This window comes from Gymnodraco acuticeps, unplaced genomic scaffold, assembly GCF_902827175.1.
Source record: "Gymnodraco acuticeps unplaced genomic scaffold, fGymAcu1.1, whole genome shotgun sequence".
Classification (NCBI taxonomy): Eukaryota; Metazoa; Chordata; class Actinopteri; order Perciformes; family Bathydraconidae; genus Gymnodraco; species Gymnodraco acuticeps.
Genome location: NW_022990457.1, coordinates 59,174 through 131,262, shown reverse-complemented (window position 1 = coordinate 131,262; position 72,089 = coordinate 59,174). Strand labels below are relative to the sequence as shown.

The 72,089-nt window shown below is 42.9% G+C and overlaps 3 protein-coding genes across 4 annotated transcripts in view; 2 read left to right on the top strand and 1 right to left on the bottom strand.

The window, feature by feature from the left end:
* The window catches only part of LOC117552406, a 6,103-nt gene extending 2,219 nt beyond the window's left edge, over positions 1-3,884 (bottom strand). Inside the window, exon 1 of the mRNA XM_034225779.1 lies at positions 1-3,884. This exon is cut by the window's left edge and continues 2,219 nt beyond it. Coding sequence (XP_034081670.1) covers positions 327-3,884 — 3,558 coding nt within the window. The 3' untranslated portion in view covers positions 1-326.
* A 9,564-nt stretch (positions 3,885-13,448) lies between these two features.
* cntn2 (contactin 2) lies at positions 13,449-66,051 on the top strand. 2 transcript variants are annotated; one of them, XM_034225814.1, is made up of 23 exons: positions 13,449-13,643; positions 33,416-33,586; positions 34,270-34,411; positions 35,338-35,513; positions 35,679-35,774; positions 35,947-36,159; positions 36,545-36,647; positions 36,860-37,041; positions 38,070-38,206; positions 39,123-39,252; positions 41,879-42,029; positions 47,890-48,017; positions 48,946-49,121; positions 50,087-50,207; positions 51,858-52,016; positions 52,347-52,496; positions 54,829-54,899; positions 55,128-55,362; positions 55,860-55,975; positions 57,132-57,318; positions 60,308-60,420; positions 61,394-61,565; positions 65,866-65,975. In XM_034225814.1, exons 2-23 carry the CDS (start codon positions 33,529-33,531, stop codon positions 65,973-65,975), a joined length of 3,126 nt encoding a protein of 1,041 aa, XP_034081705.1. In that variant the 5' UTR covers positions 13,449-13,643; positions 33,416-33,528. The 2 variants fall into 2 exon arrangements, with proteins under 2 accessions (XP_034081705.1, XP_034081706.1); XM_034225815.1 differs by lacking the exon at positions 13,449-13,643 and having other exon boundaries at positions 33,529-33,586; positions 65,866-66,051.
* A 4,817-nt stretch (positions 66,052-70,868) lies between these two features.
* chia.1 (chitinase, acidic.1) overlaps positions 70,869-72,089 on the top strand; it is an 8,092-nt gene continuing 6,871 nt past the window's right edge. The window contains exons 1-3 of the mRNA XM_034225780.1: positions 70,869-71,006; positions 71,646-71,675; positions 71,777-71,981. Coding sequence (XP_034081671.1) covers positions 70,943-71,006; positions 71,646-71,675; positions 71,777-71,981 — 299 coding nt within the window. The 5' untranslated portion in view covers positions 70,869-70,942. The remainder of the gene's footprint in view (positions 71,007-71,645; positions 71,676-71,776; positions 71,982-72,089) is intronic.

Sequence of the window (72,089 nt, the reverse complement as noted above, 5' to 3'; positions counted from 1 at the left end):
CCTTTTGTGGTTCGTGAGCAGAGAGAGGGGCATTCCTCCTTCTTCTCTCTCTGTGTCTCTCTCTCATTGTACTGAATGTTAGTGTGGTGATTGGAAACAACCTGTCTTTGTCGCTAGGCACTGATTGGCCCGTTGGTGTGATTTTGCCCTCAGAGTCTGGGCCACCTGTCGTTGGAATGGTCACAGCTTCATCAAGCGGGGCTACCTTGGACAGGTACAGCAGGCCCAGCACGAGGAGGATGATGACAGCTTTCACACGCCAGCCTCCGGTGGAGGAGACAGACGCCATCTGGAAGCGTTGATCCACCCCGCTCTGCCTCGTTCCCTCAGGGCCGTTCCTCGCCGTCCTCTTCAGCCCGCCCGCTTATGGCGACTTCTGGGTCGGTGATAGGAGTGTTGTCCTCTGGTTCCTCCTCCTCTGCGCGGACCACGTCCGTGATGATGTCGTCTAGGGTCCTTCCCGGAGGTTTCCCCACTGCGCACTGATTCCAGTGGTACCAGATGTCTCCTTTCCCTTCCAAGCGGACAGCGTGAGATGTCCTCTGCATCACCCGATGGGGTCCAGAGAACCTGGGTCTCAGCCACTTGGGTCTGATCGCTTTCAGCCAGACGAACTCCGCAGTGTTCGCTTCGTGTTTCTCGGGTCCCCCTTTTGCCTCTGCAACCTGGGTGGAAAAATCTGCCACTAATCCCTTAAGTTGCTGGAAGTATGGTTTCGAACTCAGAACCTCTACTTCCTTTCCTACACTTAGGGCTCCTGGACCTGGGAACTGGTGACCATAAGTGAGCTCAAATGGAGAGAAACCTGTCCCTTTGTTAATGGAGCTCCTGATTGACAGAAGAGCCAGAGGCAATGCGTCTACCCATTTCATGCCCGTCTCTTCACATGCTTTGCTGAGTTTTTGTTTTAAGTTCTGGTTCATCCTTTCCACTTTTCCCTGAGACTGTGGATGATAAACTGCTCCAAAACTGTGTCTTAGTCCTAGGGACTCTTCTACTGTGCGTAGGTCATGGTTCTTGAAATGGCTGCCATTGTCTGACCTCACTTTCCTAGGAAATCCATGTAATGGAATGTAATGCGTGACTAGGAATTTGATCACTGAGTCTGCATCTTCTCTTCTGCAAGGGATAGCTTCTGGCCAACCTGTGTATCCATCTACTACTACTAACAAATATCTGAATCCTCTTACTTTGTCAATCATGTCAGTGTAGTCAATGATGATTTCTTCTCCTGCCATCTTAGGTAAAGGAAACTTTCCCTGGTGTGGTTTCACAGTGGCTCTGATGTTATGGGTTAAGCAAATTACACACTCTTCTAGGTGATTTACTATCATGTCTGGTAGGTATGGGTGCCACCAGTGGGTCAGGTGCCTGTTCATCTGAGTTTTACCACAATGCGTTGGGCCGTGTGCTTCTTTAAGCATGGATCTTATCCACTCTGGGGGTATAACCGGTCTCCCATCTGGGGAGTACCATATCCCCTCTTTGTTGGTAGCTCCCCGGTTTGACCATAGTTTTTTGTCTTGAGGAGACCCCGCTTCTTGAGCTTCTTTAAGCGTCTCATCTGTTATTGCGGGCAGCAAGTCAGCGGATTTTAAGACAAGCATTTGATACCATGGTGTATATCCTGCCTTCTCTTTAGCTGCTTTGTCCGCTGCATTGTTACCCCAAGCCAAGTAGTTGTTTTCTGCGTTGTGACCTTTACACTTAAGTAAAGCTAACTTGTTGGGCAACATTACTGCTTCTGCAAGCCTTCTGATCTCTTTCTCATGTTTGATGGGGGTATTTGTGGACGTTACAAATCCTGCTCTCAACCATTGTCGCATTTCCACGTGAATTACGCCGTGGACATATGCTGAATCAGTGTAGATGTTTACATCCTTTCCTTTTGATAGCTCTAATGCTGCAATGACTCCCATTACTTCTGCCAACTGTGCTGATACTTTCCCTGTTACTTCCCCAGCTGATACTTCCTCAAAGTTTCCCTCAGGTTTTTGTTTTACCACGGCATAGGCTGCTTGGAGGCCGTTTTGGGGGTGTCTAAAACAACAGCCGTCTGTGAACAGGTTTTCTGCCTGTGGGATGGGCTCGTATCTGAGATCTATTCTTAGCTTCACATCTTGAATGATTCTTTCCTCACACCTATGGGGCTCTCCGCTACCTATGGTGTCTGCGCTGTTAACTCCTTCGTGTGTGTATGTGATGTGTGCCTTTGTCAGAGTTTTCTCCAGCCTTGTTTGTCTCGTTGAAGTCATTGTGAATGCACTTGAGTTCACAAAAGAGACAATGCTGTGTGTTGTCAGTACTGTCAAAGGATGGCCCATCACAATGTGTGAAATCTTGTTTAAGATACGTGCTGTACCTGCCGCGTGTCTCATGCAGGGAGGTTCTCTGTTTTCCACTCTGTCCAGTGTAACACTGACATACATCAATATTGTCCTACAACCCCCCTTTTTCTGAAAAAGAATCCCATTTACTGTGTCTTCATTTTCAGAAACATCAAGAAAGAATGGTAATGCATAGGATGCAGCGGCGAGAGCCGTGACTTGGGACATGGATTGTTTGAGAGAAATGAACGCAGCTTCTGCCGCTTGTGTCCAGTCTAGTGTGGCAGTGAGATTGCGCATGCCTTTCTCGTTGATGAGTTTTCTGAGTTCAGCTGTTCTTGGGTTATACTCTGGGATGTAGTGTCTGCTGTAGCCTGTGAGGCCCAAAAAAGACAACATGTCTTTGACTGTCTTGGGTTTCGGGTGGTTCAAAATGTGTTCCTGATGCGCTGCTGACATGCCCGTGCCTGCTGGGGAAATCACTCTGCCCAAAAATGTCACCTCTTTACGGGTGCATTGTAGCTTTTTCTTGGAGACTTTGAACCCTGATGTGTGGAGGCGCACCAGTAGGTGTCTGGTGGCCTCCAAACAAGAGGCTGCAGAAGGTGCTGCGATGAGAAGGTCGTCTACATACTGTATTAATACTACTCCCACTGGCAATGTAACGCCCTCTAGCTGTTCCCTGAGCACTTTGTTGAATATTCCTGGAGACAAACTGAAGCCTTGTGGTAGTCTTGTGTATTGTAGTTTCTCCCCTCCTATTGTAAAAGAAAAAATAGGTCTCATACTCTCTGCCAGAGGTATGCAGAAGAAAGCGTTGGCTAGGTCAATACAGGTGAACCATGTATGTTCAGGTGAGACATTACAGATAGCCGTGTAGGGGTTAGGAACTGGTATCAGAGCTGTAGTCGTAATAGCATTAATGGTTCTCAAATCATGAGCCATTCTGTACTCCCCGCTAGATTTTGATACAGGAAGTATGGGAGTATTCCAAAGGCTTTGTGAGGGTTCTAACACCCCTGCTCTCTTCAGTCCCTCAACTGCCTTGTCAACACCCCCTTTTGCCTGTGGCTTGATCGGGTATTGTGACCGGCTCACAGGCACAGAGCTGCTCACCTCAAATGTTACTGGTGTGGCTTTTAAGCAGAAACCTACATCATGAGAGTGCGACGCCCACAGGTCAGACGGGAGATCACGCAACATGTCAACTGTATATGCATGGTCAGTTTTTTCCCTACCATGATGTCTATCTACTTCGTGTCTTTCCATGTGGATGCATTCTTGTGTGTAGATTTTAAGACGATACGCTCTGTGTGAGGGAGAGTATGTCAGTGCTGCGATCTGCGTAGGTTCCCAATCTTCGACTTCTAGCAGCGTCTTTACCATGGGACCAAGTTCTTTAGCTTCATAACTCTTTTTGATAGCTAATGTAATGTGTGGTGTGGACTCAGCAGACAAACGGTACCAGTACAGTTGTTCATCAGAGAGCTCAACCGACGCAGCCACACCCGCCTGTCCCACAAAGAGATTTGTCGTGGTAACGTCCCACACGGCCATAGACACCTCATTATCATACTCATATTCATAACTTAGGTCGTCTCTTCTATCATAATTCAGCGTCAGGTGGGGGGGGTCTGGAGGGGGGCCATAAGGCCTGAGGAGGTTAATCCATGGCTTCCATTGTTGAAAAATGGAATACAGGTCGAGGTCGGTCCAACAGTCCCCAGAATATAGTGGCATGTTGGGTTGCTTCTGCCTCAGTGGACTGGGCCAACATCATCTGAGAACCTGATGTTATGGTAGAAGACGAACAATTGATGGTTGTGCCATTTGGGAATGATATTATCAGTCCATCCGGGGAACAGAGGATGGAGGCATTCGCTTTGATCAGAATATCCCTACCCATGAGGTTAGCCGGGCTTTTTGGTGCAAGAATATACTGGTGTAAGAATGTCTGTCCTGCTATCTTGGTGGATAACAGCGTGGAAAGCGGTATTATTTCTATTTTTCCCGAAAACCCTATGACTGAGACTGTTGTAGATGTTTTGGACGCCTTGAAGACGGGAGAATTGATGGTGGAATATCTTGCTCCTGAATCAACAAGGAATGGTAGGTTTGAGTCTTTAACAGTCATATTAATGTATGGATCCGCCAGGCCCGTACATCCAGGGTTCCCTGGGCGTCTTCATTCTTCGTAGTATTCCCCCTCATACAGGACAAACTGGCCATAGGGGGCGGCCATAGCATTAGGGGCAATGTGACCCTGGTTCGGTTGTTGCGGCAATGGGACAGCCTCCTGGGGTGTCTGGATATATGGTTTCTCCGATCCGTTCCCCCCTTTAGCCCGCCCCCTTCCAGGTGGGGCTCTATGTGGGCACTGCTTGAACCAGTGATCTGGCTGTCCGCAAATGAAACACACCTTCACGTATTCCAATCTAGGAGTCATCCCAAAGCCACCTCGACCTCTGACCCCTCCTCTGAACCCGCCCCTCTGTTGCCAAGAGCTATTATTGTAGCCAAATTGGGGCTGACTATAGGGCGGACCCTGGTTGGAAAGGCCCCCTTTTGGGTTTTGCTGCCCCTGTGGCTGCGCGGCCGGCGCTACTGGGTGAACAATCAACTGTTTGGCATTCTTTTTGTCATTCTGAACTGTTTTCCGGGCTATTTCCAGCTGCGTTCGCAGTAACTGCACCTTCAACTCCTCTTCCTCAGTTTTAACCTCTGTATGTTGTTTGTTGAATTTACTCAAATGATGGGCTAAATGACGTTCCCACGTCTGTGTGTTTAACTGATCTACCTCTGGATTGTCCTCCATCAACAGACTTTTAATTTCTTTCGGCACTGCCGCAAGCACTGCTTTACGGAACATCTGTATATGTTGGTCATTATTATCTGGACTGTAGTCAGTTGCCATTGTGTATTGTTGGCGTGCCCTGAGCAACATGGTTTCTGCAGCCTCTCCAGGTGTAAATGTAAATGACAGTGATCCGTAACCTCCCCCTGTCTGTGGGAAATGCTCTCTCATTGCTTTGCCCAGCTTGCTGTGAACATCGTTAAAGGAAATAGGCACGTCATCTTTCATTGTCGATGTTCCTGATCTATCCTCAACTCTTTCTACCTCATAATAGGAAGTCTGTTGTGCTAGTATTCTCCTGAAATCTCCCAGACAGATAGTCTGTCCTACAGCCATGTCCGCAAACCTTCGCATCCAATGTCTCCCTCCCTCAGTAGGCAACGGCATTTTATCGATCAGCGCATGTATGTCCCCTAGTGTGAAAGGATGATAAGCCGTCTTCCCGTTTTGCGCGGCCATTAAAGGCGCCTGTAATACTGGATACATAAAAGCATGCTTGGTGGGGTCTTCTGCGGTGTGGTGAGACCTTAATCTGTTACGGGGCATTGAAAGAACCTGATCTACTTCCACTAGTTCACTTATTGTTCCTGTCAGAGATATCTGCTTAACTTTGCACCTCGCCCTCCTGCTGTCTTCCTCTTCCTGAGAGCTGTCTTTACGACCCTGGCCTCCTGCTCCATTGTAAAACCCCCCAGTTTCATGGCTTGCTGTTTCCCTATCCCTTTTATGGCCCGCTATCTCTCTATCACTTCTGTGGTTCGCCGTCTCTTCCCCACTTTCATGGCCCGATGCCCCCCCCTCAACACCTGGGTAATTAGACGTATACGTTTGGCGTGATCTGTTCTGAAAAGGATCACATCTCTCCCCCTTCTCTATATCTTCTAGCGAGCCCTCATATCCGCTCTGTTCCTGTCTCCTGTCTTCCTCCTTGCGTCTATCTTGAATCTGTTGTTCATAGCACCGCCTTTCTCGTATTTCCCTCTCATCTAGGAGGTCAGTTGTGTATGTTGTGTCTGCCTGTGTAGCGCCTGAGTGGCTCTTTGTAAGATTTGTCAGAAGGGAAGTCAATTTTTCTGAGGTGAGCTCCTTATCAAGTGGTCGACTGTCCCTGCTCGGGGAAACCCCCTCCTGGTCTGTGTTAAAACTAGGCCTCCGCGTGGTGTGTGCGCTGTCTAGTCTGTCTAACGGGGAGGAAACCTGTTTTTGTTTAACATTTAGTCTTTTCTTTGGAGTAGGGACGCCCCTTAACGGACTCAACGCTACTGTTCCCACCATCCTATAGTTCCCTACGCTCATGGCCGCCTCCTCTCCTTCTGTGTCCGATGCATCTGCCACCATCATTTGCAATTTATTTGCGCTGTCGTCGGGTAGAGTATAAGGGGGAGGGGGCTGTGTAGTCAGACTACCTAAATCCGGGTAAAGGAGAGAGGAGCGGGTGGGAATAGCCGGATTTTGTATGGGCGTAGTTAGAGATTTCTGCTCTGAGTTAGAGACAACATTATTTTGCATTCTTTTAAAATATTCGACTCGTTCTGCTACATAGTCAAGAATGTCTCCATGTGTAGGCACCTCTGTGTCTTTAATACCATGAGGGAACAGAAGAGTCTTAACTTCATCTGTTTTTATGGGGCTTTGGATTGCCATTGCACCCGGGAGATTTTGGTCTGTGACGGGAGGAATATTAATTCCAATCATTACGAGGGCAGCATTGTGACAAACCCTCCTCAATCTATCTAGTGCCTGTTGTTGCTTGTTCCATTTGCTACGGGCAAACCATCTGGGCTTCTGTTCGTTTAGGTGTGCAAGTTGCTTTACAATCTGTCTTTCATATAAATTCAATGCTGTGCCCAAATTACCTACGGTGTCGTCATCCCCCACTTTATTCTCTGTTATCATTGTATCGTGTAGGAATCGGAGATCCGTACAAGCCTTTTCTTTAGCCCCCTGTTTGATTCCACTTAAAATCAATCTCTTAATCTGTTCCCATTGCTCCCGGTAACTCCCTGGAATTTCAGAATAGTCCTTACCATTCTGTCGTTCCATATTCACTTCGCTTTTATTTATCCGACTTAATTAATATGTGTTCACTTGTATTCATATACTGGGCTATTGTCGTTGTTATTATTAACGTGCTTCCCGTCTTCAATACCGGCCAGCAATGTAATGATGAAACTCTAAATTTGAAGCTAAAATATATACAAATGTCAAGGGTGTGTTACCCCCTTTCAACCACTAGATGGCAGCAGCAGACCACAAATGAGCTTCACTCTTCTGAGTGCCTCTTTTATCCCCGGAGACAATTGAAAAATCACACAGATTTATTCCCCGTACAGTTTGTCCAGCTTTTATAATGTGATGTTTATTTCAACAGGCTAGTGGACCCGAATGATGCTTCGACACTCTGAAAGAATGTGACCATTCCATGGGGAACTCCCAGGTCGTGAAAAGCCCTTTATCACACGTTTAGCTTTTCAAATTAAGTTTACAGACCAAGGGAAAACGAGAGACGGTCCCGTCACAATTTTTTGTGAGGTTCGCGTTCTCTCCCTCGATTGGTATATAACAGAACTCTGGCTTTTAGCTTTCAGCCTTAGTCTGTTATTTACCCCAGTTTTAGACGGCGACCCGATCTGATATATCGAGTTTTCAGGTTTTGTCGTGCAGGAGTCAAACCTCGCACCCACAAACTGCCCCGTCTCTACGCCACTCAGGAATAATCTACCTGCAGATCCGCGCCAAACTGCTCTATTTTCGTTACGCAGGACTTTTGGTCTACCTGTCGATCAACGTTTGTGTTTTGTATATAACTTTCCTAACATAGTAAAATATGCATTGTATATTCCATTTAAACTTTTAAAAACACTGTGAAACACCTACAGACAATCCTAAAGTTTTAGTGTATCCAATTACAGACAGTCGAATTTCATAACAGGCGTCTGTACCTTTGTGTAGAGTTGTGCAGGGCCCTGCTGATTGTCTGAGAAGTTTGAAAGCGTTTGTTCTCGACCCATTCCGGTCGTCTGGATTCTTCCTCAGCTTCGTTATATCTAGACGTCGGGGTCACCACTTTGTTAGAGATTTAAAGGGATATCTGATCCGCTTTTCAAATCTCCGCGCGTTCCTATGAAGCTGGTTATAATACAGGAAGAAATCCAGTGCCACCAAGTAAACAATATCTACTTTAATGGTAATATGACAAAACAATACAATCAATACAGTACAAATTCAATACAGTTAATCTTTGGGATCCCGAATTTACCTGCACGTGAGCCAGCCAGAGGAAAGAGACTGAACACCGCGTGTGTTTCTGTGTTTCTACTCTGTGACAATGGGAGGAGTTATCTGATCCTCCCATTCGGACATCATTGATTGGCCGCCCCAAATATCACAGACACCTTAGACCTTAGGCTTCCCCAATCACTGTAGCTAGATCTAAATTGAATGCAACTCAAGACATGCTCTCACCTTCCCCCATCTTCCTTTGTCCTCAAAAACATATGTCAAACAGGCCCCACATCCAGCTCACAGTTCCACCCAAATTATTCCCATTTTAAGCTTATCCATAGTTTGCTAACATGAATAAATACAAATATAACTCTACAGTTTGGGCTTACCAGGTCTATCCAGAGGCTTCCCCCGCCACTCGACCCAACTCACCACCAGATGGTGATCAGTTGACAACTCCGCCCCTCTCTTTACCCGAGTGTCCAAAACATACGGCCTCAGGTCCGATGATACGATAACGAAATCGATCATGGACCTTCTGCCTAGGGTGCTCTGGTACCACGTACACTTATGAGCATCCTTATGTTCGAACATGGTGTTTGTTATGGCCAATCCATGACTAGCACAGAAGTCCAGTAACAAACCACCACTCCGGTTCAGATCAGGGTGGCCGTTCCTCCCAATCACGCCCCTCCAAGTGTCTCCATCATTGCCCACATGTGCGTTGAAGTCTCCCAGCAAGATTAAAGAGTCCCCTTCAGGAGCCCCATACAGGACTCTTTCCAGGGTCTCCAAGAAGGCTGTATACTCTGAACTGCTGTTGGGTGCATATGCACACACAACAGTCAGAGTTTTCCCCCCCATAACCCGCAGGCGTAGGGAGGCGACCCTCTCGTCCACTGGGGTAAACTCCAACAACGAAGCACCCAACCGGGGACTTGTGAGTATCCCCACACCCGCCCGGCGCCTCACACCTTGAGCAACTCCGGAGAAGAATAGAGTCCAACCCCTACGCTGTGCGTAGAGGTGAGCCCAACCAGATCGTACTGGTAATGCTCCACCTCCCGCACAAGCTCCGGCTCCTTCCCCCCCAGAGAGGTCACGTTACACGTCCCCAAAGCCAGCTTCTGTCGCCCGGGTCTGGTACGTCGAGACCCTCTGCTTTCACTGCCACCCTTCTGGCAGCGCACCCGACCCCATCGCTGTTTCCCGTAGGTGGTGGGCTCGCGGGACGGAGAAGCGGAGGTGTTGCCCACGTTGCCTTTTCGGGCTGTGCCCGGCCGGGTTCCGTGGCAAGCCTGGCCACCAGACGCTCGCCGACGAGTCCTCCTTCTGGGCCTGGCTCCAGAAGGAGCCCGGGGGCTTCCTCCGGGCCGGGTATCCTCACTTCCTGGTTTTCCTTTCATGAGGTCTTTTGAACCAATCTTAGTCTGGCCCCTTGCCTGAGACCAATTTGCCATGGGAGACCCTACCAGGAACACAAGGTTCCAGACAACACAGCCCCCAGGTTCATCAGGGCACACAAACCTCTCTACCACGGTAAGGTGCTGGTTCTTCAGAGAGGGGAAAGAAAACGGAGATGGTTAGATAAAATGTGCAAGATAACGTTTATGTAGCATTTATTTATTGTCGAAATGATGACATTTATAACGGGATCAAATCAAAGTGAATGGCCTGCTGCTGCTGCTGCTGAATGAATGGGGCAAGCGACTGGAAAAAGTTTTAAAAGTTATTACATCGTTTCAGATAATAAATAATAATGAAAATTCATTCTATTTAGGGGCGCCTTTCAAAGCACCCAAGGGCACATTACAATTCATAACATACCCAAGGAACGGTTTTAAGACAGTACAAATAATGCAGTCCGGGTGATGTTTTTTATGTGGGGTAGAGATGAGAGAGCTGTCCAGAATGACACCAAGATGTTGTGTTTGAGTTCTTGATAAGCCATGAAAACAGTAAAATAAGTGTCTCCTGTTCACCAAAACATACCCATCTGTTATGGAAAAATAAAAAGTATTCTAAAAGTCATCTGAATACGTTCGGATTACTTTCAGAGCCATGTATTCAGTATTCAGTAACTGATTACATTTACAAAGTAACCCTCCCAACCCTGAGTATAGGACAGTGAAAAAAGAAAAAAACAGTTTAAAAGGGGAGTGATTAGTCAAATATGCATACATAGAAATAAAGAATGCTAACTAGGTAACATAAGATAAGAATAAACAAGTTTAAAGGATTTGTTATTGGTTGTGATCATATTCTAAAGATGTTTGGATTATTGAAAAGCATACAGCTCCCTTTCGTCTGAGTGTTGAGAGCTGTATATAAATTCATGTTGTGCTCAAAGTGCACCAGATTGATGCATTTCACTTCAACATTTAAAAGAAAAATCTTCCCGGGGGTGCATGCCCCCGGACCCCCCAAGAGGATGTGAGGTCCCCCCTGGAGGAGGTGAGATCCCCCCTGGAGGAGGTGTGGACCCCCTAGAGGAGGTGAGGTCCCCCCTGGAGGAGGTGTGGACCCCCTAGAGGAGGTGAGGTCCCCCCTGGAGGAGGTGAGGACAAAAAACAACAACAGAGGAGTAAAAGTAGCTCATGACAGGTGGGGCTTGAACCCCTGTTCAAAGTGGGGAATGGCAGAAAAAGTTTGAGAACCACTGCCTTACCGTAACGCGACGCAGACGGACCCGGTGGGATCTATGGGTAAGTTGCCACTAAAGGTCCAGGCTGCGCTCCGTCGACATGACGTGCTTTTCTCCCTTTCTCCTAATAACAGCTGCGCTCCATGTGCTACAGTAGTTACAATTGTGCGTCCCGTCCAGTGTGCGAACTATACCACGGCGACGCCACACACACAACACAACGGCTCGTCTTCTTGTGTCTCTTCAGCCCCCAAGTTAACGTTAGCTGTCAAGTTAGCACTAGCACTGACGTTAGCTCCCTCCTCTCTCGGTTCTGTTGTAGCAGCAGTCATAACGTACGATGTGCTACCACCAGCTACATTCGGTTGGTCTTCTTGATCAGGTTGTTTGGCCGTCTTTTTAAAGAAATTGCCCAAGGTAGGTTGTTTTTTTCTTTTCGACATGTCAGCAGCAGCAACAATGCCTGGTAAACATGCAGTGCTAACTAAACGAGCTTGTGAGTGATCGAGCTGCGGGCAGCGTGCAAGCAGGCGACACTTTTTTCATGAATCATAAACTCTAAATATAATTTTATTTCACTTATTTTACACCTTTGGAAAAAAAAACATGCCCAAAATGGAATTTATTTGGTCATCATATCAATATTTTAGAGAGCTCCCCCCAAATTTCACAAACCATGTTCCCAGGGGAGCTCATGTCACCACTAGGGGAGCTATAGCTCCCCCTGCTCCCCTCCAGTTCACACCCTGGTGCCGCCAACAGAGGGCGCTTTTTGAACACACAACTTCTTAATTACAATTTATTTTCTGTTAACCCACTCATGGTTTTAGTTACTTAAATATAATGTTAGATGGTTAATGTATACCAAATCATCATATTTAAAAAAAAAAATACATATATTGTGTGTTTCTAATATACACCAGTAAAATACATGTAATTGAGTAAAAAGTACAAAATGGTCTCCCAAAATGTATAGTAGAGTATAAAACGAAAATACTTAAAATATGTACATGAGTATAGTACTTCAGTACATTTTTTAGTTACTTTTCACCTCAGATTAATTAAGCTTATCGGTCTTTCTTGAGGCACTGTGATTGGGTGATAAGTAATTAGCCTAGAGCTGATTTGCTGCTCTGCATGCTGTCTGCTGCTGTCAGAGGCCTGTCTGTCTAATTGGTGGCACTGGATGTGCCTCTTCTGCTTTCATGACCCTGAGGGGTGAAATATGAAATAAACGGGTCTGATCTGTTCACTGCTCTCACACGTAGTTTCTGTCCCTCTCACTGAAACAGCTTTACTGTTTTTACATGATACTGTGTTTTGTCTCTGAATGATCTGGATTATTGTTGATGAATTATCTTGTTTTCCTTTTACTGGTTGCGATTTTCAAGAGGCATACAAACATTTTAACAAAACACGTCTGTGTTGCACCTATTCAATGTTGTGATTTTCCACATAGGCCTACTCTCATTTTAATTGGAAACACTGAATTATATTTTCAACAAATCAAGTAATTGCAAGTCTTTATGGAACACACAGGTGACTGCATAATTATACATTTTACATAATAGCATTGGCATTACAACGATGCATGTCTGTATGATTGCAGAGGATTCCCAAGATTGTCATACAGTTATTTTTCCATTTATAAAAAAAAGACTGGTGGTAATCAAAAAAGTGTTTGAGCTTTTCATTGCATTAAATGAAACGTTCTAGAAAGATAAGACCTTACAAATGAACTGCATTCTAACACTTTTTGTCAGGCTTACTATTACTTCATGACGTCATTACTGTTTTTATTTGTTAGTTAATTTATTTTTACCAATTATTTGTGTGTGTTTTTCTTGATTTGTTAATTTGTGATTTGTGAATGCAGGATGGAAGGTAAAGCCGAGTCTTCAGATCAAATTAGTACATATGATGTAGATGTGATATCATATCATCCCAATCTATCTTCATGTAGGCTTTAATTGGAGGGGTCTCTTTCTCTCCGGGTCCCCGGGGACAGCCAGACTGTGCAGCGGGGCGGGGAGCAGCACCTGCCCCCTCTGTGCCTCTCCTCCAGCAGCCTCTAACAAAAGGAGAAGCGAGAAGCAAACAACGAGGAGCTGCGTCAAGCTGCCCGTGCGGAGCGAGGACATCACCGGAAGTTACTCGAGTTTGCCTTCAAAATAAAGGTTTTAGGTTGACGCTAGGAAACTTATGCGCGTTTGTGTGTGTTGGAGGATGGGCTCTCTAAGGAAGTCTGAAGGAAGGGGCAGATTCTCCATTCTTACCTACCCTACCTTTAAAGTCATACTTAAAGGGATGACAGTTCAGTGGAAGTTACATTTATAAGTGACGCGTTTAATTGTGCAATATAGAAACCGGAAGTCATTTTGCTGTATTTTCGCGGGCTTGACACTAGCGAAAGGAGACCAGAAGGTGGTCCAAAGAAAGCGAGGATGAGAGAGAGAGAGAGATAGATAGATAGAGAGAGAGAGAAGGATCCAGAGAACGGCTGTGAAACGCACGGACTCAGCGAGCAGCACCCCCTCCTCCTGCACACCTCCTCGGCTCCGCAGCGCAGAGAACACGGTCCGCATCCAGCAAGGTAAACAAACACACACCTTTTACCTCAAACTACGTACTCTCTTCTCTGTAATTCCCCATATATTTTTTATTAAATAAGCGCTGAAAAACAGAACGGCAGACCCATGTTTTCAGGTGGATGTTTAGAGCAGGTTTCTGCAGGATGAACGGGATCCCGCTTCTGTTTGACGCAATATACCAAGTGGAGGCTCGGACACACTCACAGTAGCCTGCGATTACAGCGTTTAGGGGCTCAACGTTACGCCAAAGTCCACATTACATTTAGGCAATTAAAGAAATGTGACAATTGTATGTCACCTACACGACCCTCCACCTCATAATAACACGCAGGAGCTTCGTGTGGCGTCGGCTTGGAATAATTCGCATTTATTTAGTTACCCCTCAACAGGAATGTCTTTATGTGTGTATGTGAAGGGAATAAAGCAGGTAATAATGCTGTGCTTGCTGAATATGTTGATTATGCTAAGATTATTTACACGCTAGTTAATCTACATCTGTATTCTGTGTTTTGCTGAAGCTAATTCCTTCATTGTTACCAGTTTGCTGAGAGGCTAAGAGACATGTGTTGTTAATATGTGAATGCTGGGAGCATTTCAGGATACTGAGCTGGAGTCAATCTGGCAGGAGGGTGCACACTCAGTGGGGGGTTCAGGGTCAGCACTCCTGCTGGTGCTAAGGCTGGTTTGGGGGCTGGAGCTGTGTGAGCAGTGCTTTCCAGAAAGGGATGGGGGCTGTAGGAGTGTGTTCAGAGGTCCTGGACAGGAGGACCACCGCTCAATGACCACTTTGATCAGGCTGCAAAGGATGAGTGCAGATATGACCAGGTTGTAATTAACCCTCTTGTAGTGTTCGTTTATTCCCCCCTACTTTGGTGGTCCCGGTCAAATGTGACCTGTCAGTTCCTCTTACATTAAAGGTCCCATGTAATGGCCATTTCTACTGATCATATTTCCATTGTTGAGGTCTAGAATGGATTTAAATTGTGCAATTTTCCAAAATCACATTGGTTTCTCATACAGCATCTCTGTATAGTATGTGTATTCACCAGGTATTCACTCTCTGTCCCCCTCCCTGTGAGCCCAGTGTGCTCTGATTGGTCGGGACGTTGCGAGGCTCGCTGCTGCGAGGAGCGGACAGGCTTCCGGGTCGGCGATACAGCGAGACACAGCAAAACTCATCCTGAGCACACACAAACACTCACAGCCGAAGTAAAAACAATAAGTGTGGCTTGATATAGAGTGGCGAAGTCCCTCCCCTTCCGGTGGACCTCCATGGGACCTTATTTCGAAAAAAATATGTATTGAAGTCAATGGAGAGAGAAAGATTATCTTTCGATCCCGTTTGAATTGTGCCACGAATTACACATATGATGTTTGTCAATTTAAAAGATAATTTTGCAAGTAAAAAAAAAGAAAATGTGTCGTAAAACTGTGAAGTAACACATTTGTTTGTGTGAAACGCTCAATGAACTACATCTCTGGTCTCGCAGAACAACACACGTCACCAAGATGGCCGTCACTACTGTCTTGTCAACAAAACAATTGACTACCCTCACTATCACCACAATGAAACACGTCCAGAAGAATGTCATGCAAAGCTGCCTGCTTGCCTTCCTTTGATTCTCTCTGAACTGCCTGGTCTTTTTAATGTTTAATGTCAACCATTTGTGCAGATAGCATGAAGTAGAAAAGATCGCCGATGCTAATGTAGCGTTAGCATTTCTCCCCCGGGCTTAAATGGTGTATTATAGAATGATCACCCCGGTGTGACAGTACTCTTCAAAGGGTTCACGAAATATGACTACTACTCTTACCGTTTAACATTTTGGGCTACTTAATGTTACTTCATATTAAGGCTAATAACAATTACAAGGCTGTAATGCTAACTAACGTGCTAGCTACTAGCTAGGTAGCTAATTTGATCCAGCCACTCCTGGTCCTTTCATCAGACGGGAAGCGAAAGAGCGAGCAAGACCCATTGCTGGTATGATAACAACCTGGTACTAAGCACACAGGCATCTTGTTAAAGTTATCTTATCTTAGCCAGCGCCATCTAGATAGATTCTATCTAGATGGCGCTGATCTTAGCTATCTCTTAGTGGAGGAAAACAATTGTGACATCACTTACGCGACTCTGGGATTTGTAGTCTTTCTAGTTGCGTATTTTTCACAGTCTTATATTTCAACAGTTTTACGACAAACTGTGACTTTTTTGACATGGAAATTATTTTCTAAGATTGACAAACATCATATTCATGGCACAATTCAAACGGGATCGAAAGATACGTTTTGTCTCTCCATTGACTTCAATACATTATTTTTCCGAAATAAGGTCCCATGGGTAGATGGGCGTGACTTCGCCACTCTATTCAGTAAGAAAAAGGTTTATAACGCTGTGAGAATGGGTCTGCGGAGAGCATTTCTCCGAGATGCAACTCGTCTATTACCAGCGTTCAGGGAGCTCTATGCAAGTCAATGGGGACTCCCTGTTAGTTAGCCAAGGGATCCTGGTGTGTGTGAGGTGCTCCGCGGATTGGTCCATTTGGGCCAATCCGGTCATTTGTTGTTGATTTGGGTGTTCACACGTCACAGAACCCAAGCAAACAATGGGAAATGAGAAATGTCCAACGAGGCGTTCTGGGGCAGCATAGACAGGTCTTTTCTGTGTTAGAGTTTTACTCGCTACAGGGTGTACTTTGAGGGTTTGTGACTCTGCAGACTGTTTACATGCATAGAAACCTTCATAACACACAAGGGGATGGGTAATAACCGGAAAAGCATGACATGCACCCTTTAACAAAATAAACATTAACATATTTTATTTACTACCATTTTAAGATGTAAACAATGTCTCGGACCACTGGTTTACATGAATAACTGAAGTGAATATGAATAGACTTGTATTACAAAATGAAAATGTTGTGGCTGTTTACTATCTGATGCAGTGGCGGCCGGCCCATAGGGGCGCTAGGGGCGCCGCCCCACCTCTTCCCACATACAAAAAAATATATTAAAAAAAATATTAAATAAAGATTTTTTTAATATTTTTATTTTTAATGAACAAGGTAAATATCATACAATTGGTATCAGTAAAATGTATAATCTACAATAAAATCTCGTTTAAAATTGTGTTACGATGTCTAAAGTTACTGATAAGTCACATGTTTCCTGCCTGGCCTTGCCCATTAGTTTATCATTACCGGGCGGAGCCCCCGAGCCAAACAGCAGCAACCAGCACGTTTCAAAAGTCTCAATAGTAAACTGTGCCGCCGAAACATAATTTCAGCCAATCAGCGCCGTCAAATATTTTGGTCACGAGGGCGCTCACGTCGGCGCCCACGTTGCTTACGTGCATTGACGTGAGTTGTTTTTTAGACTCGTGAGTGACCAAGGTGTTGGATGAGTTGGATGAGAATGGCTTCGTGTGCAGGTGGAGTCGCTGGAGCTCGGTCCCCGCCGAATTCCGTTCAAGAGCTAATCTCCAATCCTTTCGAAAGGAGACGTTTGGGAGATAAACTGTTGCTTAAAGACCTTGGACCGGACCAACCCGATTTGTATATATTGCAGCAAGCTCGTGAAAAAGACAATACGTATCAACGAGGCTTCTCACGTAGCTGGTACACCAGAACGGCATGGCTAGCTGGATGCAAACAGGTAAATGCTGTCTTTTGTTTCCCATGCTTGCTCTTCAAACAGCCGGGGACAGATACGATCTGTTCAGAAACTAGACAAAAGTTAAACAAGTACAAACCACAGACTGTGTCATGGAGAATACAGTCGCTGGTTTATTTATGTGTGTAGGCCTATAGGCCGTTGTTGTGAGTGTGGACGGTCGGAGCATATATAACGCTAGCTTAGCCAAGCTCCATTCAGAAAACAAGCATTCTAAAAGGTTTTTCGCCTGCCGTCTGTCTGCAGACTTGTCAAAGCATTAATTCATGGTTTTTACTAACCGGTATCAGTATGTTGTTACGTCGGCATAATTTAGAAACGTGTATTACAATTTAATCACGGTAAAATATGTTCATTTTGTTGTAGTTGTAGCTCCCGAGCGCCGCGTCTTGTTTGAATGATGCGAGTAAACACAGCTGGCAGCCGCGGTGAAACTCGAGCGACTAGAGCGATGCGATAGGAGCGTTTAGAGCGAAGCGAATATTCGCATCGCGTCCGGTCTGAACGCAGCATTAAAGCGAGCTCCGCACTGCACTGGAAACGTGCCATTACATCACCAGAAGTCCTAATTTAAGGGGTCATTTCTCCGCAAAACATTTTTTTTACTCACTATATCAACAGCCCCACCAAAAATATTTTCCATCAGCCGCCACTGATCTGATGGATGAACATAATGTGGGGTTACCCATTCATTTCCTAGGGCAGGAACACAATAGGTGTAACAAAGTTGACTCCACATAATGTAATGAAAGTGGTGATCAGCAGTAGGGATGGGAACAATTAATCGAATATTCGAATATTCGAAATTATTCAGGTATTCAAATAATTATTCAGGTATCGAATATGAGTTATTATTTTTTTTATTTATTTTTTAGGAGGGATGCCTAAGTTGATTACATATTATCAAATTGAATAATTCAATGTATACGACAGTGCCATAGCTAAATGTGTTAGTTGACGTCTAATGGTGTGTTTTGCTCCGCTCACCGGTCCCTCACAGCGGGCAGAGCTGCAGGTGCTGATCTCTCTCTCTCTCTCACTCGCGTTTATGTCCAAATCCATCAGATCTAGCTAGTTCTAGCCAATGATATGGCTGCTGCCCCTCCCTACACGCAGATCACGCAGACTCAAGCCTCATCTTATGCCCAAATGTAGCGCAAATGCGCTCCGCAGCCGTTGCGAGGTTCATGAGCGTGCTCCCCCGCCCCCTGTCAACACTCGCGACACATGGCCAGCCTAAACAACAATAAGCGCTGCTTGACAACCGTGTGTGGCGGCAAAGTACATAGACATTTTGACTGGAGAGATTTAGTTTTGCCGGTATTCAACTTATTTTACCAGTCATAGTCCGGTAATTATTTACACTCCAAGAAGAGTCCTACACAACAGACATGGCGTCAAAAAGGAGTAATGTGTGGAAATATTTCGACCAGGTTAGTGAATGCGGTGTAGAGGTCGAACTATGCCAAATTAAACTTATACATGCTATACCTTGCTATACCCGCAACCTCCGTTCCAGCTGAGAGGGTCTTCTCTACAGCTGGCCTGATTGTGAATCGCCTCCGCACATGAAAGCTGTAGGCCTTTAGCTGTCAAACTGTGATCACCAGTACCAATACATTTGACAAATTCGACTTGATTTCTACACTTATTTGAACATGTATGTATTTATTTCCAAAATAGATTGAAAAAAAAATGTGGAAAAAAAATGTGGGACATTTTTTTTGTACCCAATTTTTTTTATAGGATATGTACATTTCGGTTAACCGGGGGCGCAACAGCGGTAATTCAAGTTTAAAAGTCTCAAAATGCTACAACTACTGTCACAAACTGGATGAATGTGAAGTATTTTGTTAAGGAGGATGAAAGCGTAATTAAGGAGCACTATTGGAGTGACTTTGATGGTTATTGGACTCAGGATTAATTCATTTGGATTCCCGCTGTATGAAGAAATTAAAGGACGGCGCAAGTGGAGACAATTCACAAAGGGATTAAACTGTTTAAAACACATGCTCAAAGTAAGCCGGATTTTGCCGATGTGTTTATGTGGATTCAAAAGTCGTAAATAATCTACAAAATGGAGGAGACCGATCTGATCGGAGCAACTGTGACAAATAATCCAATTGAAATGGACATATGGACATATGGACAAATATGTTTTAAAAATGCGCTTATCCAGAAAAGCCTGGTTTGGACACTTTACGGGCAGAAGGAACATTTCTATTAAAGAAATAATTATACATTTCTGTCATGCCTTTATTAGCTACTAACTTGAATTTGTATTCAAATGAATTAATCAATTATTTTTTATATTTTATTGTAATGTAGAGACAAGGCTTTTAGTGACAATCATGCATTGCGTTACAATTATATGTTAAAAAAATTAAAATAAAAAGTCTAAATATGATATTTGGCCTCAAATCATCTGAGGCCTGGCGCACCCCCTGCGATCTTTGGCGCAGGTTGGGAACCACTGCCGTCAGATCACTCAGCTTCATCTCTGTGTAACGAGGACAGGGTCAGCTACATGCGTAGCCAAAGTTAGCACAAAGGCTGGGAACAGATCACTACTGAAACTGAACAAATATTCTTTCCACTATAATATGCATTTTTGTTTAATATTGTGATTATTTTATTAAGTCACATGCTGAGATGAAAAGCCGTTACATATTATACCTTTTGTTGTTTACAGTGTATGCCACTGAGTATTCCTTGCAGCATGTTTCTCTGTACATACAAATATGTATTGCTTTCAGATAGTCAGCTGGTGTTTAGAAGAACAACAGGAAGCTGTAATCAAGGTTCAAGGTTCTTTATTTTGTCATACGCACATATCTACAGAGTAGTTATGCCGATGAAAATCTTAGGTCACAGGCTCCTCCAACAGTGCAACACAGATAAACAGAAAAATATAGTGCAAAAAAATAGTTTAAAAAAGTGAAATAGTGCAATAAGAGTCTATATGCAAGTTATTGGAATGATATATTAGATAAATAGATAAATATTTACTAAGTAGCAGATGAATGACGGATGTTATTTCAACTACTGTAGTGCTGCTCAATTAATCATATTTTAATCGCAATTACGATTATGGCTTGCAACGATTACGAAAACAACGTAATCGAAATATAACGATTATATATATATATTTTTGTTATTGGTTTTTCAGTTGAGTTATACTTAAAGTTCAGGGTAATCAACTGTTAAAAACATACTGTTCACATTTTTCTTCTCCAATAAATTGATGTTTTCAAAGTAAATGGATAATCGTTTTTAATAATCATGATATCAATTATTGACCAAAATATTCGAGATTATGATTTTTGCCATAATCGAGCCGCCCTAGTTTCTAGCAACAAATCTTTAAGAGATGACTTGAGCAGCCCTACCAGCATTTGCCATGGTGGCCAACCATTTTTTATTTGGTCTTAAATTGTAGTTCAACATGTTGGGGCGGTGGTGGCGAAGTCGATAGGGACTCGGCTTGGCAACTAGAAGGTCACCATTTCAAGTCCCGGCAAGACCAAGTGCTACCGAGGTGTCCCTGAGCAAGTCACCGTTCCCTACACTGCTCCCCGGGCGCTGTTCAAAATGGCAGCACACTGCTCCTAACACTAGGATGGGTCAAATGCAGAGAAACAATTTCCCCACGGGGATTAATAAAGTATATCATATCATATCATATTTCCTGTTACTTCTGGACCATGACGGTGGGCCAGCCTTTAATGTTTAACTGAGTGGAATATGTTGAATATGTTAAGGAGTTTTCAGGTTGTGACAGTGCACTGCAACATGTTTGTTGATCTTGTTTATTGGTATTTATTATTTTGATATTATTTATTTAAATGTAGATATGAATGTATACTTTATTTTATTTTAATTAATTTATCTATTGGTTTTTCAGTTGATTACCCTGAACGTATAATTCAACAGTTAAAAAGTTCAAATGATTATTTGTTTTAAAGTACAATAAATGGATGTTTTCAAAGTCAATGGATAATCGCATTTAATAATCACGATTACAATTATTGACCCAAATAATCGAGATTATGATTTTTGCCATAATCGAGCAGCCCTAGTTTCAACAGTTCAGGTTTTTAACAGTCTTATTGCCTGTGGTATAAAACTGTCTCTGAATCTGGTGGTTGTAGTCCTGATGCTGCGGTAACACCTGCCAGACAGCAGCAGACAGAACAGTTTGTGGCTGGGGTGATGGGGGTCTTTTGTACTCATTTCTTCAAGTGTAATTCACTGGTAATTACAGCATAACAGCAAACAGAGGGAGAGACAGGTCCATCATTCAGTAAGCTATGTGACTGGACTGCAGATGAGTGGTTATTATGATTTGACCTTTAGTACCATGAATGTTGAAAACGGTGTTTTTATGAATCCAGTTGATGTAGACATATAACAATATCCAAACAGAAACTGCATTGATAGGAACGGTCCGCTCAGCAGACCCACATGTCTCCATCAGCTCTCATCAGTTCTCTCCCTGCTTCTCTCTTAAGGCCTGGAGGAAGCACTCTGTTATGAATCCCATTTAGGCAGATCATGATGTATACAAATGCTGCCATATCAGATCATTACACATATTGCATTTTTGCAGCAAATACTGGTTTTATTCACATGCGTTTGTTTTCAAGGATATAATTATACCCTTCATCCATGAATGGAGTTTGGCTTAATAAAGCCTCTCCTGTTTCCATTCTTTTTCGTAGTTTTTTGAGCCTACTGAGGAGGACGGTTTACAAATGTACTTTCTGGAACACATATGTAATGGGGCACTATCTCACATGACCTCTAACATATCTACATATAAATACTGTACGCAGATACAGATTGGCTTTTGATATTTCAATGGGTTGTTAGTTCAATATAGGCCTCACCTTTAAAAAAAGAAACAGTGGTGGAATGTAACTAATTACATTTACTCAAGTACTGTACTTAATTAACACAGACTCATTTGACTTTATACTGCTTTATCATTTCCTTACTACATTTTGGAAGCAATATTTCACTATTTATTCCACAAAATGTATCTCACAAATGTAGTTAATAGCTACTTTTCAGGTATGGATTCATAATATAGAATATAAAGCAATACATAATTGTGTATTATTATAGGTTAAACTACCCAGCAGCATATCAAGCCATTGAAATAATCCCCACCTTGACCAAGTGCAACATCGACATTAATGCGTAATTCATTATAAAACAAGAATGTCATATTTTTAAATCTGATATGGGCCATACATAAGTACAATTTTGAATGCAGGTGTTTTACTGACCCAAGTAAAATATGAGAGTACTTCTTCCGCCTCTCCTTAAAACAATGAGCTTAGGAAAAATCATTGAATCGCTCGGTTTTATCTGGAGATGATGACCCGATTTAGCTGTTATCACTAGACAAAAGCTGCTCTTTAAGACGGACCAAGGTAGTTACAGTGAGTCATGATCTGGATAAGGGCTTACAGTAAAAGAGAAATATGAGCAGCACAGTGGCAGCACTTAGCTTCTGGGAGAGTGCCATCTGTTTTATGTGTCCTTTATTCCCTGAGTCCCTCACCCTCACATCTATACGGTCTGCTCTGCTGCTCCACGTCTCCATATCAAGGCTGCTATCGATCCAAGGCTTGAACGGACCAGACTCCATCTTCAGTTCATATGACAGGCTGTGAGCTGCAGTGGAACCTTCAGAAGCCCAGCCTGCACAGCAGCTCGTTGTCTCCAATAAGTCTTCTGAAGGTCAATCCCTCCATCTCAGTGTCAGAAAGATGTGGAGCGGGCAGTGAGAGGAAATCTTTGAACTGCTTTTTCAATTTTTCAATTCTACAGTCAAATGATCATTCATTTGATTAATTTGTACTACACAGATAGTATTCATACATTCGGCCCAGGACTGAAAAACTATTTTTGTCTTGGAACATCAGTGTTGTTAAATGAGGTGTGTAAGTCTAACTACTTACTACCATTGTACATCCACGCTGAGCTGGAACAAGTGTACAGTAAAATACTGTATGTCAACAGGAAGCCATGCTCCTCATATGATTCTCTCTCTTATACAAAATGGCTGCAAAACTATGACATTCCCATCCGATTGTACATTCTTTGTGGGGCTACATTAAAATGATAGCAGATATTACATCTTCTTTTCCAAAATTGGATGGCAGGATGCCTAGTTGAAAATGCTATAGCCGCCCACACTCCGGGAACCAGGCTTTGAGCCATTCCTCACAGAAACTGAGCTAGACTGAAACAAAAGAGCAGAATAGAGTCTTCAGTGACAACACAGCAGGAAACATGCACACATCAGATACATGAACAGAACCCAAAGCTTCTGCAGCACGTAGACCTTCATGAGGATTATCTTTGATCAATATTGAGATAATGACTTTTTCAAAGGGTTCAGGGTTCACATCGTTTATTTGAACGTTCACAAAATAACAAGAGCATTGCTTTAACTTGCATGTTGGGATACCATCCTGATAGCGGACAAATGCTTCAAATCATTCGAAAAATGATGATCTTTAATAACATATAAATACAGAAATATTCACCCTTAATGTTGTATGCTACATGTTAAAGGTAAACAAACCAATTCACTGTATTGTGAATGGAAAGTTAAAAGGATATAAAGAGGAGAGACAATGTTGTGCACTTGTAAACATCTAGTACACAGAATGGTGTTAAAACAGCAAAAAGGACACAACCACGAAACATGTTTGAAGAGTAAGGCTTCAGGTTTGAAGACAGGTCGGCAGTTTAATGCGGAGCCCTCGCTCTGGAAGCTCGGGTTCAGAGGAGCTGTAGCTCATGGGTGGAGCAGAGAGCCCCCCATAGATTCAGGAAAGTTCTTCACCGGCCAACACTGCAGATGCAGAGGCATGGCGGCTCACACTAAAGTGAACTCAAAACATCTGGGACGTTGCATGGTGGCTGGCCGTTAGTTTGGTATTTGCTTGATTGGATGTGCAGCAGCATTTCCTAGAAGTGGAGATGTGTTCTGTCTACACTGTTGTTCTGAGGAACAGAACAGCTCCGTCCTCTGAATCACAGCCCCTCAAGCACCTCCCGTCCTGCACCAGATTTACACCCATATACACCATTAATACACAACATTAGTACACCCATATTACACACTTATAAAACCAATATTACACTTTTATTACATCCATATTACACGTTCCTACACCGACTTTACATCCATATGACGATTAACACCCATGCTACACATTGACACAGTCTGTCAAATGGCTGTGTCCACATAATACAGAAAGCATTTAAGGGTTAAGGAGTGGAGGTCCACAGAGAAAATAAGAACACTGTATCCAGCAGTCACTCAAGTGCATGACAAATATCTGACTGTAATGTGAGTCTGATCTCTGCCAATCCCTGCCTTTCTCATCACGATTCATTCAGTGTTGGTTCTTTTCTAATACCTCACCAATACTGTTTGAGGGTCACATTTGAGTGTTCAAATGTTATGACAATGTTTATTGGCTGATATATAATATCACATGTTTGATGACAGTCCATGATATTAGTTTTTGGAATAAATGTAACCAAAGGATGTAATGATTGAGATATTTTACAGCCAACATTTAACTTCTCAATAATGCTAGGGTGACAAAGGTCCCGTTGAAGAGAAGGTCTGCAGTAAAATACCAAACTGAAATATGTGGTTAATATACTGCCGCTGGTGTTCATCTGTTGGTCAGATCTTGTGTTTGAACTGTCCTCTCTCTGCCTGCACGTGTTCTTCTTCTCCTGGCTGTGCACATTGTAACTGGGGAGCAGACAGCAGTATCACAGGCTGCTCCTCCTCCAGGGACCCGGGTGGCGCCGATGCCTGACTCCAGAGGTCATGGTGTCTGGGTCTGTGTCTCAGGAGAGCCTGGGTGTCTCCACAATGATAGACAGGGTCGGAGGGGCAACTTATTTATTCTAATGGTGGCTGCTTCATCGCTCGTTGACACGGGGTGCAGAGATAAGCAGAAGTATCTCTGGCAGTATTTGCAGTAGTTGCTAAAAATCTGTTTGCGACTGTTAAAAATAGCCCTGTGTTTTCATAATAACACGCAGTATCAGTGGAATACTAGCAGGAGTTTTGATGCAGCACTATACACTAGAGTTTAAAGGCGATACCTTAAATTGAGTCAGTATACAGACCCAACACAATGTTCAGATATCAATATAGCTTTCAAAAAGGAGCTCTCTCTTTATATGTCCCTCCCCTGCTGTGTGTCCTTTGTTGCTCACTTAATGCATGTTACAATCAGAGACCCTCTTCCAACAAGATGCCTTCCACAAACACATTTCCACATTGTTTTATTTTTATTTATTTAGCCTTTATTTATACAGGTGTAGATCACATTGAGACACAAGGTCTCATTTTCAAGAGAGACCTGTCAGTGGTAACACTACCACACAAAGTTACAGACAGACAGGACACTAAACACAGAGGCAACACTAAAATACAACATCGTAAAAAAGTAGTCATTAAAATCCATATACAGCAGTCAGATATAGCAGGTGCAAACACCCACAGATGATTTCTCCAGCTTTTTTAAAATGAGTTTAAAATCCGTGATGGGTATCAAAGTGGTCAGCTTAAGTTCCTGCTGAAGTGTGTTCCAGGTCGAGGGGGCAGAGTATGATATGGCTTTTTTCCCAAGCACCGTGCGGACTGAGGGGACGGACAGAGTGATGTAATGTTGAGATCTTAGTCTATAGCTGTACTGTTTGTGTGATATGTAAGTGGATATGTAGAGGGGCAGCAGTCCAAGCATAGCGGTATAGATCAGTTTGTACCAGTGCAGTGATCTGCGCATTGATAATGTTGTCCAGTTGACTAAAGCGTACAGCGTGCAGTGGTGTGTGAGGGGTTTACAGTTGTATTTGCAGTCTGCAGAATGCACCGTTGTATTATTTATTCTGTAGGTGGTTCTACAAACCTTGCTGCTAATTTCAAGGGTCTACTTTTAGTAAGCATTCAAAGCTTTTGCACACTATCTTTACCAAAGACATTCATTAGCAGATAACTCTTCCAACTCTTAAAGCACAATGGAGTGAGGGACACTTCTCTGTTGAAAGCAAAACCTAAGCCAAAAGTGTTTTGTTTACAAGTGGGATGACATTTGTGGGTAAAGCATTGTTGTCAACACCGAGCTCGGATGAATGTCACCAAAGAGGAGCTGACTATCCTACTTCTCTCTATATTCCACACTTAGGCTGCAGCCACACGAGGACAAAAACGGCCGTTTGCGTTACTGTTTAGTGTCATATAGACCATTCGGCCACACGAGGACGACCGAATACGGCACTAAACGACTGAGGAAACGATAACGGGTCCCAAGGTGGATAGAACGGCATACGCAACGCTCTGGGGGGTCCAACGGCTCCGTGTGTGCGCCCTATACGATCATTTTCTGATAATGATTGCGCAATAGCCCCGCCTCTCCCCACCTCTGCTGCTCACCCCCGCGTCAAAGTAAACTGCACACTGAATTCAGATTATTTATCTTTCTCTCGATATGGACCTAAACGCGAGTGAAGTCTAATCTGACAGGACGGAGACACCTCTCAAACTACCTAGTTATAAATATGTTTATTTTTACTGTCGGCCGGGTCACTCATTACTGGATCAGCTGCTGCATGAAACAGACACTGACGCTGTCCGAAGAGAGGGAGGAAAAAGAGAGGCTCCGTGTATTTTTATTATTATATTATATAGAGTCGTTATTCATTTGTTTTAAAGCTCAATAAATAACAAAGAAGACCTTTGACCGGCACTTTTATAATTTTGTCGGAAGGTTTAAACTTTAATACACGTTGACTGGCGAAAAACTCTGCCCGGTTCCCTCGGCCCCCACCGCGGAGAATAAACAGAAGGGCAACCATGACAACCATGCTTCTTCGCTGCTTTTGTGGAGGAAGTTACAGCGCCACGTACAGGCTCCTGCATATGTACTGCAGCTTCTCCAGCGGTTGGAGCTAAACGGAGCGGTCTCGTGTGGGCAGACACTATCCGGATAACTATTGCGTGTGGACGGAAGCTTGTTTGCGATTGCGTTTGCGTTAATCCTATGCGTTTAGCCGTTTTCGTCCTCGTGTGGCCGGGGTCTTGGAGTCTTTTAAGTTTTCATGTGTCTCTCCAGCTGAATGAATTTTAACTGGATTTCCGCCCTCATTGCTTTAATTGGAACTTGGTTAGGAAGGGATATATTGATGGTCACTATGGAATGCTTCCATCAACCAAAGACAGTGTCAATGTTTATACGGGCGGTGAGTCTTTTTTTAAGAAAGACTTGAAACGTAATCTTTAAGTTTGGTCCAGGCTCTCGTCATCTCACGCCTAGACTACTGCAACTCCCTCCTGGCTGGTCTACCTGCATGTGCCATCCGACCTCTGCAGCTCATCCAGAATGCAGCGGCTCGTCTGGTCTTCAACCTTCTTAAATTCTCCCACACCACTCCGCTCCTCCACTCGCTTCACTGGCTTCCGGTAACTGCTAGAATCCACTTCAAGACAATGGTACTTGCGTACCATGCTGCGAATGGATCTGGCCCTTCGTACATCCAGGACATGGTTAAACTGTACACCCCAGCACGTGCACTACGCTCTGCATCAGCCAAACGGCTCGCTGCACCCGCACTGCGAAGGGGACCCAAGTTCCCATCAGCAAAAACACGTGGGTTTGATATCCTGGCTCCAACATGGTGGAATGAGCTCCCATTGACATCAGGACAGCAGAAAGCTTACACACCTTCCGGCGCAGACTGAAAACTCATCTCTTTCGACTCCACTTCGAGCGATAGAACTATTAACAAAGCACTTATATACTAATAAAGGACTGGCTTACCTAAAGCCAGTTGAGTAGCACTTGAAATGTTTTAGCTCTATGAAACCTGATGTACTTATATGATTCTGTTTTCTTCAATTTTGTATCTTGTTGGTCGAACGCACTTATTGTAAGTCGCTTTGGATAAAAGCGTCAGCTAAATGCAATGTAATGTAAGATGCTCCTTTTTTGTTGCCAAATGCCAGCACAGTCTCAGGAACCTGTTCTGTGGGACTGCTACAGTTTATATCTCTGACTGAACGGATGTGATTTGATCCTGCAGCAAATCCATTCTAAAGACTTTCAATTCAATCAATGTCTTCATTTGTCAATGCCTGCTTGAAACTCCTGTCAATTAGGAAGGACTTCATTATTTCCTTTAACTTGAAGGATGACTTACCAAGATTAAACATTTCCTTCACTGAGACACAATGGTCTCCAGGTAATCCAGTGGACAGCGCTGAGTCCTGCTCTGCCTCAGGTCAGCTGTGAGACTGCAGGCTGGACAGGAAGTCAGAGGAGATCCTGGTGACTGGTGAGTCACACATCCGGGATATGTAGGTCAAGACACTTAAAACTGCTTATCCACACACACAGAAAGAGAAAAGGAAAGAACAAACAGGTGGTGATGCAGAGAGAAGAGAGTGGAACAGGCTGTGCGTGTGTCATATTTTAAGCATGCATTTTATTTGTAGTGTTTTTTTTCTACCAATTAAATAGTTTGCCTTCAATCCAGGAGAGCTGGTTTGTCATTTTTGAGCACCGTTTTTCTGCCTGTCTAAGTGAACTCTCTGTATTTGGGTCTGCTCGAATCGGGTCAACACATTTTTTGGACAAGTCTAATTACCTTTGTGTGTCTCGGGATCAGGTTCGACTCTCCTCTCTTTGCAATCTAAATGTTAGTCTCTTTTTGAAAAAAGCATTCATGCAGGTTGGTGCCTAGTTTGATTTGGTTTCTCCAAAACTCTGGATCAGTTTATTGTCTTGGTGATTGACTAATCTTCATCAAATGGGTGTTTCTTGGTACGAGCAGTGTGTGCTAAGGTAGAGAGGACGAAAAGCTTGTTTGCATCAGTAAATGTCTCCTCAGTTCTCAGGGGGATTTGAGGGGTCTCCTGCAGTGTCCTAGTGGTCAGTCACTGTGCCGTTGATGTGTGTGAGTATCAGTGCAAGTGTGGATTGTACTTCATTGTACCCTCATAGACCCACTATTGTTCCCCAATGATCACACACACACACACACACACACACACACACACACACACACACACACACACACACAGCAATAATAGATGTGTTTCTGTGTCCTGATGAAGTCAGCCACAGTGTGCATGAAGTCATCCAGCTCACAGACACCACACTCCCCTAGTAGTGGGGGGGGGGGATCATATAGCTGGGTCAGGGGCCCTCCAGATCTGTATCCTTCCACTGGATGGATGCCTGGGTACTGGCTCAGGACTTCTCAATATGTTCTGTCTCCGTTTGTATCCGTGTACAGGAAGCTGAACAGATCATTGATGTTCCAGTGGTAGTGGTTTTCCCTGCATGGGGTCAGTCAATGAACGCCTCACTTGCATAACATCATGACAGGTGTGTCCTGTCCGTTACCCTGGAGGCTCATTAGGTGCAGGATCTGCTTGGTGGTCTACATTGATATGGTTCATATTTTATGCAGATCAGAGCAGACTACATTCTGTTAAAGGCTGACAACATTAGCTTTTTAAAAAACGTATTTCCTAGTGCGGCAAACGTGTTGAATCGGCCAAAGAAAGTCGGCCAAAGAAATCACTCTGATTGGCTGTTGCCTCTTTTGAATGACGAATACACACTACCGCTACTGTAAGGACAGTTATTGCCACTCGTCGACTGAAGTCTTTGCGGTGTGTTCGTAGGCGGGCGGCGTAGGCGACGCAGGTGGGCGGCGTAGCCGACGCAGGCGACGTAGCGGACGTAAAAGTCGGGGCGCCTTCGGTACGTGTTCTTTGGTCTCAGATTGGTGTGTAGCGGCCCCTACACTCCAATCTGACACCAAAGAACACGTCCCGACGGAACCGACTGTTGTGTCGCCTCACGTTACTCCGTCACACTGGAACACACCGCAAAGACTTCAGCCGACGGCCAAGTAGCACGTACGAACTGCGCATGCGTGACTGGCAATAACTCTCCTTACCAGCAGGCGGCGGTAGTGTGTATTCGTCATTCAAAAGAGGCAACAACCGGAAGACAGACTGTGTGATAACCGAGAAGAAGAACAGACTGCGTGATATAAACAAACAACAAATAGCGTGTGCGTTTCATTTTCACTCTACAACGAGAAGCTCATGGGGCTTTCCCGAACCTGTGTCGAGAGCTGGAGTTCAATGAAATCTCAGATTTGCCTTCTTAATAGTTTGTTTGGGTCCCTCACTTCTGTTTCGCTTCTCATGCACTGATTCGCTAAGCTGAACAGCCAATCAGAGTGATTTCTTTAGCCAACGGCCTTTTACCGACAGCCTGCGGAAGGTGTCGGCACGGCCGAAAAGACACGATGGGGCGGGATACACCAATCTGAGTAGGGCGACAGGACGCTCATCGACGGCCCGACATCTATCGACATCTATCGACGGCCGAAATCGGCTTGGTGTGTAAGGACCTTAGTTGTAGAATCAGCTCCATAGCAGGCAGTGTTCCAACCAATTTATAACAAGAGATACAACAAAACCCAAAACAAATGGAATATATTTTCCTGCAGCAATATTGTGACATCGCCTAAATGGAAGGTTACAATTACTGATCTTTCAAACTGAAGTCCAGAAGACGTATCAGGGACAAACAAAGATCTGAATTGAAATGCACTTACACAGATTTCCTGATGCTCTCAGAGATTGAAAACCCTGGCTGGAGTCAGACATTTAGTCTGAAGGCAAAGAACCCCTACAGTCGTACTTTTCAAATGTCAAGTATTCATTTTCTGCTTTTCAAAAGAGCAGCTTTACGCAACAGTGCTTGACAGGAGGAATACAACTCTGGTGCTTCATTCTACTATTAAAACACACACAAACACTCATGTACACACAAAACACACAATCCCAAAGTGCATGCATAAGGTCAGAGAATAAGGTGAACAGAGCTGAGAGACGGTACGGCTGAGGTCCGGCTGCTCACATACTTCATGTATGTCTGCCAGATAAAGAGAGCAGGACAGATGGCAATCCATGGTTGTGGTTGTATTGTCTGTTTAGCTTAGGAAGGTTCCTAACGGAGTGAAATGACCCGGAAGTACCTCAGTGTCAGCCGTGATAAGAGCTATTTGAATTCTCTATAGGAAAGGATCTAACAACATCCGTTATAATCTCCTTTAGTTTAGGATACACTGGACCATCCTCTACATGCAAAACAGAACCTTTACAATCCTCCTCTAACAGTGTGTGTGTGTGTGTGTGTGTGTGTGTGTGTGTGTGTGTGTGTGTGTGTGTGTGTGTGTGTGTGTGTGTGTGTGTGTGTGTGTGTGTGTGTGTGTGTGTGTGTGTGTGTGGTCTTTGCAGACTGAGCCTCATGGCCTTAGGCGACACACTTCTTTATGGAGCATGAAGGTGAAAGAGAGAGATGCATTGTGGGGAAGGACACAGGTAGTGTTTGTCCTACACTTTAATTGTTAATGTGAGGGGATTGAAGTGGTTCCACTCCATGTTTGTAGGTTACGCTGATGGCCAAACAGCTGCTACTGTATATGTTAAGGTTGCAGTTTTTAAGGAGAACAGATGCATTTTGGGTATCTCAGTTTAGTTTGATTTAGATTGTAGATGTTCTGTAAAGTTTAAGGTGTCATGCTTTGACAGATTAATGTTGGCACAGAACACTTTGGTAGTGCACAGAATCTTCCAATATGATAGTAATTCCAAGGAACACTACCAGACTGGGTTTTTAAGATGGATACAATTATATTCTAATGTCTTTGAGATTTGGGGATGTTTTGTTCACATGCATTTCTTTGAAACATCCAGATCCTTCCAAGGTTATGCACTGAAGCAGAGAGCTTGAGTTGGGTGTTGGCTACAAACACTCAGTGCTCAGCTGGTTTTGTTGACTTGACGTCATCATCAACTTCTTTTTGTCTGTGTCTGGCTGTTTAAAAGCAGAACTCTGATTGGCTGGTACTATATTGTGCCACAGCATCCCTTATAGAGAGTGCATGTACTGTACACTGAACCAAGTTATCCTCTAACTGGTTTCAAATAAGGATCATAATGAAATCAAACCACCTAAAAAACAAGCAAAAAAGCCAATATGTCAATATGTCTTAACATTCCTTAGATTCCCGTCAGGCTGAAAAACATTCACTTTTTGAAAGTCCTGTTTGAATACTTAAAGTGTAATCTTTTAACTATACAGTAACAAACTAAAGTCACTTACACAGATATCATCCATATCTGGGATTGTTATTCTTCAGGATTGATCTTTTTTTTGGCCGTGCCCCTTCCCCACTCAATCCTCCTCATGCTTCATGCATTGTTCTGCTACCATGAACTTTCTGACCTGAAGCAGTCTGCATCTGACAGAACTGTCACTGAGGGCCAGATGCAGTTCAAACTATGATTTCTATCTATTTATTCTTTTTTTTAAACATAACGTATAATGTTGTCACAACAACATTTTTTGCTACTAATGAAGCTCTTTTAAACAAGAATTGTAGTGAGATGAACGTATGTTGTGGTGTGTGTATGAGGGGCTTCATCGTAAACTTCAACATGACATGGCGAGGAAAATAAATCCCATTATCAAGATTTATTCTTATCCTCACCCAAACCAGGAAATTCTTCAGCCAAAGGTCACTGAGAAGTTTTCATGTCGATAGATAGAATAGATGGATTGGGAGGGATGAAACCCTCTTTAATGGTCACACATGCAGAGCACACAGCTCACAGGGAAATGTGTTCTCTGCTTTGAACCCATCCTAGTACCAGGAGCCACTGCTCCTGGTACTAGGATGGGTTCAAAGGGCAGCCATTGTACTGCGCCCGGGGAGCATGTTGGTATCTACCTTGGTTAGATGTGAAACAACATTGCATTTAACATGAATGAATGACTAAAGCATGAAGAATGAGAATAACAACCCCAATAGAAATTGTAATAAATGTTTTTGGAACATATGTATCTACATTTTCTTAAGGGGAACATACAGATAGAACATAACTTGAATTGATTCTGAAAAAAGTTGTGTTATGCTGATAAATGTTAATATTTATATTGACTGTAATCTTGTTCTTCTTTCCTCACAGGAACAGATTGAACGCCTCCTCTTCCTGTGAGATCAGGTGGTCAGGTGATCAGGTTTGATCCCCTCTGCTCCCGGTCTGTTCTGATCCTGCAGTAACACAGAGAGATCCAGAAGATGGAGCGCGTCCTGTGTCTGCTGCTCCTCAGCTCAGCAGCTCTGAAGGAGGCTGCTGGTAGGTTCCTCTTAAAACACACACACACACACACACACACACACACACACACACACACACACACACACACACACACACACACACACACTCACACACACACATGCTTATCCATGTGGGTTTTCAGACTGATAGCATATCCAGAGTTGGTGTTGATGATTGCATTAGAACTAAGTTTAGGCTAAGGGACGATTGAAGTTTTAGGGTGATTTAGGATTGGATCTTCGGTTCAGGATTGAATTAGGAACTGAGTAGGTGTCCATCTGTGTGCTAAATATGTTACCACCATAACGTTTCTGTCAAAATCTGACAAATTAATAAATGTACTGTTGAAACAGTTATTTTATGTATTAATTTGAGAAATGTTACCCTTTCCTCATTGGTCTACTCTAGAGAGTTCTGATGTTGTCATGCAAAATTGAAATGCGAATGAAAACAGGTGGAGAGAAACACACATCGAGAGTCTTACTATAGGGCAGCAAACTGACTTCATGCAACATGTAACATGCTAAAGGGGTTCAATACCAAATGCTTGCTCATTTTACGTCTTCGCAGGTGAAATGATATATAGATAAAGGACCATTTACATACAAATCTGAAATACCTTTTTATTCTTTATTGAATAAATGTGTCCTTAGCTCACCTGTGAGAAATCTTTATCTGTCTTCACACACTGTTGTTTTCAGGTGGGGACGTGTGTGTGTCGGGTCACGACAGTGGGCCAGTGTTTGAAGATCAGCCGAATGGTTTAATCTACCCCGAGGGTCTGAGTGAAGGCAAGGTGACCCTCAGCTGTCAGGCCAGAGCCAGCCCAGCTGCCTCCTACAGGTAACACACACACACACACACACACACACACACACACACACACACACACACACACACACACACACACACACACACACACACACTCACACACACACACACACACACACACACACACACACACACACACACACACACACACACACATACATTGATGGACCAGTTCCCCCAAACCTGCCTACGATATGGTAAATACCAGTGAACTTCACTAAAGTCACATGATATCCACGTTTACAAGTTGTGATACTGTAATTCAGCACAACTAGGACCACTGGAAAATAAAGTAACTGAACATTTAATAGTCTTTTCATGTAAACAACCTAACAGTGTTGATCAGCAAAACCCTGATAAAGGTAATCAGAAGGTCAACATGGATCACACAAAGCATTACAAATAGACATTTAGTCTACAGCAGGATACTGTGTGATACTGATGTCTGACACAGCTGATACAGACTCTGAAACAATGTTGACCCTTCTTTCTCTGTGGTTTCACCCATGACACAGACATGATACAGCAGTGCACACTGTCTACTTTTATGTAAATCAATCGGTATTGTGAACAGCTACACTGGAGAGTAAAACAGGTCATTATTTCATATATTTGAACATATGAATATGTAAAGCATATTTTGGGTTACAATTGGGGAGTTTAGATAAAGTACAAAGGGGTGAACATATAAAGAACATTCACAAAAGAGTGAATGTTGTGCAGATTTTTTGACATACCTGTAAACATATAACATTGTTCTGTTTTCAATCTATTTTTTTTGTATGTTTGATTGTTACACAGCTTTAGTTTGGCATTTCAAATGTAATTAGGGCTGCTTAGAGAAGCTTAATAACTCTTAATGGCATATCATTGAGCTGACACGACAGAGCTTGTCCACTATGTTTATTATGTCCTGTTCCCTGCTTTTTGCCTTGCAGGTGGCTTGTGAATGGCACAGAGGTGCCGCTGGGTTTGGACCTGCGTTACAGCCTGGTGGCGGGCAGCCTGGTGATCAGCAGCCCGGAGTCTGGGCGAGACACCGGCTCCTATCAGTGTCTGGCCATCAACCGCTGCGGCACCATCATCAGCCGGGCAGCTAACCTCAAGTTTGGCTGTGAGTGAAAACAATGAGGCTGTTGACCTTCGACCTGTTGGAGACAATGAGAGGGCAGAGAGAGAAGGCCTAAGATAGGCCACTGTGAACTTTGCTGCTTCTGTTAGGATTTGTGATCAATATTTGTTTCCATAACTTTTTTCTTTTCTTTGCATGTGTCTCTAGACCTCCATGACTTCCCTCCGGACAGCAGGAGTCCTCAGACAGCGTATGAAGGAGTAGGAACCTTCCTGGCCTGCCAGCCCCCGACACATTACCCAGGTACCCCCTCTGCCTCCAGCTGATAAGGAAGGGTCAAAGGTTACAGTGTTGTAAATGAGCAGAATGATCAACCTATTTTGCGATACTGTCGAATGTGAAACTAAATGGTTATTGAAATCTGAGCGCTAGTTATTGTAATTACTTATGTGTTGCAACCTGTCCCCCCCCCCAGCTCTGTCCTACCGCTGGTTAATCAACGAGTTTCCCAACTTCATCAAGAAGGACGACGGCCGCTGGTTTGTGTCGCAGGTCACAGGAAACCTGTACCTGGCTAAAGCAGAGCCCAACGACACCGGGAACTACTTCTGCTTCACCACCATCAACATGGACATCAGCACCAAGAGCACCTTCAGCAAGGCCAACCTGCTCACCGTGCTGCCAGACGGTAGGAACAGAGAACTGATGATTCAGTGTGACCATACAGAGACCAGAGAGGGGTATATCTGTGTTGGAAATGCATTGATAACCTGTCTCAAGGTAGTAACTGAGTTATATAGTAACCCACTGGTTTGTTATTAGGCCTGGTTATCTGACTTTGAGGTTTGAACACTGATTCTAATGTCATACCTCAGGTTCGATTTTCCAAATACATTTTGGGGGAAAATACATAGAAATGGCCAACACGGCGATGGCGAGGCGATGTCCCTAGTGGACTGTGTTTGAAAATATTACATTACAGTAGGGAGTGCATATTTCCCAATGCAGTTGTGTATATAGGCCTAATCTGAATGGAATTTAAACTCGATGTTTACAAATGTATTTTATTTCAGCCACTCCCAGGAAGTCAGCTCCGATCATCAAGGTGCGCTTCCCTGCAGAGACCTACGCCCTGGCAGGACACACCACGCAGCTAGAATGCTACGCCTACGGAAAGTAAGGTTACAACTCACTGAGATGTGCTGACAGCTCTGTATGGTTGAGCAGCTGTTCCTGTCGAGCTTTAATAGGTTTTACTTTTGACTTGTACTTCGTTCTTTCAAACTCTTTCGTACTCTACACCAGCTGCTCCCTATGCTGTTCCATTTTGAAAATACCATTCTTCCATTTCTTCCGCTGAACTCCTCCCTCTATTTGATGTCTCATAGTCCGGTCCCTAAACTGCGCTGGAGGAAGGTTGACGGTTTGATGCCGTCCAAGGCAGGCTCCAGTGTGGAGGGCCCCGCCCTCATCCTGCCAGATCTATCCTTCGATGATGAAGGTGTTTACGAGTGTGAAGCCTACAACTCAGAGGGAAGAGACATGTACCAGGGACGCATCAATGTGCAGGGTAAAGAGAAGATCCTTCATGAACATATATTTGTTTAGCAGCAAAGATTTTGAATCAGGTTGATCAGGGATGTTTTGACGTTAATTTGACCGCAGTCTCAAATGTTGGTCGGAATGGTAAATAAACATCATGGTGAATTGAATGTAAAAGTGGGTGGGTGTATTAGATGTAATTTTTACCTTCTATGATCACTTCAGTTTCTTAAAGGTCCCATGTCATGGCCATCTCTACTGATCATAATTCCATTGTTGAGGTCTACTAGAATAGATTTACATTGTTCAATGTTCCAAACTCACATTGGTTTCTCATACAGCATCTCTGTATAGTATGTGTATTCACTCTCTGTCCGACACGCCTTGTTGGAGCTCCTGCCCTCCTCCCTATGAGCCCACTGTGCTCTGATTGGTCAGCTCGCCCACTCTGTTCTAATGAGACCACCACCGTTACAGCGGAACATCAGTGATTATATGTTACAATGGCGTTAGCAACCAGAAAATGACACCAGTAATGACAAACAGAGGAGAATGCTGCGTTGGGTCTGGGTGCCGTGTTGGCGGGACGTTGCGGGGCTCGCTGCTGCGAGGAGCGGACAGTGTGAGCTGTGTTACTGGTGTCGTTTCCTGGTTGCTGCGTTAGGTCTGCGAGACTCAGGCTGAGTTCAGGCTGAGAAATCCGCGGAGCCGCAGCTGAGAAAAGAAAAGCCTGAGTGAGTATGTGTGTGTGAGGAGTTACGTCACTATGCCCGTTTACGTCACTTTACTCAGGAAGAAAACAATGGAAAAAGAGAAATCTCCAACGAGGCGTTCTGGGGCAGCAGACAGGTATTTTCTGTGTTAGAGTTTTACTCGCTACAGGGTGTACTTTGAGGGTTTGTGACTCTGCAGACCGTTTACATGCAGAAAAAGCTACATAACACACAAGGGGACGGTAATAACCGGAAAAGCATGACATGGGCCCTTTAAAGCAGTTCTCTTCGTTGCATGCCATCTCCTGCCTCAGTTTGACCTCTGTTGTTCCCTGACCCTCAGCCCAGCCGGACTGGTTGCAGGTGATGATCGACTCGGAGGTGGAGATCAGCTCGGAGCTCCTGTGGAGTTGTGTTGCTTCGGGTAAACCACGACCCTCCATACGCTGGCTCCGCAACGCACTGCCACTCAGCACACAGGTAACACACACAGCACAGTGAGAATACACCACACACAAAGTGATGGAAACTAGCATGTCTGTTTTTATATTTACCGTGACACTGATAGTCAATGCTCAATCACTGAAGAGTGTAAATGTCCAAAGTTCTTGTTCTTTTACTTGATTTCTCTGTAACGGTAACACTTGTCAATCCAAAGAAATATATTTAGCCAATAAAAGGTCTGAAATGTGTTATAAAACAAAGGGAATCCACTTCTCTTCCACCTTTTATATAATATATATATTTATATATAATATAATAATTGTAAGTGTTTGTTAGATGCTGCTGCAAAACATATTCAAGTTGTTCAAGTGTAAATTAGTCTTGTATCTTAATTCACATTTATGAGTATAATGTGGTGAATGAGAACACACATAATAATAACAGATTTATTTTGTTAGTGCTTTTACAGGTGCTCAAAGTCGCTTTACAGAGATAGGGAAAAAACAAAAAAACAAAAAAAACATGATTGATCTAGATTCATATGGATTTGTCTTGCCTATGACATGATTTATTTTGTAGCAGTGTGATGCCTCATGCACACAGGAATGTTCTCCAAGATCACATCACCATGTGGTTAGTGAAAACCAGTGTCATCTGTCCCATGTGAATATGCCACTCAGAAAGAGGACATACAATATTAAAATATTAATGAGGGCCGTGAAATTATTTGTGTATATATATATATAAATATTCAGGAAACTTACCAGGCTGCGTAGTATAGAGACTTTAACTGAGGATAAAACCATAACAGGTGGAGAGTAAAGGTGAACAGAGTTTAAACTCCCCCACAGCACAGCACACACAAGCTTTGTGTCACAGCTGACACATCCTTCTTACCTCCCTTCACTCTATTCCCTTTCTACCTCACACTTTTCCCTACGCCCCCCCACAGGACCGGGTAGAGGTGAACGGGGCTCGTCTGAAGATCAGTAACCTGGCCCTGGAGGATTCTGGGATGTATCAGTGTGTGGCTGAGAACAAACATGGCACCATCTACTCTACTGCTGAGCTCAGGGTTCAGGGTAGGGAGTCCAAATGCTGTAGTTCCTCTTAAGATCCTACAATACAATATAACAAGGCTTAACTATTCCATAATGACATGTCTCAGTGAAAGAACAATATAACTTGTAAAACCATTAAACATTCACATCTATCAGCAAAGCCCCTGTCACACTGTCCCGAAATTGACACGAGATGGACACACGATAAAGGAAATGTTCAAATTCGGCTCTGATCGTAACAACATCGGGTCATTCGTGAGGGCATCTTAAGCCATCGTATGACCGCTGGTGGAGTTTCTCAGGCTCTGATGAAAATGCCCGATGGCACCAGACGAAGATGACACGATTTGACAAGATGCCCTCACGGGTGCCCAGGGCCAGCCCTAGACTTTTGGGGGCCCTAAGCGAGCTTTGGCTTGGGGCCCCCCTCACTCTAGCACGTTCTCACTACACACAACACGGAACCAACTTTTGTCTTATGATGTAAGCATAAGCACACATATTGTATAAATAAGCATGTAAACACCATGGACCTAACCTCCTCTAAGGGGGTCCTCACCTCATCTAGGGGGGTCCGGGGGCATGCTCCCCCGTGAATTTTTGTTTTAAAATATTGAAGTTAAAAGCATCAATCTGGTGCACTTTGAGAGCAACATTAAGAGATCTATGGATACATCTCTCGACACCCATATGAAACAGAACTGTAAGCAGATGTTTCTTTATGGATATTTTACAAATCACTTAAACTGTATTCTTGTTTTGTCATATAGTATTTCATAACTGTTTTTCATTCATTCTCTCTGGCTGTCCATCTCATAATGTTCACATAGAAACTAGCTGTCAATAGGAATATCATTCAGAAGAATTATAATTTCTTGTCATTGGCCAAACAGCCACATTTACTGCTGCAAATACGTAGCTGTCGACACGTAAAGCAGTGGCAACTATGCCCCCATTTCAGCTGACTTTTTCTCAGAAATACTGTCACATAACATCCATATATTTCAGTGCTAGGTTGATGCTTAGCTAAGCTAACTATGAAACACTTTAACTGACAGGACTCCGGATCAACTGTGTACTGTAAGGTAGCTTCTAGCTTCATGTCGAACAGTAAGTCAACATTTCCCAGAGAGCTTTCTTTGAAATCACCAGGTAACGCTAAAAAACATTACATTTAGATTGTATGACAAAGTGTTTATTTAATATATCTGGCTAGCTATAGCTACTTGCTAACGGTTTAGCTTACCCCCGCGATTCAAAGTAACGTCAACGTAGCTGTAATTTATGCTTTGCTTACATGTTTGCATAACTTGGAAGTTTACTTACATTTACATACCTTGTTTACCTGGCTCAAGTGGTGGCTCTGGGGTTGTTGTGTGAGCCACCACTTGAGAATTATCGTATTTTTTAAGAAATTGTTTTCTTATGTCCATCTTCAAAAACTCTGAGTCCGATTGACAGTTTATTTTAAACATTGTCACAGCTCACAGGATAGGTACCTGTCAGCCAATAAGACAGATGTTTATTTCCATTCAACTCTCTGGTTGGTCTGGTGTCTGGCCTCTGTTGCATTCACTGAACACGGGAAATTACAATCCTGCCGTCCTCTCTAGTGTCATGATGAGGTTCAGGTAAAGCACGGTTAATGTATTATATGATTGACTCAATAATATAATACATGACTTTGAGAGTAGGCACTCTAGGCATATTAACACAATTAATTAAACATACTTATCACGACGCCGGTGTACTGAGATTTTATTTAATTTTTTCATATTTTTAGTGGCTGCGGGGGCCTAAGCGGCCGCTTATGTCGCTTAATGGGTTCGGGCCGGCTCTGCGGGTGCCTTATGAAGGGCAAAATGGACACCCAAATTCAACATGAAAATGAACCTTCTCAAGGTCCTTCGGCTATTTTTTGGCTTGCCAAAGATTTTGCCACCGCTCGCGAAATTGCTGCCGGAGCCTGAGAAACTCCACCGGCGGTCATATGATGGCTTAAGATGCCCTCACGAATGGCCCGATGTTGTTACGATCAGAGCCGAATTTGAACATTTCCTTTATCGTGTGTCCATCGGGTTGTTTTATTGCACAACAAAATCATGTAAACATATTATGTAAATAACCCAATTTGTGTTCTGTGAAACTGAAAAGGATATTACTTTGTTTTTGTTACTTTCGTTGCAGTTTTATGTCTTAAATGTAATTTAGGTTAACTTCCTGTTTTATTTAGATGCTTTTATTTTGAAGGCGAGTTGACAGGAAGTTGTTGTTGCTATGGAAACAACATGACGGAGAAAACGTAATATCTTCTACATATAAAGACGGAGAAAGTAAAGAACAAAGTCTGAAAATATCAGTACAGTATCATAGTACTTTAACATAATTGTTTTTGTTACTTTCGTTGCAGTTCTATATCTTAAATGTAATGTAAATGTTGCCTTCGTGTGGTTCGTGGCCATCTTCGTGCGAAATTCACAATTCCATATTCGTGTGTCCATCTGGTGTCAATTTCAGGACAGTGTGACAGGGGCTTAAAGAACATACATTCTCCTCTACAAAGCTTCCTTGGATTTATGAAAGTCTAACTTTAATATCATATACGTCTTTGTTGTTGCGCCCCCCCCCCTCACTGCTGTCCTCACAGTTCAGGCCCCAGACTTCAGGTTGAACCCAGTGAGGAGACTGATCCCAGCAGCCAGGGGGGGGCAGGTGATGATGGAGTGTCGCCCCCGAGCCGCCCCCAAACCCAGCCTGTTCTGGAGCCGAGGGACGGAGCTGCTGATCAACAGCAGCAGGTACACCACCTCATCCTCAGTAAATACATACACACTGCATCACTCTAACGTAGCTCTAAACCAGTGGTAACCAACCTTTTCAAGCCCAAGATCACTTTTTATTCCAAAATGTAAACCGAGATCTACCAATCCGATATCTTCCAAAAAACCCACTTAGGAGTAAGACTATTCATCATCATATTTATTTTTGCAATCAATTTATGTTACAACAGGCTCAATGTACATACAGATGCAAACAAATAAAGACACAGTTATGCACAGTTATCTGTGCAATGTACAATATTCATATTTACGGTAGGCATATCTGTTCACTACAAACTATTCATATTTACAGTATCTGTTCAATGCACTATATTTAGTTTCTCAGTTCAATTAGTAATATTCACATGTACAGATATTAGCCTACAGTTCAATGTAATCCATATTAAGTTGCTCTGTTCAATGCACAATATATTTTCAATGCTCAAGTTGCTCTATCAGCCTGCCTTTAATGAGACTGCTGTGACTGCACATTATCTGTAAGCCTTTTGAAATCTGGCTGATAGTTAGTGATTGCCAGCCGGAGGCAGTCAGTAAGATGTGCGTCAGTCATACGAGTTCTATACTTGGATTTAATTATTTTCATTTGTGAAAAGGCCGTTTCACATAAGTATGTGGAGCCAAAGTAGGCCTTCAGTTTAAGCGCACATGACACAATCAGTGGATACCTCTCTCAACTCACGAGTGACCAAAAGTCCTGATCTCTTGCTCTGGCCTTCAATTCAATGTCACTTTGCATTTCAATGATCTCCATGTCAACACCCATAGGTAATGTAAACACCTCCTGCATTTTAGCTGGCAGCTGTTCAATGTCAATGCTGAGGAAAGGGTTTGATACAAAACCCACTACTTGCCCCATGTCTCGTAGCTCCACAAATCGAGCACCAAATTCTGATGTCATTTTGTTCAAATGGGCGCAGAATTGTTCAGGATGGAAAGCAGTTTTGTCTGTGAGGTTTTGTGACACCTTTTCGAGATTTGGGAAGTGTGTCAGCCTCGCATGTCTTAACTGAGTGGTCCACAAACTGAGCTTCACTTTGAATGCCTCCACTGCGCTAATCATGTGACCAAGCTCTCGGTCTTTCCCTTGCAATTCTCGGTTAAGGTCATTGAGTTTTGCAGTCAGATCGGTAAGGAACCCCAAGTCCAATAACCAGGTATCGTCGGACAGCTGCTCATACTCCTCGTTCCTCGACTTCAGAAAACTGATGATCTCTGGCAGCAAATCCAGAAAACGCTGGAGCACCTTGCCCCGACTGAGCCACCTTCTGCGTGAAGGATCAAATCTCCATACACAGAGTCCAGCTCGTCTAATAAAGACTTAAATAGCCGGTGCTGGAGTGCTTTTGCGCGAATTGAATTGACAATCTTAACAACAACATTCATTACATGTGACATGTCAATTGCTTTAGCTGCCAATGCCTGTTGATGTATCACACAGTGATAGTTTACAAATGGTGGAAAGTCTGAGTCTTTTCTGCACAGCGCAATAAATCCTGAACGAACACCGAGCATCGCTGGTGCCCCATCGGTTGTGAAGGACACTATTTTATGAATGGGAATCTTGTACTGACGAACATAGTCCTTGAATGCCTTGTACACATCCTCACCCCTGGTTCTTTCTTTCAATGGGATAAGGGCAAGAAAGGCCTCCTTGACAGTAAAATCCGTGAAAACCATCCGGACAAACACACCTAGCTGGGCTGTGTCTGTGGCATCGGTAGACTCGTCAAATTGAACTGAAAAGTATTCCGAGAGAGACAAGTCTTTTAATACTTGCTAGGATACATCTTCGGACAATGACTGGACTCTTCTGGCTACAGTAGGTGCACCAAGTGGGACACTTTTTATCCTTGCTTTTATGTCCTCTTTGTTTTTGAAATCCGCAAACAAGACGTCAGCTGTGGCGCTCATTGCTTCTTTAATCATCTCACCATCCGTAAATGGTTTTTTGTGCTGAGCCAAAATATGGCTAATCAATCCGGAGGGACGTTTCTGTAGCTGCATTGCTCTTTGATGTAGGCGCGATGAAAAGCGACTGCTGTGCTTTTAGTCCTCTTTTCAGTTCATCAATTATTTTGGTTCTTAATGCGCTGTTGAGTGGATATGAGTCTTTGAATTTACCATGGGTGCTCGCATGATGGCGCTCCAGGTTGCCCCGTTTCGCCAAGGCTACTGCCTGTTGGCATATGAGGCATACAGTCTTCTCTTTCGCTGATGTGAAAATAAATTCATGCTCCCATTCCGGGTGGAAATAATACATTTTTGATTTATTTTTCGCCGGACCCTCAGCCATATCGATGTTGGTTAAAGATTAGCAGAACTTGTTACAGAAGAAGTTACTCCTCAAGATGCCCGTTAAGATACGATTTTTAACCCCACCCACAATTGCATGCAGCAATTCATAGACGTCAGCATATCTAATAACCAATTGGAGTTTGTAAAATGACCTGTGCGTGATTCAAAACAACAAACCAGAGCTAGGTCTAAAAAGTGTGTTTAAACAACCAACCAACCAGAGCATGAACATTTTCTTTTTTTTTGGAAAATATTTTTTCTTTGGAAAATATTATTATTATTATTTTTAAATGCTAGGGATCGACAGTGAAGGCTTTGAAGATCGACCAGTCGATCGCGATCGACCTGTTGGTTACCCCTGCTCTAAACTCTTAATAAAGGGCAGCAGCATTATTATGGGCTGGACAACTTTTCCATTGTGCTATTTTGTACTGTTCTCTAACGAAGGGTTAGTGGACACTTAGAGAAGCCTAAATATAGCTCACAGTAAACACAGATCCTAAAGTGCCTGAAACATGCTAATGTCTCAGTGGTCCCCATGATGGGTGGAAGATGGGTGTGTAGAATAACCTCACACAGGAGCCTGAAAAGCATTCACATATGTAAAATAGTTGAAGCATTTTGAAACCTAACTCATTATTATGAAATGTTATGACATCACTCCATAATAACATTTCTTCAACAGTCATTTATTCACTATGGCAGTTTTCCCAACAACACATTTCATGCTCCACCCTCTTTCCTTTCAGCCAATCCACACCTCTTCCGCTCTAAAACTAGCAAGGCAAGGCAAGTTTATTAATATAGCACCTTTCAACACAAGGCAATTCAAAGTGCTTTACAAAAATTAAAGATATTATGATCATTAAGAAATAGTGCAAGCTCCACAACTGCTAACAAACTCAGCCAGTGCTCCTGCTAGCCAGAGTAACACGAACGCTCAGGTTGTTCTGAATCCGCTCATTACAGTTGCTTTAGATAATCACTTACACGGATAAGATGGGAATACAACCACTGTCCACTGTCAGTACCATTCCTTAAAGTTAATTGTAATGTTTTACAGATGCAGCTTATTCAACACAAACTGCCATAACTGTATATTAATAACACACTTACAAGGCTGCACATATCAACTTGAAACAAACATATTTTATACTTTATTTTTGCATTTTTGTCCTACTAAGACAATATCGGGTGCAAGACATATTCTTTCTAGGTGCAGTCTCATAAAGCATTGAGTTTGCCTCACTTGTGTTAATACAGATGAAAAATGGCTTATGATGCTGTATGTGTCCTATATAAATAATGTACTGATATATCAGATGACACTACATTCTCCTGATAGTGTGATCATTGCAGAAGTCTCACCCTGCTCCAAAATAAATCAACACAATCCCCCGTCCGATCCAAGTGGAAGGAGTTCCAATAATGTCATAATCTTCAGGGTAAGATGCAGCTCATTGAAAGAGAACTGTAACTTATGAGAAATTCAGAAAAAAACAAGATGTTGACATGTAGGTGAGATCAAAAGCAATTCTCCACAGTTTAGTGTATGAGTTGGATGATGTATTGCTTTTGATTTCATCACATTCTATCAAAGCATCATGACAAATGAATCAAAAACATCGTCTTACTAATTAAGACAGATATGAGTCAAAGTTTAAGATAATCACAATCAAAAGCATCAACATCCAAAATATTTCCCAGTCCTAAACCTAAATAGATTAGATTAGAAAATACTTTATTTTAAATGCACATAGTACATTGAAAGAAAGTGTTCATCCAACCAGAAAGTACAAAGAGTAGTTCAAGTGGTTGTGGTTACATTACATTCACATATATGGTTACAGTATCAAAGTTGTTGCATATGTGAGGCAAGGTACAGACAGATTTGTATAAAATGAAATACACATTTACAGATAAGGTGCAGGGTTTACAAATATATAAGTTACATACAGTTGTAAAACAAACAAAAAAACACTGGAGGGGCTGACCCCTGTGTACATGTTGACCCGCCTGTGAATGAATCATTGTTTTAGTTGTGTTGACATAATAAACGGTGTATTTGTGTGTTCTCTGGGATGTGCATTTTGCTAAATTGTCTGTATGCTGTATACTGTATATAAGTGATTAGATGATCCTCTACCAAATGTCAGTTGTTTGACATCCTGTATAAGGGTTAAAGCATTCTAAATAGTGTGGATGACACTACTTACTTTGTGTGAGTTACACCATCCTCTTTAAGTACAAACACATCCGTCATTCAATCAGTCATTCAGTCATCCAGTCATTCAGTAATCCAGTCATCCAGTCAGTCATCCAGTCATTCAGTCATTCAGTCATTCAGTCATCCAGTAATTCAGTCATTCAGTCAGTCATCCAGTCATTCAGTCATTCAGTCATCCAGTCATTCAGTCATTCAGTCATCCAGTCAGTTATCCAGTCATTTAGTCATTCCGTCAGTCATCCAGTCATTCAGTCATTCTGTCAGTCATCTAGTCATCCAGTCATTCAGTCATTCCGTCATCCAGTCAGTTATCCAGTCATTCAGTCATCCAGTCATCCAGTCATTCAGACATCCAGTCATTCAGTCATCCAGTCATCCAGTCAGTCATCCAGTCATTCACTCATTCTGTCAGTCATCCAGTCATCCAGTCATTCCGTCAGTCATCCAGTCAGTCATCCAGTCATCCTGTCATCCAGTAATCCAGTCATCCAGTCAGTCATCCAGTCATTCACTCATTCTGTCAGTCATCCAGTCATCCTGTCATCCAGTCATTCCGTCAGTCATTCAGTCATTCAGTCATTCCGTCATCCAGTCATTCACTCATTCTGTCAGTCATCCAGTCATTCAGTCAGTTATCCAGTCATTTAGTCATTCCGTCAGTCATCCAGTCATTCAGTCATTCTGTCAGTCATCTAGTCATCCAGTCATTCCGTCATCCAGTCAGTCATCCAGTCATTCAGTCATTCTGTCAGTCATCTAGTCATCCAGTCATTCAGTCATTCAGACATCAAGTCATTCAGACATCCAGTCATTCAGTCATTCAGTCATCCAGTCAGTCATTCACTCATTCTGTCAGTCATCAGTCATCCTGTCATCCAGTAATCCAGTCAGTCATCCAGTAATCCAGTCATCCAGTCAGTCATCCTGTCATCCAGTAATCCAGTCATTCAGTCAGTCATCCAGTCATTCACTCATTCTGTCAGTCATCCTGTCATTCAGTCATTCCGTCTGTGATCTAGTCATTCAGTCATCCAGTCATTCACTCATTCTGTCATTCAGTCATTCCGTCTGTGATCTAGTCATTCAGTCATCCAGTCATTCACTCATTCGCTCAGCTAAGATGAGCAGCTGTTCCTGGGTCTGTCAGTCTGTTGGTTTTGGGTTTGAGGTTATCAGTGAACAGGAGATGTGTCTGCCAGAGGATGATGCTATGATGATCTGCCTTGACATTACCTGATACAGATTGTAGTGTTTACGATTGACATACTTTTCATACTTATGCTTGTGTGTCCTCAGAGTCACAGTCACTCCAGACGGCATCTTATGGATCCACAACATCAGCAGGGCAGACGAAGGGAAATACACCTGCTTTGCTGAAAACTACCTGGGCAAAGCCAACAGCACCGGACACCTGTCTGTCAGAGGTACACACACACACACACACACACACACACACACACACACACACACACACACACACGCACATGCACACGCACACGCACACGCACACACACACACACACACACACACACACACACACGCACACGCGCACACACACACACACACACACACACACACACACACACACACACACACACACACACACACACACACACACACACACACACACACACCCAGTACACTGCAATGGCAATATCCTTGTCATCTGAAAACTGCAACAAAGCAATAAAATAAAGCTTGAAATGTCAGCTCTGAGCAGTGTTGACATGTTCCTCTTCAAATATAAATATATATAAATAGTATAACACTAATTATTCCAAGACCAATAAAGGCCCATATTCAATATTGGCTTATTTGCTTATTGCAGGTATCATATTTGATGTATAGGGCAAATAACTGGGTCATTTATTTGCCATACTGTATACAGTACATTGATTATGATATCTGCAAAAACACATATTTTGAAAAATGTGGCTGTTTTTTTAAAGTGTGAAATCTGTTATACTTTTGGAAATACAATTCTATAGTAAAGGAATTAATATGATATTAATAAAAACAAAAACACGTCTGTGTTTTACACATTGGGACATTATGTTAGACATATAAGGTATTACATTCAAGTTGTGTTATTTATCTTTATACATGTATACGTCAAAGAGACATTTTAGTCTGATACTAATAACGTCAACAATGTATTTTTCACAAAACAAATACATATTTATATCAAAATCTGTCTTTCTATATCGTTTTTGGCATGAAGTTACAAGTTATTAAAAACACTCCTAACAGTTTATAAAAGGTTTATGTTATATCCACCAATTGAAAACTCATTTTCAACAAGTTTCTGTGACCAGTTGTATCTGACGTAGCTTTTATTTTGGTCCCTTCCAGATGCCACTAAGATCACGCTGGCCCCCTCCAACGCTGACATCAACCAAGGGGACAACGTGACGCTGCAGTGCCACGCCTCCCACGACCCCACCATGGACCTGACCTTCACCTGGGCCCTCAACGGGGGCCTGCTGGACCTGGAGGACTCGGCCGGGCCCTACAGCAGGGTGGAGGGGGTGAGTCCTGGGGGCCAGGAGAGAAGCTGCTGGGAGGGTGGAGCTCTGGAAGACCTGCCCTAACATTCTACCAGAGCTCTAATATAGTGTTGGTTCAAATATTGGTTGGGGGGGTTTATGTAGGAGTAGAGAGCATGTGATGGATAAACACTGTGTGATGGACCCTCATTAGTTACACAAAGGCTACAAAACACACTAAAAGGACTGAAAGGTTGACTATAATTGTATTTATATATATATTACGGTGGCCGGCAGGTGCAAACGCGGAACAACGGCCAAAAACGCATTCATTAGCAGGAAACAGCTGCAAATCCTGAAATGAAAAACAACCAAATCCTGAAAACAAATCCAACCAAAAAACGCTGCATTTACAGAAATGATGCAAACTAAATACAACACACAAACCCCGAAAACAAACGCAACAAATAAACACTGCAAATACCAAAACGATATGCAAAGTCCAAAGCACATACAAACCATTCCGGAAGGGCTCAGGCCTCTAGGGGGCGCGCTACGTGGAACAGATTGATGTATGACCAGATATTTTTATATATATATAAAAATATCTCTCTAAACACAAGTTTGGACACACAGTCCTCACGCTAAAGCCTGGAGGACATATCTAATATACACACCAGCTTTCCCAGCGTTTTCACCTACAGTGAGACCACGCCACTACAGCACACTACAGGAGTTCTCCAGCTGTAATAAGTCTATTCCAGGCGACAGGTTGGACATTTCTCAGTGCCTGAACACACATCCTGGCAGAAATAAGCTCCTAATTGGAATTAGCTATCCATATTACCTCCCTGTTTCTTTCTTTGGAACTGTTGCATTGTTGATGTGATGAGACGCAGCTGGAATGAGCTCCTTCACCTCTGCAGCATGTGTTGTCTTCTGTCTGTTGTTCTCCTGACTCACACACTGTTTAACTCTTTGTTTGATCCCACTGTGTGGCCTTGCAGAAAGAGAACATAGGAGACCTGCTGATAGTGAACACTCAGCTGAGTCAGGCAGGGATGTACGCGTGCACGTCTCAGACGGTGGTGGACAGCGCTTCAGCTGCAGCCAAACTGGTGGTGCGAGGTGAGAAAGAAACGTTAAGCCAAAGAAATGAATGTCAAAGTGAGGCTTCACTGCAGAATACAGGGAAAAGATCATGGACACAAGTCAGAGAAAGCATGTCATTGGAACCAGCTCTCTCTAATGTGGAATCTAATGTTACTTACTGATAGCCTCTTTTAATACAGAATATGTATATGTAATGTGTTGTTGAGCAGTCTTTTAGAGTCTGTCGGAAATCAGCCGATCTACCTGAGAGACTCCCAGGCTGCGTAGTGCTGCCATCACTTCCTGTTTAGTTTGAGATAACAACATAGTTCTCTTTGAGCTGTTGATAAAACTACTTCAGAGTATAGAGAATACAGACATGTTTGCATTACTCTTTGTTGAGGACAAACAGTGTCAGCAGCAATAGCGTTACAGGTGATCCAATGTTTGATTTGATTTGCATTTCAAGAAATTATTGATTACAAGGCATACAAAATAAACACTTAAATACATACAAATACTACATAACAATAAAAAAATCCGGTCAAGAGAATAATAAAGACAATAAAAAAGGATATATATATATATATTCCCTCTGGAACTCCCTTCCACAACACATCAGAGACTGCACCGATCCCCCCACTTTCAAAACACGGACCAAAACACACCTCTTCAGACTGGCTTTTCATTTGTGAATTATGCTGTGTTGCTGTTTTAATATTTATTTATTTTTTATTTCTATTATTTATTCTATTTTATCATGTTTTATCAAACCACTGTAAAGCGTCTTTGAGCACCTGGAAAAGCGCTTTGAAATCCAAATGTATTATTATTATATATAAAGCTTTTTTCCCATCTTTACTCTAAGATATGGCATGGTTCATTTTTCCATTTGATAAATGTTATGCATTTACTAGATTCTTCCATTGTGAGTTAATTCAATTATTATCTTCAACCAACTCCTTGTAATTGATTTAATTATTGCTATTCTTATAACGAAAAATACGTAGGAATCTTTTTTGTTATTTCCTCTGATGTTTTTAGTACGGTATTAATAGGTAATAGGTGATGAATTTGTTAATACATCATTTGATAGTTTTAACTGTGTCAAAAAGTCCCACTTTACTAAGCTATGTAGGGCAGACACTATCTCAGTTGTCAGGAGAGATCTCATCACTATACAATCAGAAAATATTGGTGTCTGTAAATGCTACTAGTATACAAACTGTAGTATCATATAATGTCCTTTGTTTTCTGTCATGTTTGTATTAATGTTTGGAACTAATTGAAGCAGGTCACCATTGTAAAAGAGGTCTATGATCTCAATGGGTTTTATCTGTATAAATAAAGGTTTTGAATTGAATTGAATTGAATCACATGAGCTGAAGTGAGAATCTGCTAAATGGCTTGCAAATCAATCCGATAATTAAGTGAAGAGTAAAACATGTCTTACTAAATGTATAAAAGGTCTCCCTAGAGGAACATCCTGTGAAGTCAATCACAGCTGCAGTAAGTGTTTGGTTTAACCACAGTTTATTCTCTGAAAGAAAGTGGCGTTTGAGCTTTCCAGTTTTACAGTGTAGATGTTCTACACTGCTCTTCTGCTGTGCGATGATCTGCTGCTCCACATGATCCATGTGTCAGAGAGCACTGATCAAAGCCCTGTTCCTCCTGTGTTGCGTGCAGGCCCCCCGGGACCCCCTGGTGGTTTGTTGGTGAAGAACGTGGCCGAGGCTTCAGTGGAGCTCAGGTGGAGTCGTGGCTACGATAACCACAGTCCCATCGGAAAATACATCATCATGGGCCGGTCCTCACTGTCATCAGAGTGGAAGAAGATGAGGACAGGTGTGTGTGTGTGTGTGTGTGTGTGTGTGTGTGTGTGTGTGTGTGGTGTGTGTGTGTGTGTGTGTGTGTGTGTGTGTGTGTGTGTGTGTGTGTGTGTGTGAGTGAGAGTGTGAGTGTGAGTGTGTGTGTGTGTGTGTGTGTGTGTGTGTGTGTGTGTGTGTGTGTGTGAGTGTGTGTGTGTGTGTGTGTGTGTGTGTGTGTGTGTGTGTGTGTGTGTGTGTGTGTGTGTGTGTGTGTGTGTGTGTGTGTGTGTGTGGCACTTGTGATCAATAGAAACATAATCCACAGAGTACTAAAACAAGACATTTCCACTCGTCTCCTCCTGCACAGACCCGGTGAACATCGAGGGGAACGCAGAGTCGGCTCGTGTGATTGGTCTGATGGCCTGGATGGATTATGAGTTCAAGGTCATCGCCAGCAACATCCTGGGCAGCGGAGAGGCCAGCGTGCCCTCACACACCATCCGCACCCAGCAAACAGGTGAGGGGCCACAGGTCGCATCGCACTGAAACCAATGGCAACCAGTGGAAGTCATTTTATATGTAACGTTTGCCCTGGACTTCACCACCCTAACCAAAGCCTGTTAAAAAGAGCACTGCCATAATGGCACTCCACTGGCAGTCCTGATACATAAACAGGTTTAGGAGTAACAGATTACATGTTACGAGATTACGTGATCAGGATACAAAAAAGGTAACTTTATTCCCTGACAGTTACATTAAAAACATGTAATCAGATTACTGTAGCTAGCAGGATTACAGTGTTAATTAGGGCTGTCAAGTTAACGGGCAAACGCAAACATTTTTTAACGCCACTAATTATTTTAACGTGCGATTAACGCATGTGTATTTGTCCTCGGCCCGCCCCGTAGTTTCAGAGCCCAAAGGCTTGACGTTGTTGTTGTTGTTGTTGTTGTTGTTGTTGTTGTTGTTGTTAGTTGGATGGTGGGAGATTCTAGCGAGAGATATGGATACAAGAAAAGGTGAACAGCAAGCCAAGCACACAGCTGATGCTGACAGCCCCGCTCCTGCCGCTCGCTGCGGAAGTCCGGGGAGACGTCTGACACAACAGGATAGGGGGGTGCTACGCTTAACACTGTGGAGACGGGGGCTCGTTAGATCTCGGATCGCGTGTCGACTGCACATCACAGCGCTTTATGTGACCCTCTGGAAATTGACTGTTATGAAGACGAAGGGGTTCGCCGACAACTGTAACAGGCTTGTTGGTTAGAGACAAGTGGCTGGCAGTTAGGAGAGATCAGACGAGAGAGAGAGAGCGCATGACGGAGAGCAAGTCGACTGAGGGCACATCACGAGACGCCAGGGCGAGGGGGGAATTGGTCCGAACCGGGAGCACCCTGGGACATTAGTTGACTGAGATGAGCTCAGGCAAGCCAGGAGAGAACCATCAGCACTGATTAAAAGACAGAGAAGCGAAGGGAATGACTGCCTACGAGACGACGACCCAACTTTACACCCACGACCGAGTGAAGGTGTTGACTGTTTGACCCCCGCAGAGTTCTCGACTCCTTGGTGTGCCTGCAGAGAGAGAAGAAGATGACCTAGAGAGAGGAGATCAGACAGAGAATGAGAGACGATGATCGCTAGAGGGATGAGAGAGAGAGATGAGATAGATGAGTATGATGGAGATGAGCAGCTGAAACGAGATAAGAGGAGTCATAAGAGGATAGAGATAAGAACCGATATCTGAGACAAGAACGACGACCTCACGGAATCGAAAAAGACGAAGAGAACGCCGATAGAGATTCGATAGCTGACGTAGAGAAGAGAGAGAGAGAGAGCTGATGAGAGACGAGAGAAGCAGTTGGAATGAGCGAGACTATCTGGCCGAGATAGAGTCGGAAGATGGGATCGTGAGAGAGAGACCGAGAACCAACAGAGGAGAAGGGGGGGACGAGTGATAGAGAGGGGGGAAGAGCTGAGAGACGATGAGAAAGAGGATGAGAGAGACGGTTTCAGGATGTGTTGAGACGTTGATAAGTAGTTCCAGGTGGGGGAGATAGGGAAATTTGTTCATTGTTCAAATGATAATAAACAAAAATTAGCATTACATAGCATATTTTGTCCACTCATGTTGATAAGAGTATTTACCAAAACTTGAAAAGATTTCTCTAAGGTACATTAGAACAGATACAAAATTTGGCGATTAATCGCGATTCAATATTGTTAAATCGACTGACAGCCCTAGTTTACAATACATTGTGAAATTAAGATCGATAATTTTCTTCATGGTTTATATCTACTTTAATTCTTCTTTATGTCAAATAAAATATTTGTTTGATGCAGTAGGTGGACACCTAATTTATTAAACAAAACTAGAGAGCATGGAAAGGTCTCGCCCGCGCTTCTGATCAGACCTGTCTCTTTCCCTGGTCAGTGCAACTTGCTGTTTTTGCATAAATACATTATGATGTAAAAATGTCACTCCACCACTATCTTATTTATTCAACTTCTTCTTTGTCAAAACCTGACGCCAAAATGACCCATAATGCAACAGTTTGGTCAGAGGCTTATTCTAGTGGTGACTTACAGTATATAGCCCTTAGAGTAAATGAGGAGGGGTAACACTCACATTACTCCCCCCATACTGATTCTGTCAGACAGAGGTAAGTCTCTCTTCACATGAAACATCGGAGACGGTTAGTGTGTGATGTGTGTGAGCAAACTGAAGGCACAGTATTGTTTGAATGTAAAATATGTATCTCCAGCCAGGGACTTCTTAGCCTCTGCTACTTTCCACTGACGTTACTCTCATATTGATTATATGGTGTCTCTCATCTTGTGGTCCTCAGCTCCCACAGTGGCCCCTAGTGGTCTTGGAGGAGGAGGAGGAGACCGCAGTGAACTCATTGTGACCTGGACGGTAAGAGAGAGGATTCTTACCTTGATTTGTCTTACTCAGACTGCTCAAATATATTTTTGGACAGAATTCTGGATTCCGTAATGGCCAGTGTAAACAGGAGAGAGTATGACATAATGCAACAGAGGAACCTTACTATTATTTGAAGGAAGAATAAGAATCAGTCCCTGAGAAAAGTGTGCTTGAAGGGTGTTGGATGGCTGGTCTTATTAATCTGTGCTGAACCTGCAGCCCATGGCCAGAGAGTACCAGAACGGGGACGGCTTTGGCTACATCCTGGAATTCAGGAGGAAAGACACGGCGGCCTGGACAGCGGTGCGTGTTCCTCACGTGGAGTCCTCCCGATACGTTTACTACAACGACAGCCTGACGCCGTACACCCCCTTCGAGGTGAAGGTCAAGGCGTATAACCGCAGAGGAGAGGGTCCCTTCAGCCAGATCGCGGTGGTCAACTCTGCAGAGGAGGGTGAGCCCATCCTGATACCCCTCCTACACTCTCCATTACAACACAATGTCTTCTTCTTATCTAATGATAACATTTACGTTAGTCCCTCTGTCAGGGGCCCTCGAGTAGTAAAGGCTTCAGTGCCTTGCCCATTCAGATTGACTGTGTTATGCAGGTTACTGCAAAGTCACAGTAATGGCATACATCAAGTATCTTTTAGGATTTTAGAAAGTAATAGAAAGTAATAGAAAGTAAGATTCTCTGTTGTATTTCTGGGAGTAAGTAAACTATGTAAAATGTGTAAAAGAAGATTTTAAAAATGGTGTTTCTGTAACTGCAGTATTTGCTGTCGCCACCAGAGGGCAACGAGTGCCTTCAGCACAGCGGCTGTAGTCGGCTCACTGAACTAAATAAAATATACCTGTCTGTCGTTCTGTACCTCTGTTCCCAATATATCAAGACTCAGTGAACACCATGAGGTATGTTGCATCCTCTGACCTCTCCCTGACCCCTCACAGAGCCCACAGTGGGGCCAGCCAACATCAACGCCTCGGCTCTGACTGCTTTTGAGATCCGGGTCTCCTGGGACCCCGTCCAGACGCTCAGCACCACCGGCATCCTGCGAGGATACGAGGTGACCGGCTGCAAATAAACACATCTGTTTGTCCAACTCCAAGGGAGAGAAAAGTGATACTCAGAATAGATTAGATGTACTCGAATGAAGTTTACAAAGCAATGCATATGACCTCAACATGTAATACAACAGGGTCAATAAACACAAACAGTAAATACATGCACATACACAGTAGAAACATAAATACTGATGCAGTATTTTAAGAATACACATCAAATATACAGTATACGAAATAATACACTGTAATAGATCAACTTACTACTAAAAAAGGACCATGTTGAACTGCTATATAAGATGGTTTATTTAATCACAGTCTTTTGACTTACTGTTAAACTTCAATCAATTATTACCTGTCTTCAATCCAACACCCTGCCATAGTTCAAGCCCACTTTATGAACTTTGACTGTTTTAGTGGCCAACATCTCAACAAACGTATCAGATTATGAATCTGCTGATAACACGACGACCTCATGAGGACGGCCACCAGAGCCTCAGACCCACAGAATGCAGAAAGAGAAATATTCATATATTGAATGCATCTTCTGCTGTCAATGTTTCTGAAGCAGTGTGTTTCCACTTAGACTTTATGAGTCTTTTAGACTACAGCACCATAAACAAGCAACATTCAAACAGGACAACACAACAACATTGCTTCCAGACAGTATGTGATCTAGGGTTCCTGTGTATTATGAATCTAATCAAGGTTCATAGAATGAGTGTTCTCCATAGTAATCTTCCTGTATACAAGTCGTTTCTTAGTCCTAACAGAAATACCAGTTTCTCCAACTCATGAATTTCTTTAATGATTTTAATCCAATGGCCGACTGTAGGAGGATCGGCTTGTAACCACTTACGAGTACTTTAAGCTTTTTGAACTGCCACAGTGAATATTTTCAGAAGGTATCCACCACTCTCTGTTATTTCCTCTAGTAGGTCACCCAAATAAAGGACTACACATGAGAAGGATCTCTAACCCCAATTTATGTTGCATGTGTCTCCAACTATCAATCCCAAATGTGGAGGTGACCTGCTTCGCCAGTCCCACAGCTTCTCCCTGAAGCAGAGTGTAATATCTTTCAGCTGAACTCAATAACCGGCCTCTGCAGGGTTCATATGCAATGTTTGAGCTTTGGTTGGTGGATGTGTGTGACCTCAGATCCGGTACTGGCGGCAGCATGAGCGTGAGGCGGCCGCTGACCGGGTGAGGACCGCAGGACTGGAGACCACCGCCCGAGTGCCCGGACTGAGACCCAGCACCCGTTACCACGTGGCCGTTCTGGCCTACAACAGTGCCGGCACAGGCCCAGCATCGCCCCGCACCACCGTCACCACCAGGAAACCACGTACGGCAGCACACATGCACACACACTCACACATGTGGAAACTAGTCAGTAAGGACAAATACAAGAATCTAAACAATTGAAAACATGAAACAGTGCGTACCAAATATCCCAAAACTCATGTCTGTCTTTCACATGAGTGTTAAGGGTTAAACTTGGACCATACTGAGGCTGCTTCCAACAAAGTATTCACCGTGGATATGGTGTTAGCTCAGATTAAAAAGCTAAACCATATCAGGCTGCTGATCATGATGTATCATGTTCGCCTTTCTTCAGACTAAATGAATTGAACTGTTTCTGCAGTGGCTCAGTCAGTAGGGGCTTGGACTGTGAGCTGTAGGGTTGCCGGTTCAAGTCCCAGAACAGACTTAAAAATGGAGTGTGGACTTCTACTTGGAGAGGTCCCAGTTCACCTCCTGCCCTGCCGTGGTGCCCTTGAGCAAGGCACCGGACACCTCCCTTCCCCCCCTCACTCCCATGTTCCCCAGGCGCTGTACAATAGCTGCCCACTGCTCCTAGTACTAGACTCCTGGTATTAGGATGGGTTAAAAACACATGTCACTGTGTGCTGTGTGCTCTGCATGTGTGACCATTAAAGAGGGTTTCATCCCTCCCATTCTATCTATTTGTCAAATATTTAATTATAGTCAACGTTTCAGTTTTTTAAGTGCAGTAGTTTAGTCATTATTTAGCCTCCATATACACAGATACAGTTACCAAAACACACACAGGAGTCCTCTCCTCCTCCCTGTCTAACACTGATACATGGAGGTTAAATGAACCCTGCAGTCTGCTGGCAGTGATGGATTGTCCCTCTCAGGAAGGAGAGCAGGTAACATCTGCAAACATCTGCAACCGGAGGATTAGACCTGATCTCTTTCAGAGCAGCCTCCACTCCTCTGGAGCCACGTCACATAGATCTGTCACAACAATCTCTACATATACCTATTCCAATATGTCTGGGTCTTAATGTACCTTTGCTAGTAAATAATATATCTATTCACAATTCAAATCTATTAAAAACTCACTCCAACATTTTACAGAGGACATAAATCAATGAACGCACACACACGCAAATACATACACACATGCACACATACACACATACACTTTACACACATACACACATACACACACACACAAACACACACATGCACACATACACACATACACACATACACACATGCACACATGCACACATGCACACATGCACACATGCACACATACACAAATACACACATACACACATGCACACATGCACACATGCACACATGCACACATACACACATACACACATGCACACATACACACATGCACACATACACACATTACATTACATTGCATTTAGCTGACGCTTTTATCCAAAGCGACTTACAATAAGTGCGTTCGACCAACAAGATACAACCTTGAAGAAAACAGAATCATTTAAGTACATCAGGTTTCATAGAGCAAAAACATTTCAAGTGCTACTCAACTGGCTTAAGGTAAGCCAGTCCTTTATTAGTATATAAGTGCTTTGTTAATAGTTCTATTGCTCGAAGTGGAGTCGAAAGAGATGAGTTTTCAGTCTGCGCCGGAAGATGTGTAAGCTTTCTGCTGTCCTGATGTCAATGGGGAGCTCATTCCACCATCTTGGAGCCAGGACAGCAAACCCACGTGTTTTTGCTGATGGGAACTTGGGTCCCCCTCGCAGTGCGGGTGCAGCGAGTCGTTTGGCTGATGCAGAGCGGAGTGCACGTGCTGGGGTGTACAGTTTAACCATGTCCTGGATGTAGGAAGGGCCAGATCCATTCGCAGCATGGTAAGCAAGTACCAGTGTCTTGAAGTGGATTCTAGCAGTTACCGGAAGCCAGTGAAGGGAGCGGAGGAGCGGCGTGGTGTGGGAGAATTTAGGAAGGTTGAAGACCAGACGAGCCGCTGCATTCTGGATGAGCTGCAGAGGTCGGATGGCACATGCAGGTAGACCAGCCAGGAGGGAGTTGCAGTAGTCTAGGCGTGAGATGACGAGAGCCTGGACCAGAACCTGCGTGGCTTTCTGAGTCAGCTGGGGACGTATCTTCCTGATGTTGTAAAGCGTGTATCTGCAGCAACGGGTTGTAGCAGTGATGTTTGCAGTGAAGGACAGGTTGTTATCTAGGATCACACCCAGATTCCTTGCAGTCTGAGTTGGGGAAACAACAGAGGTGCCGATGTTGATTGTCAGGTCAAGAGTGGGACAATCTTTTCCCGGAAGGAAAAGCAGTTCAGTCTTGTCAAGGTTGAGTTTGAGGTGATGAGCAGACATCCACTGAGAGATGTCAGCTAGACAAGCAGAGATGCGTGCGACGACCTGGGTCTCTGAGCGGGGAAAGGACATAATTAATTGGGTGTCGTCAGCGTAGCAGTGGTAAGAAAAACCATGCGGGCTAATGACAGATCCGAGCGAGTTTGTGTACAGGGAGAAGAGGAGGGGACCAAGAGCAGAGCCCTGAGGGACCCCTGTAGTTAATTGACAAGGGTCGGACTCGGCCCTCTCCAAGTCACCCTGTAGGTACGGTCTTTGAGGTATGAGGTGAGGAGGGAAAGTGCAGAGCCTGAAACTCCAAGTTCTTGGAGAGTGCGAAGGAGGATCTGATGATTCACATGCACACATACGCACATACGCACATGCACACATGCACACATGCACACATATACACATCCACACATACACACATGCACACACACATACACACATACACACACACACACACACACACATACACACACACACACCCATTGAAATGTTTATATATTTTGCTGCTACAGTCATTTAGCACTGAATTTCCAGAAGGTGATTGGATTTATGACAAAAATATTGAATGTAAAAGTCAAAAGCAGCCGAGACCAAGATACCAGTTTTTTTGTTATTAAAATCAATTTTGTACGTTTATTTATGAAATGTTTTACCATTTGTGATTGTTCTTCACACGACAGCCACAAACTAATATGTTTTATTTATTTATTTGTACAGCTCCTAATCGTCGTCCAGGCAACGTGTCATGGAAGACTGACAGCTCGTCTGTAACGCTGAGGTGGGATCATGTGAAGGCCATGCACAATGAGTCAGCTGTGCTGGGCTACAAAGTGAGTATGGTCCCCCTGAAGTGTGACTCATCACTCACACAGAATATGGACCTGAGAGACCGCAGTGAGACCTGACGTCCTTCAAACATATATATCTAGTTTAGTTTGAGTTTTATCATGCAACACATCATGCAGGATTTTTTTAATGTATGTCAGCTTATATTTTTTCCTTTTCTTGCTGGTTTTTATCTTATATGTTTTTTGTATGTATAGTTTCTTAATGTTTATGTGTGGAGAGCTGAGCATAAGAATGTCATTGTACAGTGCAACTGCCTGTTATACTGTACATATGACATGAATCTTGAGTGCCTAAATACTCAGGTTCACCTGGTAAAGTCAATCGACCATAAGTACGTTTGTACCAAGCCAGCAGGTCATCACTGCACTCATTGTACATTTCATAATTAGCTCTATTAACACAGGAAGTAGAAAAGTCAACATTTCATTTGAACTTGCTATCTCATTATGAAAACCTGTGCCTTGACATGGAACAAACCTCTGATGTATACTGTTTGCTAATGTACACATTAACACTATAAACCGCTTTAAACCGGAACATTCAGAGTGAGATCATTGTGTTTTGTATTTTGGAATGATGTAATATCATTCATAGTTCACACAAATGCAGCTGTAAGGATGACGGGATCATGAAGAGGTTCAATAATAATGACCCTCATGAAGTTTGTCTGATGTTGTGTCAGATCCTGATAAATGTAATCTCCCATCCAGCTCATGTGAGATAGGAGAAGTCATCATTTAGATACGCCTTGTCGCAGCTTTTGCAGCAGGTGATAGGAGATAAGCACTTTATCAATGGTGCTTTGATGTCTGAACAAACGGGCACATGCAGGATAGTTATCACTAAAAGCACGGTCAGCAGCTCTTGAATTCTGAGAATGTTTTTAAGCTAAGTGTAACATGAGTTTGAGTTTAACCTTGAGGTCTGAACTAACTTTGGCCCTGTGTGTGTCAGGTTCTGTACAAACATGAGGGCCAGACCTCTCTGAAGGTTCTGGACCAGAGCAAGACCTCCGTGAACCTGCCGCTGTCCGAAGACGACGGCGGCTACGTGGTGCTGGAGATCCGGTCCTGGGGGGAAGGGGGGGACGGCCCTGCACATGAGATTATCGTGTCCCGGGACTCAGGTGAGCATTAGAGACACTCTCAGAAGAGCTTCCTCTGAGGGTGTGAGTGAGTATACACAGAGGGGAAAAGGTCTTGAGTCCTTAAACTGGTAGAACCCTACTGAACGGAGCGTACAGAAACACTGTCTGTGGCACAGTACACACAAGCTTAATAATAATAATCATGAATCATGATATCCAGATCAAACACCCCTCTTAAGCCTCAGCATAGGAATTCCTTTATTTCACTATCTGTTATTCTACGCACGAAAAGTTTATTATTATTCCGCCGGTATTTTGCCGCGCTTCTCGTCCCGCATTGAACATCGCTCAACAAACTCCGTTCAAACATCAAAACGTTCAGCTCGGTCGGGAATCGATGGCTATTACTTTTCTCATTCATAACTTTCATAATTCCAGAGATACATCCCATAATTCATCACATTTTTAACATTGAAGTCAATGGAGGAAATCTTCAGACTTCAACAAATCTTCAAGCGACTTCAACTGCTAACTGTTCATTCATACTTTCACTCAGAAACCTCATTCCAACTTTAAAATGTTACACATCTTTCTGACATTATTCGTCTAAAAGAACTTTTAAATCTGATTCTTACTTTTAGAGACATTAAACATTGTTCAGACCTTGTTAAAGAGGTTTTCTTCAGATTTTAACATTAACTAGAGTGCGTGATGTCCAGTGGCGACTGGTCATTAGGGGCAGGTCCCAGTGTCAGCAGAAAATATTAAAAATAATGATTACAAAAAATGCAAAACAAAAATATATATATATTTTAAGATCATGTTTAATCATCTGATTCGTCTGTACATTGCTGTTTTAGTCTGTGTTCTTCTAATTAGTGTCTACAGTGTGTGCCTATTGAGCTGTTTAGAGCCATGTGGGACAAAACCTGATCATGCCCCTCCCTCTCACTGTCTAAGTCAATGGTGACTGTAAAAACTACACTGCGCATGCTCAAAATATTTTCCTATTTAATGTGTGTGGCAACAAAATAATGACCATAGGGGCATAGAGCTGCCATCCCCACCATACGTCATCTCACATAATTCAGAGCTGATTGGCTGTAAGTACGTGTGCCGCGAAAAGTGTGGTGTGTGAAGAGGAGGAGAGAGACGCATCCTAAAACCAGGAAGTAAGCTGAGCATGGCTTCCCTCGACAAAAAAGCAATGAGATTTCTCCATAGGATTTTAGAAAATAGCTCCAAATAAGATCTGTGGGAAACGTAGCTGTTAGATAAATGTACGTTTTGTTCAGCCGGATAATATCCACATGTCTACCCTACTTTTATAATTTCGAATCATAAATCTATTGATTAGATTAGATTTATGATAGACTTTTGAAACTACAAGAAGATAAGGAGGACTTTTACAAAAAAGTAATAGAGATGTTTGTCCAGAAGGATAGGCAAATGGACTTCATCTTCAAGTCAAGGTAAGACTGCAATTTTATTGAAAATGGGATCTTACTAAGAGAGAACAATTCAATATTAAATGATACAATTACATTTTTTGGGTATCCTTCTGTTGAACTGTCTGTTTAAGATTAATCGAAGCATCAGACAAAAAGAGCTTTTGAAAATAATATTATATTTTGATTTAGGTCAAAATATAATATTTGTAAACCTGAAGAGTCAGTGCCAGTGCCTCACCAGCCATGAACCTCACTGCAGAAGCTTATAGACATCTAAGTGTTTTGTGCCCCACCACTTTTGTACATATAGAAACGCCACTGGTGATGTCACAGCTAGAGGTTAGGAAATCTTCAAATTTGCCTTCATATTTTTTTTAAACTGCCATAATTCCCAAACCCTACATTCCTGAGACATACTTTTTCATGACAAACGTAGGAAAACATCTCGTAGCTTGAAAAATGACACATAATTAAGCAAAAAATAATTCAACAAAATGCTTCTTGAGGGCATGAAGTGACAAAAACGTTCAACATGCCTCCATTAAAGCCCATTGTAATTTCAGGCAGATATTTCCTCACGGTAGCAGCACACCTTTAGTTAAACTGCCAAAAGGCCACATTATTAACCCGAAACTACACAAAAATTACACTTCAGATACTCAAGTTCCTTGACATGCTTCACGTTTTGAAATTTCACAGATATCTGTTACAGTTCTTCCACAAAACGTTCACATGTAAGAGGTTCATCTCTCATTCAGAACAATGGAAACCTGTGATCTCTACAGAGCTCGTTAGTTCAAATATAAACACCTGTGTCATGGAACACGATGATGTCATCACTCCACCTGACATGACCAGGGGCCTCATGTATAACGCTGTGCGTAGGATTCACGTGGGAAGGTTGCTTACGTAGTAGAAATCCAAAAAATAGGTACATACATTTTCCGACATTTTCCGATTCACCAAACATTGCGTACCGGCGAGGAAAGTGCGTACAGCACTTCCTACGCCGGTTTCCCTTTATAAATCACAACCGACTCGAAATGCGGTGCAGCTTTTGCGGGCTTCACGTAACGCCCATATTTGCCTATAAATAGTCAAAGAAACGCCCATTCATTCATTCTGACTGACTTTATGAAGAAGATCGCAGGAAATGACGACAGAACAGCTAAAAAAGACATCTCACACCGTGTCAGATTTAGGTTATTTTGGGGAGGTCGAGATAAATCATATTGTTTGGTGGATGCCGTTTGAACCAGAGCAGCAGCATGGAGGACGGATCGTCACCAAAATAAATAAATAAATGGTCCGAAAAAGTCAGTAGTAATAAAACACTGTTTTCTCATAACTTCAGTGAAAATTCTCCAAACAACCCAAAACTTCACAGGTTTGGTAACGATGCAGCCATCTAAGCATATTATGGGATGTCATCAAATGCCGTTGCCATGGCGACAGATCATTCGCCATCAAGTTAGTTCAGAAGTTTGCAGTTCAAATATTCTGCTGCTTCTCCAAGCCTTTTCACTTTCTTTTCTTCTCTCATCACACATTCAAGCCCACGGTGTTCATGTATCTTTTCAATCTAAATTATTCACTTTCTTCTTACACATTACATTTCAGCATAGCAGTTTAGCGTCAGATTTCCAGCATAAAGCATTCCCACTAGCAATTTCTTCAGGAATTGCATTCTCTAGTTCTCTGCAGTGGTTTTATGCTAGTGTACTGACTTCTTATGTAACACTATTATGTAATATGATGGTGAATGATCTTCAGATATTAAAGACAACAGTTTGCTTTGATTGGTGACCAGTGGTGTAAAGTCACTTAGTATATTTACTCAAGTACTGTACCATTTTGAGAGACCTGTACTTTACTTGAGTATTTACATTTTTTACAACTTTGTACTTCTACTACTCCACTAAAATTCAGAGGTTAAGCGTGTAGCGGTACTTTTCCTCCACTAAATGTATTTAATACCTTTAGTTACTTCACAGATGTGGATGAATGATGTGAAATATAATTAAGTGTTGAATCAGACTTTAGTTCCACCTGGAGTAAATCCACCAGCTACCCTGCAGTATACAAAGTCATTCAAACTAGCTGCACCTTTACCAGCTTTGAGAACACTTTCATGATCAATCATTATAAAACATATCATAGATATTATTCTGAATTTAGCCAATTTGCACAGCGTTTGGTACTTTCACTATATTTTGATGATAATACTTTTCTACTTTCACTTGAGGAACATTTTGAATGTAGGACTTTAACTGTAACAGAGTATTCCTACACTCTGGTACTTCTACTGTTCAATCTGCACATTGGAAATAAAAGTCTGACATGATGATGAAAGTGAAGTTAGAAGTAAACTGATGTAATGGGAAGACATCTAATGAGACTTGAGGGTTGTAGGCAGTGCTTCAACAGGAAGTAAGCATAGAAACAGAAGAGCTATTCATCCAAGGCCGTGTTATCATCCAGATAGGAGCATTAGGAGATCTATGATGTTGATCATAAACATGTCAGCAGTATCTGGAAAGGGGCAGTGAGAGTTTATCATGCTCATGTTCCTTGGTGATAGAAGACCTTGGATGACTAAAGAAGGTCAAAAGGAGCACATATGTTTCTGATAGAATACTTTGTAGATTATTTACACTTTCCTGCAGAACCCCTTTTTGGAAATGGAAATGTTGTCAAACAAACAAAAGCATGAACCATTTATGTGGACCTACCTTACCAGACATCTGATGCCACCTTTTGCTTTTTGATTTTTTTTATACCACCAGTTACAAACAGACAGGGACATATTTGAAGCTGAAGATGTACTGATACTGGAAATATGAATATATCAACCTGTTAAACTGCCCCTTGCCCTCTGCCCCTCACAGGAACTGGTATGATGGTGCAGAACGATGCCCCCCCCACCCTGCCCCGTCTCCCTCTCCTCCTGCTCAGCGGCTCGGTTCTTCTCACTCTTGTGTCGTTGTCCGGCCTGTGATCTCAGCCAATCAGGGACTGTTTCCTTTTGATGGCTTGAAACTAAAGCTCAGTCTGTGCTTTGGGGGGGGGGGAGGGGGGGGGGGGGGGTGGTTTCTGGTAGAAGAGTAAGGTACTGAAGGGATTGGAGGGCTGGGGGAGAAAGGAGTGGTTTCAGTATTCTTCTTTTTTTTTTAAATAGGAGTGTGTGTGTTGACCGGGTTGTGGGTGTGAGTGTGTTTCTGTGTTCCGGTGTCAGTCAGACCATGCCTTACCATCACATCTGGGGCTGACCCGTCTCTTACACCTGTCCTCCAAAGTGTAGCCGGAGAGACACAGGTGTAAATGGTTCATGAATAATGTGTATACCTGTACATAGAGACAGTGTGATGCTGCCTGTTCACACTGAGAGCAGCTCCGTACAGCAGGCTCTGCTCTCCCCGGCTGAGTGTGAGAGCAGCTCTGCATCTCAAAGACTAAGCTCCTCACTGATTGTTAGGGAGGAGGACGTGCTACTGGGCCCTGAATAAAAACACAACTGCACATTTGAAACGATTTTCAGTCTTGGATAATCCCCTTGACAACGACAGAATCATCAAGTTGGTGTGGAACGTTTTTTGATTAAAACAGGAAACAGGAAACTAAAATACATGACTTTCATAACAATAAAACAATTATTTAAATACTTCTGGATTTATTAACGTAATGTGCTTTTTTTTGTACAGAAAATGAAACCGTTATTCACATAAATAAACCTCAGAAGCCAATTAGTAACCAAACATACTAAATGAGATTTGTACATTTATCACTGAACAAGATCACAAAATCCTGAGGGACCTTTTTTTCATTTGCTGACTAAAACACAGCGACCTAAGAGCTAACACAGCCCACACTGGGCACACTTTCAAAACATTGATATGGGGGTGTGTGAGTTTAGTGGATGGACGTCCCCACAGCTGTCAGAGAGCAGCTGTTTGACCCGCCTTCCTGCTGGTTGCTCTCAGTGTGAACACAGACAGGCATTGAAGCACTGAAGAACTTTTTACTGTTGGTTTTCAGCTCCTGCTAATGTCTGTATGCTTATTTGTGTTTTGTCTCAGCTGTAATTATAGCAAGCTACAGAAATATGTCAACTGTCCAAATGAATGTTTACATTTTTCTATGTGTTATCTCTCATTTTGGGGGAAGCTCATTTGGATGGTTGAAGGGAGCTTTCATGTCCTGTTTGATTATTTGTGCCTGCATTGTTTTTGAATGATTCTGACGACAATGTGCCACGCTCTGTGAAGTGTGTGTTGGGTTTTGTGCAGGAAACAGTGTCATACATCCTGCTCATTGTAATCCTGTCAGCTCTATCAGCACTTGTCTGGTTCACTACAGTTTACAGGAAGGATGTGTGTGTAGGGTTCCTCTGTACACACCTGTCTGTTCAGCATGTCAAAGACAGGTTTAAACATTTCTGTCTCCTGCTGTTGCCTTAATGTTTTGGTTGATTGATCAGAACTGTCTAAACTGTTTGCTGTCAACAGTCGAATACTCATTGGTTGAATGGTTACAGGTTTAGAGTGTCGTCAACCAGAATATACAGTTCTTGTTTTCTGTACTTTCTGCCAAAAACACACTCTGTCTTTAAATGATGTATTCTATAATACCCATATGTTCAGAAGCTCAGTCCATCTCAAATCTTTACGAAGTCTGCACTGAAGAACCTGAAACGTTGACTTGAATTAAATGTATTATGTCAACAGATTACGTTTAAATAAAACATATTAGGTTTAACTTAATATTATTGCTTTCAACTAACCTAATACAGTTATGTGAAATCTGTAGACATAATACATTTAATTAAGGTTCATGTTTAATTTGTGAGCCCTATGGTTCCCTTACTGACCTTTAGCTGCATCCCATGTGTTCCAGTGGCCATTAGCTCAAGCTCTATTCACTAATGGCGCATTTCCACCGCAGGCCTCGCTCGACTTAGTACGGTTTTGTTAGGCCTTGTTAGGCCCGGCTCACTTTAATGCTGCGTATCCATTACAGTTTAGTAGCTGGGGCAGTAACTATAGTAACGCAGTGTAGGTGGAGCCGTGACGTCATCTTCAATGCGAAACACAAAACCAGCATCAGCCGTTAGCTGTTAGCACTCAGAGCTCACAGCTCCTCATATCTGTTCATAAACTAGACAAAAGTTAAACAAGTACAAACCACAGACTGCCTGTGTCATGGTGAATACAGTCGCTGGTTTATTTATGTCTGTATAGGCCGTTGTTGTGAGTGTGGACGGTCGGAGCATATATAACGTTAGCTTAGCCAAGCTCCATTTAGAAAACACGCATTTTAAAGGGGTGTTTCGCCTGCCGTCTGTCTGCAGACTTGTCAAAGCATTAATTCATGGTTTGTACTAACCGGTATCAGTATGTTGTTACTTCGGCATCATTTTGAAACGTGTATTACAATTAATTCACGGTCAAATATGTTCATCTTGTTGTAGTTGTAGCCCCCTTGCCAGCGATTCTTATAGTTTAGCATACTCAGCCTGACTCAGCCTGGTTGTTGCCCCGATAGAACCACAATTTTGTCGGGCCAGAAAAAAGGTGAAAAATTAGCCCCGGGCCGGAACTAGGCCAAGTGGAAACGCAACCAAAAACGGGCCCGGCACGGCACGCTTAAACCGCCCCCCGCGCCATGGTGGAAATGCGCCATTAGACTGATGTTGAGAGGTCTGGAAGAAGCGGTGAGTGTTTCAGGGTGAAGGCTGCAGAACCAAAGCACCAGTTGGTGAATCTCAGGATGGACCCTAATGTACAGATTCTCAAGCTGCTCTGCATCGCTGTTCTCACTCTCTTTAAATACCAGCATCATTGTTAGAACCTGCTCTGATTTCAAATGAGAAGGTTCTCTTTAACCCATTAACTCTGGATGGGAAATGAAAGGAACTTCCATCTTGTGTATGTCCTTTATGTGTTACCTCAGTATTACATGTTATGTTTGCAAGTGGTCAATGACAGACTACTTGATTGATGTGCTTTATTTTGTCAGGAAAATGTCATTTTTTAAACATGTTTCATACTTTTGCTCCTACAAGATCATTTAATTTATATTAGTTTAGATACAGGACACTCCAAATACACTTTGTAGACTTTTAACTGTAGACAGCCATCATTATTATTGCAAAACTCAGGTTTAAATCTGGATTAGACCAATGTATGTGTGTGCTGATATTTGGTCCACCTCTGGGCCTACAATCTGGTCTGAATATGTATTCTGGGTTTGCTGGCAGCTACAGTTGGTCCTCCTTGGAACCCTGCATGGTCTCACCCAGGATTAAACCCCACCCTTGCCCCTCATGCTGAGTCTCAGCTGCTCCCTCTGCTTCGGCTCAGGTGTCTGAGAACCTGTGAATGATGTCCTGTTTTCTGTGTGTTTGTGTTTAACTCTGTACAAAGTGTTTTCACCATGCCTTTAGTATTCAGTGAAGAGCCATAGAGTCATTCACCATGTCGGGGGGCGCTCTCTGGATGTTGGACGGAGGGTCTCTCACTCACTGTCGGTGGCTGAGTGCACTGGATATTGTTGCCTTTGGGCCTTTTCACAATTGTGATTGAAAGAAAATGTGAGGGAGGGGGGGTACTTGTAAATAAGATGTCAAATAAACACCTTGGGATTGTACTTGAGTAACTTGTGTATTTACTACGTTCACAGTTGTTGTGTTACGGTATGTAACCGGTAAGCTTGAAGGCACCTCTTAAGGAGGCCCATACCACAGAACAACAACAACGAGTAACAAATAACTATTTTCATGTTAGTGACCCACTCAAGTCACACCAGTTGAATATTATCTTGGGAAAGAAAAATGTGTTCAATAACACAGATTAGAGAGGAGTCAATATTTACAGCTGAAGGTCAAATGAAAATACATATTTGATGGGGCTTAAATTCAATGAAGTAAAATTATACAGAATGTATTATACAACTGACTCGTTAATACTCACATCTCTTGTTGGCTGTGGATCACAGTCCATTTCAAATGACCAACTGACTGAACACCTTATTGTTTAAAATGGTGTGTGTGTGTGTTTGAATAAGTTACACTAAAGCTAATTGATATTCCCCAAAGCCTCATCGGTTGCACTCTATCCCAGAAACCCTGTCCACACACTGAACCAAACCCAGAGCACTCAGTCTGGGTTGGTGATTGCTTTGATAGCTTAAAAGATGCAATGCAGAATAAATATGACACAGCTTTGGAGATGGCAGACAATGTGGTGGAAGTTCCCCTCTGCTTACAGTCTGGTATTAAACTAGGTTGAACCTGGATCTCTTCTATTCCAAAAACCGAACACTGATAACAGACGGCAAACAAAGACTGTCCTGACCCAGGACTTGCACACAGGAAACAGACCCGATCCCAGCAGGAAGGTGCAAGATCCACTTCCTGTGCGGGTTCATTTACTACATTAACCATTCCGTTATTAGTGATGATTATTACCTTTAACGTATTCTTGTAAATGTACACTGATTGCACCTTTCACCCCTGTAGCTGAGATGAAGGAATGTACTGATAGCTCATTTCCCAGCAGGTCTCTTTCTTACATGTCCTTCCTGGAAGTGGGGAAATGATGTATATGAGACAACCTGTGCCTTATCAGCTGCACTTTGCTACCATGCAGCTATTAGTTATTAATGAGTAAATTATAAATATCTGACCTGAGTCCATCGAGCTGTAGACTCTGCTTCGGTTTCTCTCGACGAAAGGTAACGACTATCAGCTGCCTAATATGCAAATGAAAAATATGCGATTTTCTAAAAAGTGTTACTGCAATTATTATTATTAGCTGAAGCAGGATTTGATGAAATATCAAATAGAATGTTTAGCATATACAATTGGATAGATGTTGAAATGTCTGTAAAGTTGCCAGGAGTTAACATACTTATTGTTTCTAGCAGGGGCTGCATGGTATTTGTATTTGATCATCATCTTAATGTTGTATGATCCTCACAGGTTCGCTGCTGCAGAAGAACACTGACTGGATCGAAATGAGACTCCTCACAGGTAAACACCATCCACTTCTTTCATTTCTTATGTGAAATACCAGTTATGTCGCACTGACCCTCACATACAGTACAGAATACCAAGATGGCAATAACTCTAAGAAACATATTGTTTACATTATGTAAATCTCCTGATATCAATCATTCACTCTCACATTCACTGACCTGAGGCATGCACATTCAACTTAGTACACAATTAAAACATGTAAACACTACACCAAACAGTTTGAACATTAAGCAACACAAATCTAATTTGATAGTTATTTCTTTGTACCATCATCAATTCATGTATCTGTGTTATGAATGTGTCCGTGCTCTCTGTTTTTAATATGCAATAATTGTAGTATTTATTTAAGCAATATTCAAAGTTAAAATCTTGCAAAAATATGATATTAAGAATTACAATTAAATGGGTCACATAACACAATAGGATGTTAGATTTGCACTCTCAGTAACAAAGACATTGAATAGTCGGATGTTGTTCAAAATGACCTGTGGAATATATTTATTATTTTTCTTGCAGGTACTTTAGTTGTTGTTTTGCACCCATTTTGTTCATGAATTAAAAGCGATGTATTTACTCTATACCTCCCATGCCTCTAACCCCAGTGTCCTCTTCCTGTTCTCTGTGTTCCTGCAGCTCTGGGCGCCCTGCTCGTACTGCACACCGGTAAGCATTAGTTCAGTACAGGCAGAGACTTTTCTTCACAGTTTGATCAAAGTTTCAGAACAAACACAGATGCAATCAACTCACCCCCCGTCTCCCCTCAGCCACCTCCAGCAGGCTGGTGTGTCACATGACCAACTGGGCCCAGTACAGGCCCAGCAACGGCAAATTCACCTCGGACAACATCGACCCCTTCCTGTGCACGCACGTCATCTACGCCCTGTCCACCATCAACAGCTTCAACCAGATCACCCCCATCGAGTGGAACGACGAGCAGCAGTTCACCGGCCTCAACCGGCTCAAGAATGTGTGAGTAGACATGTGAGGGGGGAAAGGTCTGAGGATCAGGAGGGCACTGAATCACTGCAGTCAGCTCAGGGCCAGACTCTTCACCCCAAACTGCTCCTGTGGGGAGCA

Bases quoted from the DNA above. Each gene is read 5' to 3' on its own strand.
- cntn2 (XM_034225815.1), top strand. From the start codon at position 33,529: ATGGAGCGCGTCCTGTGTCTGCTGCTCCTCAGCTCAGCAGCTCTGAAG. The intron at 36,160-36,544 runs GTAGGAACAGAG...ATTTTATTTCAG, and splicing joins GCTCACCGTGCTGCCAGACG to CCACTCCCAGGAAGTCAGCT. The intron at 55,363-55,859 runs GTGAGCCCATCC...GACCCCTCACAG, and splicing joins GGTCAACTCTGCAGAGGAGG to AGCCCACAGTGGGGCCAGCC.